The sequence below is a fragment of the Anopheles nili genome, chromosome 3 (genome assembly GCF_943737925.1).
Source record: "Anopheles nili chromosome 3, idAnoNiliSN_F5_01, whole genome shotgun sequence".
In the NCBI taxonomy this organism is placed as follows: Eukaryota; Metazoa; Arthropoda; class Insecta; order Diptera; family Culicidae; genus Anopheles; species Anopheles nili.
Genome location: NC_071292.1, coordinates 49,611,511 through 49,682,306, shown reverse-complemented (window position 1 = coordinate 49,682,306; position 70,796 = coordinate 49,611,511). Strand labels below are relative to the sequence as shown.

General features: G+C 48.9%; 4 protein-coding genes across 4 annotated transcripts; 2 read left to right on the top strand and 2 right to left on the bottom strand.

The window, feature by feature from the left end:
- Positions 1 to 11,515: 11,515 nt before the first annotated feature.
- Positions 11,516 to 13,531, top strand: LOC128725689 (conserved oligomeric Golgi complex subunit 6). The gene is made up of 3 exons (XM_053819453.1): positions 11,516 to 11,707; positions 11,772 to 13,226; positions 13,301 to 13,531. Exons 1-3 carry the CDS (start codon positions 11,516 to 11,518, stop codon positions 13,529 to 13,531), a joined length of 1,878 nt encoding a protein of 625 aa, XP_053675428.1.
- A 19,273-nt stretch (positions 13,532 to 32,804) lies between these two features.
- LOC128724526 (serine/threonine-protein kinase N) lies at positions 32,805 to 69,387 on the top strand. The gene is made up of 12 exons (XM_053818251.1): positions 32,805 to 32,903; positions 45,212 to 45,533; positions 48,160 to 48,617; positions 62,101 to 63,160; positions 63,239 to 63,438; positions 64,496 to 64,936; positions 65,920 to 66,558; positions 66,636 to 66,825; positions 66,936 to 67,117; positions 67,210 to 67,317; positions 67,393 to 67,533; positions 67,623 to 69,387. The coding sequence occupies exons 1-12, from the start codon at positions 32,805 to 32,807 to the stop codon at positions 67,764 to 67,766; spliced, it is 3,984 nt and encodes a 1,327-aa protein (XP_053674226.1). The 3' UTR covers positions 67,767 to 69,387.
- LOC128726492 (UDP-glucosyltransferase 2-like) lies at positions 50,987 to 52,841 on the bottom strand. Its single transcript, XM_053820304.1, has 3 exons — positions 52,677 to 52,841; positions 52,081 to 52,574; positions 50,987 to 52,016 (listed from the first exon to the last, which is right to left on the bottom strand). Exons 1-3 carry the CDS (start codon positions 52,839 to 52,841, stop codon positions 51,098 to 51,100), a joined length of 1,578 nt encoding a protein of 525 aa, XP_053676279.1. The 3' UTR covers positions 50,987 to 51,097.
- Positions 69,388 to 69,457: 70 nt separating the features above from the next.
- LOC128724525 (uncharacterized) lies at positions 69,458 to 70,060 on the bottom strand. The gene is made up of 3 exons (XM_053818250.1): positions 70,011 to 70,060; positions 69,868 to 69,949; positions 69,458 to 69,795 (listed from the first exon to the last, which is right to left on the bottom strand). Exons 1-3 carry the CDS (start codon positions 70,029 to 70,031, stop codon positions 69,458 to 69,460), a joined length of 441 nt encoding a protein of 146 aa, XP_053674225.1. The 5' UTR covers positions 70,032 to 70,060.
- Positions 70,061 to 70,796: the final 736 nt, after the last annotated feature.

The window sequence follows — 70,796 nt, the reverse complement described above, 5'->3', positions numbered from 1 at the left end:
GTCGAAAGTTGTGCCCAACAACCGCGCGCGCGTTCCAATCAATACTCGCCAACGATCGCACGTTTCGACCGGACGGATTATTTGAAAGCAAGCCAAGACCGCGCCCGAACGGGGATGAATCCGGCTTCATTAACTATTGAGCGTGATGCGATTAACGGATTTTGAAGCCACCACGAGCACAACGTCGTTTTGGTTTTGCGCTGGAAAAAGGGGGGCTACACTTCAACTCGGCGTTATACACGCGACATGTCGTGAATTATTTCGAAAACAATTTATTGCGATGTTTTCCATATTCCGCCATCGTTTGGTGTGCTGCATTTTCTTTGCTTTAAGATCGCTGTGGGGCGATAACGGGGTGAAACGTAACCATAAAGCGTAACCCAATTTGCATTTTGCGCTCGTTAAAGCTTTGAAGATTTACGTGCACGGTTTTGCAATTCCCCCTTGTGGCTGGGAAGGATTTTGCATATCATGTTTCGGCATATATCTCCACCTCCACAAGCCGGTGGAGTGAGTGTGTGTGGCTGTGTGCGTGTGTAAAGATGTATGCAACCGTGACTACTCCAGGGACTCCCAAAAGGCTCCACCAACATGAACATTCCAACATCCGAGATGCATCAGCTCGGAATGCATGCGCTCAACTTCGAGTTTCGTTTGCTCATTCTGCCACAGCAATGTTTCGGTGTACCTTGCTTTGGTGACGGACCTCGCCGGAAACGGGACTCAGGACTCACCCCCCCCCCCCCCAAAAGGACTGCAACCCCCGTACACCCACACCCTCACACTTACCTTTCACCATCGTCGTTGAAAGCGAAATCACCGAGCAGCAGATCCCGGAAGCGGTACCTAGGCGGCAGAGCCATCCGCGACTGCTGTATGCTGTCCCGGTCCACCACCTCGATGATCGTGTCCTCCATCACGCTGGTGCTGGCCACCCGTGGGGCCACATCGGCCCGCGGGATCACATATCCGCCCGCGGCTCGCCTTGGCCGGGGCGACCTAATCCGTTGCCACACCTTTTCAGCAATGATGAAGCCGGTTTGGCCAGCCAACGCCGGCCGGGACACAGCTGCTGCACCGAACACACGGCAAATACCTGCCCTACACCACCGGGGGGAGCTTACAGGGTGGGTGGGTAGGGTGGTTTTTTTTCTTCTTTCGTTTGAGGAAAGGGATCCGATCACTACTCGTGGTTGGGGTTCGCTTCATCGATTCGAGCGGCCCATAAATTTTGCGAGCCTCCGTTGGGCACCACTTTTCGACATCACTTCCACAGGATACGCACACACACACACACAAACACACGAATCACACACGCACAAGGAGCTCGGAATTCAAATCACTTCTTGCAGCCTGATCGAGAACGAGAACGGGCGTATATCACGGCGTGAGCACGCGTGGAAATCTTTTCCATTCTTTTCTTACGCGCGCATTTTCCCAACAACGCAACGCAACACGACACCCCACCGATCGAGGAAAAGGCACCAGCACCAGCCTGGGTGGAGGTGACTTTGACGAAATTGTCGACCGGTCATTGCGCAACGGCTGCCGGCGGGGCTAACGACTGGACCAACACCACATTCCTTGGGTCCTTTTCCACGGGGTGGTTGGCTGCAGCATGTGCGAGGATTCGCTTTTCCGGTGACGGTACACGCGCCCCGCGCGTCTCCATCGACAACCGGATCGATAATGATTGATCGGTAGCACGGGGAGGAGGTCGATTTTTAATTTACTGCCACGTGGAGGACGACGTGTAAATTCGGAGGCCAAACTGATTCACTGGGACGCGATCCTGGTTGCGATTTTGGCTTTTCTTTTTTCACGATAGCGGCGGAAAACTGAAACGAGAAAGACGAACGCAAGTGAGTTGCATACTGCGTGCTGTAGCTCTTATAATTATTTATTTATTCCAGTCGATCTGACAGATAATTCGAAACAATTTTTAACTGATCTTTAAACCTACTTTGAGCTAGTTTTGACGCACAATACGATCAAAAAGCTGCTTACGCAACGGGATACATTCAAAGACCAAAAAGATGGACAAAAAAGGGCAGCTGAGTAGGTTTTTTTGTAAGGGTTTTGATTTCAATTTGGTGCAAAACAAAGCTTCGAAATTAATTATCTCGGCTTCCACCCACTCGTTCGGTGGTAAATTTCCACACAGCATTCAGTTATTTCCCGCGACACATCGGTCACTGCGGCCAAAGGGCACCTGCTTTACAGGCGGACATAAAACAAGAACGCTTAATGTAATTCGATTACGAAATTAATCAAACGTATCAAACGGCGTCGGCACCGGTCCGGTGGCCCATTCTGAACCGTAAACAGCTCAATTTCCAGGACTCGGGCTTCCTTTTGTCCAGAATCCAAAATCGAAACGCCGTTTACGTAACACAAAAGCCGTCCACAAACGGCCAACAAATCGGCCAACTTCACGTCGCCTTTCAAGAACGTGTGCGCTTTTTGGTGAACGTTTCAGAGTAGAGAGATTTTATCACCACGCAACCGGACGGGTCTGCAAAGTAAAAATAACCCCTTTATCCGTAAAAGGGATTTATTGAACCCACCACCGGGTTAACCCTTCACGTGTGTGAGATAACATCATGGTCACATTTTCGGTTTTCCGGTGCGTTTATACCTCCAGGGTGGATGTGTTTGCGATGCTTAAAGAGTTGATCCTTCGAACCGATGCCTGCTACGATCGTGAGCAGAAAAGACCTTGAGCTCTGGTAGCACTACAACCTGCCACCCATCACCATCCAAATTAGTTTACATGAATATTAACCAGCAATGCCATGAGAGGCAAATGGGGAGTTGATAATAAATCCTCGTTACCGCACTGTCGGACAAGCGCTCAACAAGGCTCTAGGCTCCGTTTACGCGGCCAGAGCCCCACAACGCGGGCTAGTATTCCCCCGTCGGTGGGGCATTGAAATTGATTAGCAAATATGAATAATCAATAACGGCGACGAACGATTCCACACGACAGCTCGACCCAACGCGAGCCCGTGGACTTAGTTCCGTGTAGCCCATCCGGTTTCCTTGAATTGGCACATAATTGAGCGTATCGAGCGGGCCAGGGAACAGCGAGTGTGGTGTCAATTGAATTTTTCGCCATAATTTATTCATGTCTCAAAGTTTACTCGCAACGCGCCTCATTTCACAGCCAGCATGTGCCACCTTACGCTGGTAATGTAGCAGCTTCTTCGATATTATTAGACCTTTGGTTGGTTGTGCCGAGCGGTTTCGGGCGCGGTTGTGACATCACAAACAGCACAAATTCGCGCAGCTTCGCTTTTTCCCACGAAATTCGTGCAGGGAAAATCCCAAACGAGGCAGAAAATCCGCCGGTGGCAAGAAAGTAAACGGCAACATATTACTGTCAGCGGTACACGGCCCGCAACCCGGCGGGGAAAGTGCTTTTCTCGGTGCGGAAACATTATCGCAAACGGGGAGCCCGGGTTTTTCTCTACCAGCATGAGGAGCGTACTTTATTTGATGCTGTGTCGCTGAAATATGTGCTTTTGTGCTTGATGTTCCAATGGCGGCGGAGGTTTCAGTGGCTTGTGTTGTTACATCACGCGCCCTATTTTGAGGCGACTCGAAGGTGTGAATGTTTTCCAATGCCTAAGCCTAAACATGCACGTCAACATTACCACACCTTAGCAGCAGAAGTAGTACCATGTTGCAGACGTCCAGCCAGGAACAACCTCCGGACGCTCGTAGTAGAGAAACACATTACATTAAAGTCGTACGCCCTAGGCAACAGCAAGAACAGCTGTCCGGCTGGAATCACTGGAGTCACGTCAGGGCGCGTTGAATAGAACGTAATTCCCGGGAAAAAGCTACACCAACTCGCACACACACACACACCCGACACGTTAGGTCCTTGGCGACGTGAGGGCTTTCTCGTCGGCAAATATTTGAATGCCGGCAAACAAAGTAGCAGACGGAACCGAGGGCGACGTCAGCCCAGGTCCTGGAAGGTGTTCCGTTTTTCGCCCCGCACCGATCGAGACAGATTCGGTAACGCTTAATAAGGGACGTGCGTGTTTACTACGAGAGCTACGAATCCACCGCCTGCAAACTGCCCGGCGACATGGGCTACGACCTTCGACCCTTGGATCACGTATCATAAACACACGCTGCACGGTGGGGATTTTTTTTTAATTATTCACCAAGCAAAAGCCCCCCACGAATCAGGTTCTTTACGGCCAGGATTCCCAGGGTTCTTCAAGCTCTCGCAACCCGTAACATATGCATGTATTCATCCTTTGAACTTTCGCAAACACACAGACTCCGTGGGTGCGTCATCGCGTGGGTCGGTGTGAAAATTACAAAGGACTTTCCAAAAGCGCGTCCCAAAAAGCGAAGCCCTCGGGAAAGACGCGCGACCCACCGATTACGGCCGGTTTTGTGGTATTTACATAATCGCACACAGGCAACCAGCTGCAAATGAAATTGCTTCACCTGCTTCAGCTTCAGGAGCCGCTGGGGGGGCTTTTTTTAATATTGTTTCATCGTCCGGCCTGTGCGAGATAATGTGCCGCTGGATTCTATGGTCCTTCAGCGTGCTATCCGAATCGAAATCCCACTTTCGGAACAACGATTTCAAAAACACTGTAATTAATTCCGTTGCGCAAAAATCAACACGCACAAACCGACGCGAATCAGGTGTACACCTAAGCAATGAGCCAGGCGTGCTGCTGGAAAACTCTCCATGACCGTGTAGGGTCGTGGAAAACTCACCTCCCCCTACGCCCCTTCAGTTAGGGATAAAACAGCCCGCATCCATTGCACCTTTCCATCGCATGGTAGCAAATTCTTGTTTAAGGCTGATTTTTTTTCTTCTCCATCCGCTCGACCTCGACCATCTTATTAGTTAATTGTAAAATACTCCCGGCGTGTTTTTCCTTCCCGAGAAGCTAGCTCCCAGCGCTCAAAGGTCAAACGGAGCGATCTTCGCCCGCGGGACTGCATTGACCAGCCACGGGTCAATCCCATGGCGACCTTTTTGTGCCCTTTGGCAGGAGTTTGCCCTGAACGAGATAGAGGGGAAGGGAGCGAAATTATGTCACCAAAGTTCCTGACCTTATCGCGTACGGTGGACATTCTTCAGCTTCATGCTTTATGGTACAAAAACTCGTCCTGCAGTCCCGCTCGTTTGTAGTGTAAAGCGCGAAAAACGGCCAACCCTTTTACGGACAGCGGGCACGAGCGAGTTTTTATCTTACCCGTGGACGAACCCGCAAACAGCAGGGCAGCGCATTACTTCTGCTCGGTTGGAACGCATCGAAAAGGGCCACGTGGGGACTCTTCGCGAAGCTCGTACAATTTATAACACCGTAAGCACTTTAAGGCACTCGCAAATCTTGACTCGAAGCCCATTTTTTGGGTAGCGGCCAAAACAAACGCACCGTCGAAAATGGCGCCGAAACCTGAATCCTTTCGCTACTGGGGGGGGGAGGGGGAGTGGCCCACCCAACCCCCCCAAATGGGCGGGAAAACATGGCTTGGGAAAAGTGTTTCGCCTGATGGGAACAAGAACAATGGCTTTCCGTGCGCGAACCAAAAGCATGTCAGCAAATTTTCACTCTCTCTCTCTCTCTGTCGTTATCTCTTTGTCTCTCTTGTGCTTCTCGAAAAGTGATCCCCCCCGTTACAGCATCGGTGGGGGCGTCCGGGAGCCACCAAAAGTTCCAAAAATAGTTCACCCCGCCAAGGGAAATTCGTCACACCGATCGAAGGCGTCGCACGTCGGAGCACGTCCGATGAGGCATGAATTTTCATGTCCGCTGATTTCGGCCCCGCTTCTACCGGTTGGTGCTTTTGTGAACCCATTCCCCAAAAGTGCCTTCCCTCACGTGCTGAGGTTCCTCCTCCCCCCCCCACCCCTCCCCTCACTCCCTTCAGCCCCCACTCAACTCATTATGCGTCAGCGAGAGTCCTTGCCGGTGAGTTTGACTTACAGAGAGCAGAAAGAAAAAGGTGAAAATCGATAATTCGCTGAATGGAAATGCCACGGCTAGGCCGCCTTGTGGCCCTGTGTCGATCCATAATCGGGACGATGATTGCAGGCCCTTACCAACACACCTACACACATGTGGTGCAGACTTTACTGGCGATTAATTATGCCCCTGCTAGGAATCACCCCCGGGGTGACCTTTTCCCACCACCCTTAGGAGGCGGGTGGAAGATTTGTTTTTTTTTTTCCTGTCGTCGACATTCGAGAGAAAGGACGTTCTTCCCGGAATCGAAGCAATAGGAGACGATGATGACGAAGCACGATGGCGGCGACGATGACGAAGTCGACGATAATGATAACGATTGACCGAGTTCGGCCGTCGTCGATGTGGCATCGATTTCCTACACCCGTAATCGGTCGAGGCACGCAAAATGTCCTGCACAGGAATTCCGGCAAGGTGTGTGAAAGCCCTACGAGGGATTGTGGTGCAAAATCTCGCCGGGCTTTCGCGAAGATCATCGGTTAAAGATCGACCTTTAAACTTGCTGTCAAAGCGCAGGCAGCATCAGCAACACCTCCGTCAGTTGATGACGAAGTGTCAACGTTGAGCTAGGAGTTAATTTTGGGTAATGGAATTTTCACAGCCACCGAAAGGGGCTTGCAGCCTGGGACAAACAACCCACTCGGGGTTTACACGCAAACCCTTCATCCGGGGGTGGGAAAAAGCGCAACAAAAAGGGCACCGGGCGGGTCGGTCGAGCGAATGGAAAGCTTTTATGATGTTTATGAATAATTTCATTTTCCCAATAACCCACCGCAAAGCTCCCTGCAGCAGTTCCTGGACCGTCTCGTCTGGTGGTGGTTGAGAAGGAAAAACGAGCACTTTCTCGCAAAAGCCTTTGGGACATCTTGCGGCTGGGAAGGTGCTTCGGGAAGCCAAATAAAATGGTCGGTATAGTGCAGAAAACGAACACCCGTATTCATTACGACTTTAACGAACATTTTTGGGAACCGCGTCGTATTTCCGGTGCGGGTTTCGGTTGGGTGCCACGTAAAAAGGGCATCAGACGGATGCCCGCCCATTCCAAAATGGGATGTAAATTGGTCCTAATGATGCTCGTAAGATAGGTGCCAGGGGAAGGAGGGTTCAAGGACGTGAACCTGTCAGCGAAGGATTATCTCCCCAAAGGCGACCACCCCTGGAGTGGACGTTTTCTGTGAGGGATTTTATTTTCCTACCCCTCAATTCGGCTCATTAACGCGCGAAGGCTGAAGAAAATTTTGAAGTTCGTTTATTGCCGCTGTCATTAAAAGCATCGCTCGGGTCACCGGAACACCGGAAGCGGACGTCCGGCTAAACGGATCGGAAAAAAGGACACTTACACTGCGAGTGATCCCTTGCGAGGGTAATTAAATACGAAATATAGCGGGACCGAAATTGGCCGAGCACAATTTTCCTTCCTTCCGAACGAACGAAGAATAACAGTGAAAATTCCTTTAGACTTTCCACGACAGCAGCAACAACAAAAAAAGCGTTTAATGTTACTAAATCGCAAGGCTTTGATCCCTCGTGTTTTTGTGTACACGTTCTGGTTTTTATTTTGACCGTTTTTCCCTCAAATCGCCATGGTGAATGTTTTTAGAACAGCAAACAAACGCCACCTTTCGGAAGGGCAAACATGTAAATCCCAGCAACCACAGCCACGACCATCGCTCGACGTAAACGATTGAAAGCTAGCGCAAACTAGATCGCGCAAACTGCTAACCCAAACACAGACCAGATGCCCCTTTTGGTTTGTGCTGTTCGAAACGCGCCAGATGTGCGGCCGTCAAATCCGCCTCAAACACGACGTAAATCGTCGGTCACCGCGTGCCAAAAAGAAAATTCCACCAACCACGAAAGGAAAACAACGGTCCAATCTTTACACAAAAATCTACCACAGCAATACAGTGGCACACTCCTCGGGGCATGTAAACTTACTTTCTCATCTCATCTCGTTGGCTACTATCGCAGATCCAGTCCTCCAGCAGTCGTTCGTCATTTACACAATACCAAGCCTGGTTGACAAACGCATCATTCCGGATGGGTTTGTTTTGCTATCTTTGAAGTTTAATCAGCACCAAACCAACGCACACACCAAACCGAGCGCTGGATCCCTGCCGTTGGACTACCACTTTTAAACCATTTTCGACTAGCTAGTAAACACCGGAACCGTCACCTTGTGGCACCCTACTAGACCCTAGGGACAACGGTAGGATATCGATCCGAAGCGCGTTGTTTGCTTTCGCCGGCACATCCTCGCCCCACCCCACCAACCCACGCTTTCGCCCCCTTCCGTTGCACTTGAACTCTCGTAGCTGGGGATGCAGGTGACACTTCTCGTCCAGAAGGTTGTATTTGGTTCATTAGCACGCCGATATAGCGCACACCAATGCCGGGTGAAATTGTAACATTTCAACTCGTGCCAAGCTTTGGCGGTGCACTACAAACAAAAACACGGACCAACCAGACACACGCTCCGCTTCGCTCGTCGAATACTACGTCACGCGCAGACACTGTAAACTCGTTGGAATGGACGAACTACGGCCGGCAAGGATGCACTGGTGGTGTTGTGTGTGGAACGGAAGGAAAACAACACTTTTCGTTTAAAACAAAAATTCTGCCCCCGGCTGCACAACACACCATGGCCTTCGTTGTACGTGTGTGTGGGGGGGGGACGTTCGGGAACAATTTTCAATCTCACTCGCCAACTCTTTCGATTGCCCACACGGTTGACTTTATTCCGCCCTGCACTTGATCTCGGCCGATGAAGCGCACGGCAACGGCTTCAACAGAATGGCCCTTCTTCCTGGGCAGGCTACCCTTGTTTCACTTGATACCCTCGTTCTACGGGCAGTGTGTGATGAAACGAAACAAAACAACGGAACCTAAAGCTGCCACCTAAAGTGCTCTGGCCGTTTCACGGACGGTGGAGAGCTCGCGAACCGGTCGCCGCAAGTGGCAACTAGCAATTATCATTAGAAAAATGAACACGTTTAATGACAAACCACAAAAGTAACAGTTGGGAACGCACTTTATCGGCTAGCGGCTTACACAAACTCGAATAAAAGTGTGTAAACTAAGTCAATCTTACTCGCACAACGCACGCACAATCACTGGCCCAGCTGACGCCACGGATACCCGGCAGAATTACCGTTATAATGGGTAAAAGTTAATCCAACAACATCCGTGCGGTTGAAAAAGGAGTACACCTCGCACGAACACGACCAAAAGTGGCACCAAAAACGGTACTAATCACTCGAGAACAATGCGAGAAGTTCCGGATCGATTGCGGATTAGGTGCACGGCATTGTTTCGCAATATTCACTAATGAAACGTTCATAATGCCGTATCGGCCGGTAAATTAACTCTCCGATTGAAACGAGGCATGCTGGTGGCACTAGCTGGAGGAAGTGGTCGATTCGGGAGACTATTTTTGCTCCTAACTACAACCTTTTTTGATGGTTTTCTTCACAAAACCGTGCTACACAAAACAGTAATTGTCGATCATTATTCACACGCAATTACCGACTGCACTGTAGTTACGCCAAACACGCATCTTCCTGCAGCGAAGGTGACGAACGGAAACCCATCCGTTCCGATCCGAGAAAAACAACACACTCGCGAGGAATTTTCCGGGAAAAATGATTTTTCCGGCAGGTTGCCGAAGGGTTTCGAAACCGACGAGCTCCGTCCGCCAGCCAGTCGACTGCTGAGAGAGATGGTTCTCTGTTGGGGAGCCGTTTTCTCTTTCTGGTGGGCAGCAAAACCGCATGGAAGTATCCGAACCAACCTTCGGGGTGGGGGGCTACAGTGCATTACACAACTTTGCCATTTACTTCCTCTATAATAATAGTAAAATCAATATTTTATATTCTTGTGCAATTATTTAAGGATAATAATCCATACTATATCCGATAAAAATGTCATAAAACACTTTATGTTATCAATTTCGTCTCAGAAACAGCTACATTATGCTTAAAAATCAACTCGAATACTAACTCCGATTCATTTATACCTTGATAATATCAAATCAATTTAAATAGTCAAAATTGCAGTCGTGCCAAGATGCCGAACGTTAGAACAATATCAAAACCACAGGAATCAAAGAAAAAGGGTTCTCGTTCGCATTTATTGGGGGAAAACCGAATGTAATTGGAGCTTTCGTGTTTTCCCCTTTTCTGAAAGATATTCGAGTTTTCCCGAAAGCTCCAAGCCATTTCCCCTCCGCGTCACATAGTTTGTTCTCTATCTTTCTATGCTGTATTCTTTCCTCCAAACGATTACAATTCTACATTCCGAATTCAAACGTGAAAAGTTTATAAAAAGCACGTGCCAAGTATTTATGTTGATTTTTAATCTTAACTTACAAACCTTAAAGATAATACCCTTTACAGATCATTCAAGGAAATTTCGAATGCTTTCCATGCTTTCAGAACATAAAGAATCTTTTATGCCGCTTTTACATAAGGCTGATTGCCACGAGATTGAGCATCTCCATTCTTATGAACTCAATGTACCATATGTGCAAATTAATATTTTATGTACACTTATGACAACAACATCGCTCAAAATAGATGCTCAAAGCCGAGAACATATGGGGTTTTGGCGTAGATATATGTTTACATTGAAATTTAACAATCTACCGACACGAAATATGTATCTAAAAATAGATGCTGCCATATTTGAATATAAATACACATTGTTTAAGTACACATTTATGAATTACATAGCTCAGTAATGTACCAAATTGTTTTAAAAGTTTATGTTTTATTTCCTTTTGGTACAAGCTACGCAATGCTTGGTAAAATCTCAATCCAAAAGTTGATAAAAATTATAGCATGATTATTTTTGATATAATTTTACGTTTTAAATGACAATTTTTATACCCCCATCAAAGATTAAGACTGAGCCCTCCTCGTACACTGAACTAACTACTCTGATACGTCGAAATTTCAAGTCATAGAAAACCTTAGCAAGGAAGGTCTTGAATGTTTTCTGGTTATTCAGCCATTTATTATTATTATTTATTTAGGAACGGCCAATCCGTATTGAGAATATTTAACCCTCTTTTGAAGAATGAACATCCCATGTTCGTTTTATAACGATCATAAACAATGATCTTGATTATAATCGTGTTAAATATCTTTAACGATTCAAATAATAGATTTAAATGTTGACATATCTTTGACGTTTGTAATTGAGAATGTTTATGACGTATGTATACGGGTTCCCAGTTGTTATTGTTTTGACCGCCGTCGTCCGTGGCGCACAGTTTAGTGTTTTGCAACATTTTCTATTAAGGAAATTGATTTCTAGAGCTGTGAGAAGTAAAAGTGATTATTTTCATTTGTATCTCACTGCAATTCACCAGATCTTGGAATTTAGTACAATAGCACTGTGAGTATGAACTGTTTGTGATATTGATGCGAAGAGGAAGAAGCAGAACGACACGAAAGCATTTGTAACTATTCTAATTTACGTTTTCATGCCTTTATCCAGTTTTTAAAATGGATTCGACAAACGTACAAGAGGATTATATTCAGCAGCGATTGAATAAGGTGCTTGAATCCCGTATTGATTCCGACCGAGAAACATTAGATGCTCTTACGGATTTATCGACGTTTTTCAACGAAAACACCCTGCAATCGCGGCGGAATTTGAGAAGCCAAATCGAAAAACGAAGCTTGGAAATTAATAAGGTATGCAAGTAAGGTAAGGCATGAACATTTTCACCCTAACTAATAATATTGAATTATTTGGTAGAATTTTTTGAGTGCATTCAAAGAAGTGAAGGAAGTTCTAGACGGTATATGCGATGATATCAATTCCATGAGTCAGTCGGTCGATAACATGAAGTCACAACTCCGTAACACTGAAGCCCAAACGAAAGATCTTATCCAGCAAGCTAATGCATTGCAGGAGGATAATTCCAAGCTGCAAGTGCAGCAAAAAGTTGCCGGTGGATTCTTGTCCCGATTTCAGCTGTCCGTCGTCGAACATCAGATGTTGTATGGTACCAAACGTGATGCTCCGATCACGGCCGAATTTTTCCAAGTTCTCGATCGCGTACAGCGAATTCATGCTGATTGTCGAACGCTTATGCAAAGCGGATATCAGACGGTAGCTTTGGACATAATGGAGGAAATGACGTTACACCAGGAGGCTGCCCTTGAGAGGCTCTATCGCTGGACACAATCCCACTGCAGGAACGTGGAGTCCAACGAAATGGGAGTGTTGATCGTGCAAGCAATGGCCAGACTTCAGGAGAGGCCAGTACTGTTCAAATACGTCATAGACGAATATTCCACCGCTCGGCGGTCAGTTGTGGTGCGAAGTTTTATTGATGCGCTTACCATAGGTGGTCCCGGAGGGAATCCAAAACCAATTGAAATGCTTGCCCACGATCCCAAACGCTACATTGGTGATATGTTTGCAAACATTCATCAGATATTGCCGCCAGAGAAGGAAAACCTGCAAATGCTGGTTAGGAACTGCGATAAGGAGGATATTTCTGAGCAAATTCAATCGGCGATGATCAATGTATCGGACGGGGTGTGTCATCCTTTGCGTGTACGTGTGGAAACGATTCTAAACGCGGAGAAAGACACCATTATTTTGTACTCCATATTCAATCTGATCAAGTTCTATCAGAACATGATAAATGGAATCGTTAGGGGTGGACAGTTGGAACAGTGCCTGGCGGATTTACAGCTATTCTCCGAAACGATGTATCTGAACAGTTTGGCATTCCAGGTGAAGCATATACTTCAAGGTCCAAATGAGAACCGTATTGGACTGGAACCTCCCCAAACGGACCTAGTTCCTTCTCCAAGTGTCGGGCGGCTGTTGAATCTTCTTAAGGAAATTCTCTCAGTTGCCAGTATGGTTGCCGGTAGCAAAACGGATATCGTCAAAATAGTTGGATGTGTTATAGATCCATTGTTACAATCAGTGCAAGAATCGGCATCTCATTTGCCGACCACTGACATGGCAGTGTATCTGTTGAACTCGCTGTACCAAATTGAAAGCGTTATTTCGATTTATGAATATATGGAAGAGCGACTAGAACGATTGCGAGCGCAATCAGATGCGCAAATTGATACGCTGACATCGGAGCAGGCATCTTCACTTGTAGCAAATTTAAACCTCGGCCCGATATATACCGTGCTTCAAGGTAACGCTTCTCAGATAGATCAACGACATTTGCAAACGTTTGTGGTAAGTTATTAAGTTGAAACCCAAGTAATTTGTGATTTGGGCTTAACATTTTCTTTCATACCATCAATTCACAGACCAAACTGGAACAGTTTCTTCAAACACCCGAAATTCTTCTGTTACCACAAGTAAATTTGCTCATAAGCAGCGGCCATCGAGCGATGGTGCAGAAGCGATCGTTCAATGTGATCATTGCTATTTATCGTCAAATTTATGAACGCATTAACGATCCAAAGAATGGATACACAAATCCAGAAACGATTTTTTCTAAAACACCAGAGCAAGTAGCAGAGCTGCTTTGTGGCTGAAGGCAAATCATATTGATTATTTATTAACTGTTATATAAATGTAGATTAAATAAATAACTTTCCGATTGACATGCCGGGCATGGTGTAGAAATACAATTTATCAGTCTATTTCCCAGTAAAAAACGAACATTTCTTCTTCTTTCTATGAAGCAAGAGGTAGCCCTCTATATTTGAATATCCGTAACACTTTGAACGCCGCGTCACCCAAAAATCGGGTGACGGCAAATTTTTCAGAAATTTTGCAATTTGGTCATAAGGTTAACCACTTCTTTGATGGCTCGATTATTTGGAGTCATATGCCTTAACGAACATTTCAAATCATGTGTTTCATCGACGTCGACGACCGTTCGTCGATTTTTTTCGATGGCAACATATCCGTTGTCAATTTTGACAGCACGTGAAACCCATTAGAGTGGGAGAGACAAAGAGAAAGCGAGAGCGAAGTGACTTGAGCAGTAGAGAGATTCGGAATTCGAGTTTTATTTATTTCCCCCTAGAACACGCTCCCTTTTTTCGTTTCCAGTTTTGTTGTATCCTCGCCGACTAATCCCTAACTGTTCGTTTTCGCGATACGTCTTATCGGTGCCAATGAGTTCTGGCTCGCTAAAGTCCCGCTGACAGAGACCCCCTATTCGTGGAACGGTTTTGCCCGCGGTATCGCCCCACAGCGTTCAGTCTGTCGTTGCCCGTGTGTTCTCAAGTGGAACCGTGTCACCGCACCCCGCAGCAGGTTCGAAGCGCGTTTCGAACGCAACGTCCAGCCAGTGTCAGCCAGCCAGATCGTCTCGCGAATACGCTGCATACCGCTGCTTCATTTCCGTTGCAGCTCCAGCTGCAGCAAACGTTCTAACCAAATCAATGGCTGCTGTTTCGAGCGCTTGATTATTGCCTCAAAGTGAACCGATCGTCGAAAAGCGAGTGCACGGATTGTCAACGGATTGCTAGCGCGTAGAAGTGACCCCATAAAACGCGAAGCATTCCTTCCGCCGTTTGGTAGCCAACGCAATCCACCGAGTGTGCTTGTGAGCGCGCGTGTGTGTGTGTGCGCGGGGAGTGCATGGGAACGCTTTTGACGGAAACTTCTGCGATGACGACGGTGTGGATCGTTGTGTCGTCGTGAGTCAAGCGACGACAGAAGAAGAAAAAAAACGGCGGCGTACAGTGCGCGTCGATCGAATCCCGGTAGCGCGGTGTTGTGTGGTGGTGGGCTTGCGATCTCGAACTTCCGGTCCGGACCAAGCGGATGTGCGGTGATCGCTGAACCGCTAGCTAGGCTGGGCTTGGCCTCGATCGCTCCCGGAGCGGAGGCGCAGTGACGTTTACACTTTGCTGCTCGCCCCGTTGTCCCGTTGTGCGGTGCGCAAGAAAAGAATAAATAAAGAGAAACAGAGCGAGTGCGAGTGCGTGCGTGCAGTGTAATCGCGATCGCGCAAGATCACCCCCCCGTGTGTGTGCCGTGGCCCCGGTCGTGCACACCTTGGCCCGACGCGAAAGTGCATGTAAAGTGTCGATTTCGGTGCAAATCCACCAGCCCATGGAGTGCGCATATTTCGCAAATCTAAACGCGCCAGCCGGATTCTGCCCCCTAATCCGGATCGCATTCGCACCGTGTGAAGTGTAGCGTTTCTCGGTGCGTTGAGTTTGAGTGTGCCCTGGTTGGATGAGTGCTTCTGGTGTGTGTGCGTGTGTGTAGAGGAATTCTCGTCTACCCTCTGTCGACTGTCGAGTGTGAGCGCAACCGGATCAGTGTCTCGGATCCCCGGGCGGTGTGAGCGAGAAGGCACACCGACGTACCACCACACACCGCAGTGCTCGCGTTCGGTGCGACGACGGACGAAACAACACATCTCAAAATGGCGGATCCATATTATCAGGTATGATCGGACATGTTTCTACACCGCGCATATACGCGCTATCTAAAACCCCCCGGTAAAGGGGCTGGTTGGTGGTTTTTTTGGGAATGGATTTTGGTGCGCTGATTCACGCACCCGCCATCAAATGGTGCACAATTTAAAATAGCTAGTCAAAAACGGTTCGCAATGGAGCGCTAAAGCGATGTCGCGAAACATTCCAACGGGAACGATGGTTCCGCAAATCAAGCTCGCTCTTTTTGCCGGCCAGTTGTTTTAGAACATTTATCACGAAGCGCAACCGTGTGAGGGAGGGTTCATATGTCATTTATGTGACAGGCTTAAAATTCTGCTCGCGCAAAAAGAAAAATTCCACACGCAACGCAGATGCGTCTCGCGAGGCCAGCGACCGTTTTCAAAATTTGACCGTTTTGTTTTGATTCTCGCGAGACGACGACGGCGACGACCGGCGGTGGGGTTGGGTTTTCCCGTGCGAATTTATTTTCTCAGCCACCTGCGTTTTCCACTCAAAGTGGAAGCGCCTTTTTCGGCGATTTCAATCGCCACCCACTGGCGCTATCGCTTGCTGTACAATCACAAAACATCACCCCCACACCGGGTGTGTGTTTATGTCTGTAAAAACATTGCCCAGCATGTTTTCCCGCGGCCCGGTACACGAATTGTGACATTTTTTCTTGTTGCTACTGGTTTTGCACCCACCCCATGGGAGATGACAAATGTTTGCTGTTGTTTAATTTATTTTGCGTACGAAAACCGTTCGCTCTCTAACGTTTGTTTCTTGCGTTCGTTCCGGTTGGCTGGTTCACGGCTCCCGGATCGTCCGGAAAAATGCACAGCACAGACGCGCGAACAGTCGCCTGTCTAGAAAAGGCCAGAAGAAAAGGAAAACAGTAAAACCTACCCGGCTAACTAAGAAGCGAAATATTTAGCCAGCCCCTAGTGCGAGATGCACGGCCAGAAGGCTGGTTGGTCGCGGTTTTTGCTCGGTTGAGTGGTGTTCTCTTCGTTCTCGCTGGTGGGTGCCACCATTTGCGGGATTGGAAACAGGTTTTTTTTTCTCCCCACCGACAGCATGTGTGCCGCAGAGGATGGAAACACACGCGCTCGCTTGCGCCCAACATCTGCGTAAAGGGCGGCAAATAAAACGATCGATCGTCTTCTGGAGAATCGCCACTACACAGCTAGGATACGATTCCCGTGGGCCGGGTAGGGTAGGCGACAGCTGTCTGGCCCGAGGGGTCGCCTGAATCTGCCATCCTCCCCAGAGAAGGCAGTTGGCAAGTATGAATTGCTGTTAATTGCACGCCGATTCGACGATGGTCAACGCAACCAACGCAACAAAAAAATCGAACGTTTCCTCTACGGACCGCGAATTGGCTCAATCGCCACTGGAATGTGTCCACTTGGGCGCTGGGGGACACTGCGTGGGTGGATAGTTTACACAAACAGGTGGAGTTCTCGGTTGAACACCGAGCGGGTGTTTTTTTTTTGCTCATTTTTTGATCCGCTGGGAAAGGACACCCTCGCGGGCAGGTTTTAGTGATGTGCTTCAGCACACGCGCGTGATTCAGCCCGAACCTTGCAGGGTGCGATAAGAAATTGGTCGAAACGATTAGTCACTTGTGTTTAACATGGTACTCGTGTCGATTTCGACATTGTCCCACCCTATCAGAAGTGGTGCCGCTCCCAGGGGCGATAGCAGCATGGGTTTTGCGTTAATCTTACGTTCGATTTGAAGGTTCTTGCCTTTGCCGCTGATACCGGCGCGGCGTGTTCAATTTTCGGTACTGGGGGATGAAAAATAGCACGATGGTGATCTTGTTTTTCGTGCTTTAAAAAGAGAGTCGATTCATTATCAGAATACGTTGGCAATTTTTCGAAAAGGCCCCTTTTTCGTTTGTGCATGTTGAACGATCGAAATATTGCCAACGCGAGGTTTAGCCATACGAAAAAGAAGAGATTGCTTTCGTTGCACATCTTAATTGCAACTGTTTGAAGATTAGGTTTATTGTCTTGTTTTGCAGATAAGATAAATTCTCGCAAACGCAGCTGAAGCATGACTTGCAGAATGTTGTTGAATTCAGTTCCCTGAGCGAGCGAGATAAGGGTTTGTGGTTGCGTGAATTTTAATTTACTGCGCCGGCTTAATTTTGCTTTCAATTTTGCGGAATATATTCATTGTATTACGGAATACCTTTCTGTTTATTGATTTGTCTATATATTTTAAATTTTGATATATTTTTTATAAAAAATAGAATACATGAGCCAAAAAACTATCAGTCTTTGCCTTGAACCTAAAAGACGTTTCTAGTAATAGTTGGTATCAAATGTACGAGGACATGTTTAAATAAGATCGATTTTCGCGATGCCCCTTATTTTGCCTTTATTCCTGTTGAAATAGCATTCTTTAATGCTACTCGGAATCAACTTAAAAAAACAGAATGGCTTGGTTGAGCCTTTTATTTGGTCGAGAATAATGTGCCATTTTGTTATCATTTATAGTCCCCACGCTGCTGTTATTGCTTGCCACTTTAAGGTAACTTTTTTTTTATTTTTGTAGCGATCACGATTATCACGTGCCAGAAGTATTGAAAAAGACATTAATAATCTCTTCTACGAAATTCGATCCATTTTCTTAATCGCAATCTTCGGAACAATATCTCTCTCGCGCTTAATAGCCTCTTTGTGTGTAAAGTCAATTTCAATTGCATTTATTATATTTGATTTTTCCTGCAATTAAAATTTGAATAAAACAGCAGTTAAATCGCCCATAGCTTCAATTGCACTGAATCGCTTTTCTTTGTCACCTATTATGGCCCCGTGGACCACCTGCAGTGCCCAGGGTTCGAGCTCGAGGCTCGAATCATACACATTACTTAACGCCCCTGTTAACGTTGCCGCGTCCCGTGCTGGCGGAATTACTATCATTTCCTCGACACATTTGGCAACAATTTGGTGCTGTTTCTCGCGCGTTTTGTTTCCAAACGAACCTTTAACCTCGGGGGTCTCTTGGTTTTCTCCCAATGTAATGCCTCGTGAAAACAACATAACCATATACCGAGCCACCGAGAGGCCCGTAAAGCGTTCACACGTTCCCGTTTCCCGCGCGTGGTGGCACAACCTTAAGCACAGGGGCCTTAAGTAAGTAAGGCACACGCGGAATGAGCCCGAAAAAAATGGAACTTAAACTCTAAAGTAGTCCTCCCAACCCTCGAGCCTTGCCACCTCGTTGGTTTTGGCCATTAGAGGTGCTGAAGAAACGCCACGCGCGCTCGTGCAATGGCCTACCAGAGGCTCTTAGTCTTCTAAACTACCCTTCGGAAGGTACTGCAAGCGCGCGAGGTTTGATGCAATAAAAAAAAGCACCACCCTGTGTGCGTACACCCGGCAAGCTGTGTCGACAGGCTTTACCCATTCCATTGGCCACTGAGCGAAACAACCGGGCCTTCGACTGGCCAATATCGCGCCAAAAAGACCCACCACCGGTGAAACATTAGCCGTTGTTTTACCGCGTTTGGGCCTCCGGCTTGGTGCGTTTCCCTTCAGGGCGTCATTTATGATCGCCTTCTCGGTGCCTCGGCGAGAGAATTGCGCGTAGGGGGTACCAATATACTTTCCATCGCCCTGGAAAACAGGGGAAAACAATAAAATCTTTCGGTTTATTACGCAACGTTTCGTGCCCAGCTTTTTCTGTGGCTTTCTCGAAGCCCTCCCTAGCCTTCCCCAAAAAGTGTTCACCATCTCGCCACGTGGCGTTGTTTGGAGAGCCGCTGTTTTATGCCGTTGACACTTCATCAGACCGGTTCGCATTATTTAGCTTTATCGTAGAAAGATTTATCTGCGCCGAGAGTTTGTGAGAAAGCTCGAAATTGGATCGATTCGAAGCAGACACCACCGGAAGGAGTCCACGCGACCCGGTGTCGGGAAAATAATGCGAAAAAAAACACGAAAATCTTCACAGGCAAATAATAACGATCATCAGGCTCTCCTCCGTATGGCGTTCTCCGTGATGGAGCGGCTTATTTTGTCATCATTTATGTTTATCTCACCCAAATCGTTGTTTGGGCGAGAGGTCCTCGTGGTGGCCTTGCGAATCGATCGATAATATCCTCGCTTGTGTTCGATGCCCTCTCGACCAAGACGGAGCTCCTCGATGATTATTATGAGTGGGATTTAGAATAGCAGGCAGAGCAGAAACACAAAACGAAAGAAGCAATGTCATTGCATCGATCGAAGCCGCTTGCTGATGGGCGCAAATACCCGTACTTATGCACATTTGCGATGCATATTATTGGCAAACTCTTTCCCTCGTGTGCTCTCGATTTGGTTTCCCGAAAGGTGGAACGCGGCCAGCTCGCCCGTGGAATGGGCTCCCGGGCTAATTCAGGTCACTCGCCAAGGTGCTGGCAGCCCAGGCATAGTTGGCATTCCCTCAATTATCCTGCCGTCCCGTGGTATGGCGGCAATTTTAAATCCCAAGCCCAAGGCCTCCGGTTTACTCCTCTGCCGTCCCATGGTGTGGCGTCTTCCAACACCTCGTAGGAAGGTTCCCGCGAAATAACGCCCCAGTCCACGTGATAACGCATCAGCTTCCTAGGGCTATACCCGCACGCACTCGCGCCTCGCTGCTCATCTTAATCATCTTCTAATTATCCTTCAATTAACTGCACGCCTCCGTCCAGCGCGCCCGGAAGGACGGGTCATTTTGCGGCGGATACCGGTTTTATTTTTCTCTTCTGTGCACGTTCTTTTACACCACCTGAGCGCTGCTGCGGGGACCCCCAGACGCATCGATGGTGTTCGTGTGTCGCATTTGTGAAGGCCATCGCGATTCTCGTCCTGAGAGACGATGCGAAAGCCCCAACAACCATCCGGTATGGGGGGAAGTTTTTATCAATTATGTCCGCTGTTTCCCGTGTTTGTGGGGCTACCGTTGATGGGGATGGATTTCTTTTTACCCCTTCGCGATTGTTTACGTGCGAGAAGCGACAGAAGGAGTCACACGAGAGAAGTTGCCTAAGGCTATTGATGATTGTTTTTTTATTGCTAAAAAATATTTCCTTGATTCAATTTACTCTTACGCTGGTTTTTCCAAATATAAATTAAAAAAGCAACTAAAGGACTGATCCAAACGAGTAGAGTTGTTAATAATATTGTAATTAATTTCGTTTTTCTTTTACATTGTGCAACTATGTTACGTGACGTTAATGCCCCCATTGCTATTAACAATCACGTTTCAACTGCGTGCCTGGAATATTGTCGCAGCGGAAAAAAACGATTAATGAAATCGAAATTAAACGCACATGAATGGCAAAAAGGAAGTGAATGAGGGCGGCTTCGATTAACTAAACCGCCGCCCCATTCGATCCTTATCGTAAGGAGACGTTCCTGTAATCATCTCGCTTCCGGCACGAGATTAACCGTACCATGTCGGTGAAGCATTTGATCTCCGAGCCGTTCGGATCAACGTGTCGCGATTGGTTCCGTAACCGGATGCACCTTCCCAATGCACCTTGCACCGGGACTTGGCGACCTATTCGGCCGCACACACCGTTGGAGGTATGCTTGTGGGAATGCGTCGAATCCGAGGGTATTTTGCATGCATATTTGCATAAACGGTGCATATCTTGTGCTGGACTCGACCCGACCAGATACCGTCGTATGTTGTAAACCACCGCCAACGAGAGCTGTGTTTTATGAGAGCACAGTTGCAGTACTTTCGTGGAGCTCGAGTACATGGGATCAAACAGCTCGCATCGCAAGAGTGGCATGAAAACGGGCCAAGATTAACGACTGAGGCACGATGCGAGCCCCAACCCTGTTGTGGGAAATGTAATCAAGCGCTGGAGCTCGACTTTAATGATTTATGCCGCTCGAAGCCCTTTCCCGGCATGGTTGGGAGTGTGTGTGTGTGTGTGTGTGTGTGTGTTTGCGCTGTAATATGCGTGGGTTGGTTGAGGTTTTTCTTGGAAGTGATCCGATTCGCTCCTTACAAAGTATTCGCCGTACATTCCTCGCCGGAATGAATTCCACGCCGTCTAAGTCCGACCCAGCGGTATGTAAATTCGTTGAGCCCTTTTTTGTAATGTGATTTAAATTTTTCCATCGCTGTCTCGTTTTGGAGCTGAACGCTTGGCCGAGATCCGCTGGGGCAATGGTAGTCGTTCGCAGGTTTCCTTCATTGTGGGACTACGCTTTTTTGCTGCATTATTTAAATTGATTTTAATTACATCGCTAGACATCGGAGTATCTCCAGCCGGACACGCGCACTGTGGAGGGTTTTGTGGCTCATCAAAATGGTCACTGTTCTTCCATGGCTAGAAGGCAGATGTTTTACTCCAGCGTGTGTGCCTAATATCCTTCAGAGTCCTGAACACATTAAATGGAATTATTTTTATCATCATCAACCCCCAGATGGCAGATGGGTTTGTTTCAAAAGTCATCGATCCGTGCTGGTTGCGTCAGGACAATCGATTAACTCTTTACCATCGCCTCAAAGGGATCGATGCCGCCGATTGGGTCTTGGGTCGAACACACCATGCCACGGTTCCACCGCAGCAGGGTATGCTCATCCGGATGTGAATCAATTTAACGGCCACACACAAACACACACCCTCGTCGACACTAACGGACAGTTCCGCCTGTGAACGAGCCCGATGACCAATCTCGTTAAACGTCAAACGATTAAAAAGTCGTCTTCCTCTGGCGAACCCGACGTTCAGAGCGATCGGAGAAAGTGTTTTATTTTGCTATGGGTCCCCTTGTGTGTGTGTGTTTTTTTGCTCTCGTCGGCGACAGCGCGGCATCGAATTGCCAATCACGTAAACGGTCACCGTCGCCGGGATCGTCTCGTTTCTGCAATAGGAGGAGGTTTGCTTCCGCCGAGTCCTGGTCGCGTCCTCGCTGTTCCTGCACTCGGAGCCCCGTTTGATGGGTGATAACGATTCACCATCGAGGCTCGTCTACGCGGCCGATGACGGAATCGATCCGAGTTCATTAATTAAATTCCAGTGCGAAAGCGAACCCGAGGCAGGCAGGCAGGCAGGCAGGCAGGCTCTCTCGGTGATGGCGCGGATGGTTGGAATTTTAGAGCCCGCTAACAGCCTGTTGATAAATGGATGCGTTCCGGTTTGCGGTTCGGCGTGTTCCAAAGCGGAATGTTTGGAAAACAGTAATGACGCATGTTGAGAAACAATCAATAGTTTTCATTCATATATACACATTAACAGGTAGTTTTTTTTTTCTTGTACGATTGTTTGCAAATTGATTGAATGTTGATCAAACATTTCAATCGTTTTGTAAAGGCCAAAGACTTGGGACAGCTTATAATAATGTTACTATGTTTCGTACAAATTACGCTTGATGCATTGATTTTCAATTCAGTTTGATTTATGTTAGGTGTGCGACTAAGTTCTCGCTAAACGTTGTTAAAAGGCACTAGCAGAATGGACGATCGATTTTTACTCCTCCAAAACGGCTTTATGCAAGTGTCAAAATATCGTACTTATATTATCATGATTGCTAATGGATTTTGTATTGCATACTTATTGTTTTTTTTTTTCGAAAAAGAATTGTTGGATGCCAAGCAAATGCAAGTGTTAATTTTTTATGCCAAATTATAAAAGAAGAGCTTAAGCTTATCAACAGCTTTAATATATTAAAAAACGTGTGTGCTATTTTTTAGTATTATTTTTTGTAACATAACGATGCTGGTGCTGTTGACTAGTTGATTAGTATTTGTGCAAAATGCTTGAAGAATATGTATTTTGCTTAAAAGAAAACGACTGTGCAAGAACATCAATTCCTGTTGGGTTGATTATTTATTGTTTTTCGTCTACAAGCAACAATTATGTGCTAAATTTAATCATAATCATAATGACATCGTAAATGCTTACAAGTTTCTAACAGTGGTCTATCCTTCTTTTGAGATTCTCTCTTTAGTTAAATAAATTGACTATTTAACAGCTTGATGAAACGAGCAGAAACTCAGTAACGCATCTAATATCAATTTCCGACATGTTTAAATTCCATACTGTTGACATCCCCTATCGCTTATGAACCGCCTGAAATTCGGCTGATAACGCTTATCGGTTGTTCACATGCACATATTCTTCACGCTCGTGGCTAGCTAAGTTTTCACACCGGTGGGTCCAGTTTGTGGAAAATGCTCCCCTTGCCGAACCTTCCTACCAAAATGCCGTAATTGATGCTCCCGTTATGGATCGCCAATGCTTTTTATACATCGACCGAATCAAACCTCCTAAGCCTCGCAGCCCAATAACCCCTTCATCCCAAATCTCCACTCGCCGATGGCCCTCTCGAGTGGTGTGTTGCTTTTATTTACCCTTTTTGCTCACGTCGGGTGGAAATTCAACCGGCTTTTTTCTCCCATCCCGTTCCGCGGTGAGTGTCGTGGAAGAAAAAGCAAAAAAAAAATAAATCTGATGTGGCGGCAGCATAACCAATAGATTGTTTACGCCTTTCCCAGCGCCAATTAGCGCCACATCAAACCCCCCGGACGAGACACGAACCCCTCCCCAGCTGGAATGGGAATTGTGTCTCGACGGTAAGCGAACCGTATTTTTTTTTCGGCATTTCTCTCCATTTCGCACACAACATCCCCGCACCGGGAAGGTGTCGATGGAAAAGCAGGAAAATTTTGGACCAAGTTTTGGAACCGTGGAACGAGAGATTGCGAGAGAGAGAGAGACAGAGAAACATTGTTACGGCACCATTGGGGTGTGTACGGGATTGTCCCATAAAATACCGTTGAATGAACTACTTGCGGTCTTGGCATCCAAACGACATCGAAACGGGCCGAGAATGCGGGATTGATTATTTCTGTTTTGTTTTTAACGATGGTTGTGCCGCGTTTGGCGTTTATTTTATTAGCAAATCAGCCAGGAAACGGTTGCTGATTTAGAGCGTAGCCGAGATCGTCAGCTGAGAGAGGTGATTAACAAACCAAAACCCCAAATGGAGTGGTAAAAAAGACAGCCGCAGTGCAAATTCGCTTGATGACGGATGGAAAGCAATTAAACTGTTTGCTAAATCGATGTGCCAAATCACACTCGCCAAGTTACTTCATACTTTCTCAGAGGAAACTGGCGCCGAGCATGCTGTTAAGGTAGCGCTAGTTTTGCAAGAGTGAGCCCTCTTCACTGGCTGCCCGGAAAGTGCAATTAAGCTGCAAAAGTTAGCGAAAGAGCCCTACAAACTTGCCATCGCTGGAAGAAACGATAAGAAGCTGTTCACGATGCTCCCGCCTGTTGATTGATGCAATCTGGAAGGGATGCAACCGAGCCACCCTTCAGCCAATGATGGCGAAAACTCGAGCATCCGGATCTCCGGAAGCCGCCCAGCTGCGTTTATGTGTGTCACGCTTACCGTGTGATTACGGCACACAACAAACCCAAACCCATCTCAGAAACCGCCAGGAAGAGGTTGTCTTGCGTGGTGGGAAAACTGCACCGATGGAACTCCCTCGGAAGTGTGCTTATCAGTGCTGTGCTGGCTGTTCACACTCCGGTTCCGTTCCCAGGCGCTGCCGTGCTTCCTCAACTCAATCCCCAGTGGTGTCACGTACGCACATCAAAACACACGGTGCATCTCGCGAGTTATTCAATCGCGCAGCAAACACACACACACGCACACGCAAGCGATAGGGAAAACGGAAAACGTGCGAATGAATGAATGCGCCGCAATCGTTTCGTGCAGCGATGCGTGTGTCCAAATCGAAACATTGGGGGGCTTTTGGTTTGGGGGGTTTGTAAAGGTACGGGAAAAAGGAAAAACACTCTCACACACGCACACCGAGGGGGCCATGCGTTTGTGAACGAACTCGAGCACAAATGCACACCATCTCGGAACGAGTTTTTCCAATCCCACTCAGGTGAGGTGAGTTGTTCGACGTCGTCGCCGTGTCTCCCGGAAGCCGGGCGGCAACGAGCATGTATGTGTGTGTGTGTGCGTCCCCATTTTTTTCTTGCGTGCCACCAACGGGAAGGGAAAAATCTGTAACACCACTCACACCCCACTTTGACACGTAATTGTGCGGTGTTTCCGCAACGGGTGGAAAACCTGGGCCGCTGGTGAATGCAAAAAAAAAGCAACACACGTTTGCTGACATATCATGCGATTCTGTTGGGAGCTGGGAGTGCTTTGGCGTTTGGATCATCAGCCCCTCAACCTGAGCGGCTAGAATGCGTGCGCTTATCTAACCCAGTTCTCGCGGAATTGAATTACTTCTACGTCAATCGTGTGACGAACGCCGCGCGTGGTGCTTTCTTCAAATCGCGGTTGAGCAATACATAATTTAATATGTTTTCTTGCTCTAGCTTTCATGAGAAAAACGTCCCGCAGCAGGTCCATTACTTTTCTTCATCTGTCGATAGAGAGAAGCAGTCCCATGATGGAGAAATGTGTCATTTAAACGGTGTTCTTGCTTCGGATTAGTGCTCCAGTTTCGTGGAATTTAATCGCGAGCTTTCTCGCTCCTTCTCGCTACAAAAACAAGGCACACACGACATGACAAACCTTTTTGAGATTTTAGGAAGCTGCTTAACAGCGACGCCAATTACGCGGCCTCCGGGGTTTGGTGAGCAACCTGGGTGTAATCAACGTTCCGAGATCATCTTTGGTTGGAAGCGAGAAAGCCGCAGAGAAATTGAGTCGTTCTTTTATCTCTTGAATTGTCAAACATGATACTTGAGAATGCTCTCTAGTGGAGACGCTTTTTTTTTTGCGTGAATTTGGAAAGTTAACTGGAATAAATGTCATGTTGTCAATTATTCCCTTGCTTAAGGTAGGAGGCATCTGGGAAATTAGTCACTCTTCTTCAAAATGTCAATTTCAAAGACACTTCTTTGTGGGGTTTTGCGCAGATAATATTTTACAACAAAATCAATGAGTAGCTTAACTAGATGTTCTCACAGCTTCAAACCAAACAAATCACCGTGACGCTTAAAGCGCGCATTTTTTTTTCGCTTTTCAATTCGACAAGGTTCGTTAGTTGCTTTTAAAATGTTTTTTTTTCTCCCCATTCACCGGCTCCGAACCCTGCAGATAGTGAGAAATAATCGTATTTACTTTTTCCCCGCCTGTGCGCGGATCCGTGTTTTCGGTGGAAGTTTATTCATCTCGACCATTTTCTTATCTTTGCAGGTTCGTAATCATCAACAAGTCGCAATTGACGAGGGAAAGAAGCATTCGGTAGGGAAACAGCAACCAGCAGCAGCAGCAGTGGCAAGCATCAGCGCCAAGTAACAGCTGCGATAACGGTGAACATTGTGTTCCAGTTACGTCTGTCTCGGGTTTATATGCATAATAACACCTTATTGGATAACAAATCTACCATACCACGCCGGTGTGCTGGGTATGTTCGCAGGAAAAATGAAAAACCAACCCCCCCCCACAACCAACAGCTGACTGCCGAGAATCTGAGTATTCCAATGAAGCACGACGAATCCCAATCGCGCGCTGCCAAAGGTATTCGGGTGAAAAATTTGTTTCATTCTTTAGGGGTGAGCTTGCGAGAATGGGTGGGGTAATTTCCACGGGAGCGGGTTTTCCAACCCACCACCCTACGACTCTTGTTAATTGGCGAGCTTTCGTCGCTGATTGAAAGCGAGCGATTGGGGGCGATTGGACGCTTCTCGATAGCGTCGATCTCCCAACCATTGCGCGCGCGGCACCACCCGAAGGAATCGAAGTTTTCCATTAGTGCGCCATTTACATTCCGGGCTTCGGAACCGGAAACGGAGATTCCATTCGAAATTCCAATTCCGCTTTCCACGACCGAGGGCCTCGGGAAAATGCCGCCACCGGTTCGGGTTGGCTTTTCCATCAGCTTCTGCCATTGTTCTTCGATCACAGCTCGGTCGATTACGGGAAAAACGGGCTCTCGGGTGGTAGATCGAGTGGTGCCTCACACCCAACTCTCACGTACCACGGCCGGGCAAAACACGTCTTAATAAGTGAAATAGAAGGTGTGTTACGGCGGAAATTGAGAACCGCCCAAAGGGCGGCCTCTTTTTGCGAGCTTCTGGTGAGATTCATTAGACACCAAAACCGGAGAAAAGAACCCTCACGCGAGATTGAGAAGATCGTTCGGGAAGCAAAAAAGAAAAAACAAGAAGTAGTTTGCAATTTAGGTGCGTCTTTTTTGTCCGCCACAACGGTAGGGCAGCAGCTTCTCGATCAGTAAAGGGCTTCAGGGTTGCGAACCCGAGCACATAACACGTGCTGAATATTTTACTACCACCACGCGCGCGCTCGTTCGTTCCGATTTATTTGGATAGCGCTTTTCGGGTGGTGAGCTTAATTTCGGAGATGGTGCTTCCGTCCGTTTCCTCGGACGGGAGGAAAATTGCTGTTTACAGTTGGCGTATTTTTCGGGCGAATAAAAAGACCCTCAATCGTCCAAACCACCGCAGCATTCATCATTAATTCATCCATCTCGGTGCTCTAATCCGACCCGTGTGTGGTTCTGCTGATGTAATGCAATAGCATGACGTGTTTCCGAGCAGCCCTAGAGATAACGCAATCTGCCTCCAGGCGGGTGATGAAAATTCCTTCCCAAAATCCTCCCGGAGAGACGCACAGTCCTTTTTTTGTGCGTTAACTAACGTTGAGCTAAAGCTTCAGGAAGTATCCCTAGGACCGCCCGGGTGAAGGGTTCTGGAAAGATTCAAAGATTACTCGCATCTTCTCTTTCCCTCACCAGCGTCGTTCAAGGCTTTTCGTCCTGCCAGACCCGCCGGCTTGATCGCGATCACTTAAGAACCGTTTATTGCCCTCTCTCGCGCACATGATAAGAGCGGCGTTATCAGTCGACCTCGATTGGGGGTTCAATTTTTATTTGCATCATTTATACGCGTTTTTTTTTTGCTGCTCGCATTTCACCGCCTCACCCGATTGCTGATAGTAAATTAACGCTGATTTGTATGTCACGCTAATGATGGTCCGTTTCGGTGCGATGGGATCGCGTTCTCGTGGGCTCTCGATTCAGAACCGTCTCGGTCAGCTACCGGTGCGTGTCGTGTTGGCATTTTTTTTTTGATGATTATTTAGTGTACCAGTTGACAGCGGTGTACCCCTGATTCTCTTCTGATTCGTGTAATAAAACGGTGACGAAATTCATTGGGGCAGCTCTTGGGAGTGGCGTGCCGTGTCTGGGCTCATCACTAGCCGGCTCGGCTTTATTGGAAGTCATTTAGTTCGCGTGACCAAACCTGGCATCTTCTCCCGATGGAACGCGATCAGTGGACACACTTAAGTGCTGCTCGTGGTTTCGCAGGGCTCGCAGGACGAAAGTAGTAATTTCCGCGAGGTGTCTTTCTTGGTCTTTGAGGTCTACCGAAACGCTGCGTGCATGAGAAACCAGTGCATTGTGCTGCGATCGGGAGAGTGCGAAATGTGAAGCAAATCAACTAAAAAAAAGACGGAACTAAACCCCCACGGGTGTACGGATGCGAAGCGGGAGAGAAAAATAAAAAAGATCACACCGACCAGCGGTAGGAAATGGAGCATAAGAAACGGCCCACCTCCCCCCACAAACACACGTAAGCGAGAAAGAGTGCGACAACAAGGCGTTGCGTGAAAAGACGGAAAAAAAACGACGCTAAGAAAGGAAGAAAAAAGGCCACACAATGTGCCAATGCACCACACGCGCCGGTCTTTCAAACCGGGGCTCGAAACCGAAAGCAAAAAAGGCCACCCTCCAAACGGGTGGGGATATAGGGAGGCACTTTTCCCGCGAGCGGAGCGAAAAACCAACCCCCACCAAAGCTCGCTTGCTCTCTCACGCTCTGGCTGGCTTCTCTCGGGCTCTGGTATACTTGGGGTTGTTGGTTCTCCTTCTTCTCGACGACGACGGGTTCGGGGTGCGCGTGTGTTGGATCGATCGGTAACAAAAAAAGTCCGCCCGGCGCTTTGTATCAATTGAACTTTCGTGGCGTTCGGAGTGGAAGCGCGCGCGCGCGTCCCCGAACTCAAGGAGAAACAAAATATTCCCAAAACTCCGTTGTGTGGTGCAACAAGGTGTAGTGTGCCTTTGGTGGTTACGTGCGACGGCATCTTATCACGCGCGAGAGTGCATTATCTGTGGTTGGTTGGCTTTTTTTTGTCGTTTTTTGTCGAATACTCAAGAGGTAATCAAGCGATCAGAGGGCCCTTTAGATGGTCTCGATCCAACGGCATATGCCGCAACAACGTGAATTGATTTCCCGCATTCCATAGCAACCGTCAAATTGAAAGTGTAAACGTTTGAAGCCACCTTTATTGTGTCACTTGTGTGTTTAAATTTTGGCCTCGAATCTCTCGTTAATCGACACAACTTGCCGTGTGAGGTTGCTTGTGTGAAGGAACACCGGCAATGGAAAATAACCTTCAGGACTCTTGAAGGTGTGAAGCGTTCAATGTCGAGGTCATCGTCGGCATGAGCAAAACCCAACTCTTCGGAGCGATTGATCCAAGTGAAGTGTGGTCATGAAACAACAAGACGTGCAGGCGTTTTACGTTCTCCGTTCGAGCCGTACTAACATCTTCCTTCAGCAAGGTGCATTTTCTCGCCAAGCTCACTAAGCGTTCGAAACAGGTTCAATAAAACACTTCTGTCTGGGCGAGGAAACGGCCGCTGTCTCAGAAGCAAGGCGAGAAGTTTGCCATGTGCAACCAATTTATGAGGCTACCGTGTGTTGGACCAAACGAACGAGCGTGGCGCGCCATACATCTTTAGCTGTCGTGTTGAAGGTGGGGTGGCAGTTGCACTTATGACGCCCGGGCTAATAAGCGCATTCTACGCTGGCTGTGGTGTCCTCCCTCGGCGACCTTGATGTGGAATTTATTGGTTCCTGCTTTCGATGTCGAATGTACGATCGAAGACGGCATCTCGCTGCCACCCAACACGAAGAACCACCAGCTTTTCCAGGCGCCGCAAAAACGTGTCACTGTGCTCGCGGAAACCGGTCACGGCTAGTGATATAATCGAAAAAAGGTTGATTGAGCGGTACTCACAATAATTCAGAGACCGTACGAGCCATCGCCGCAGCGCGGAACGAATTTCTTTGAAGACCCACTCTTCCCGGTGTCGTTTAGTAGTTGATCTTGATTGTTGTGCCCGGAGCTGCTACGGAGCGGCGGTGTATTGTGTGTGAATGTGGCTCTAGAAAAAAAAAAAACAATCCCTCCCTAGGCTATTGTACTGATCTCACACACGATCGTACGCGGGTGCATGTGAGAAAGAGGAATCACCGGCTGGGTTTCCTCGAGACACGCACAATGTCCGGATAGAAGCGTGATCGTTACACAAATTGAGTGGAATTAAAATAAACGAAGTAACTGCCGGGGAGAAAACTACGGATCCGGAATTCGTACGCAACCGGAGTCATGTGTGTCAATTAGCGTTGTGTTTGTGGGGATTACCTAAACTACGCTTGATGAAGTTGGGCAGCTCACACCTAATGGCGAACGAAATGGAGCAGCGCGAGTATTAGCCCTCCCCTAAATGTGTCGATATTCGGTCGAGTGTTACCTTGCGAATTGGCGAAAATAGCTCCCCCAGCTAAATGATGGACAGTAGATCATTTTCGGCGCCGAGCCACCACCCTGTGTTTTGTGGAGCAGCAGTTTGCTGCTCCCGAAATTCATGCGAATGAGAAAGTGTTGACATCTTTATTCACCCAACCCCACTGGTGGTGGGAAATCCTTCAATTTTTTTCTGCACGTCAAACCCGCGGATGGAGATTAGTAAATAATTGCGTGTACAGGGTGACGGTGGGTTTTTTTTTCGCTTCGTTCAGCCATCTGGTTGAAGCCAAAGTGATCCCTCCCACTGTGGGTAGTGTTTGCGTGCTATTTTTTAAACCCCGAAATAAAGGAAAGGCATATTCGGATGGAAAGACCCAAGAAGTGCGGAGGCATGATGGGAAAAAAGAAAACAGCAAAACCCCACTCGCCGGATCGGTTTCATTTGTTTGGCGCTAGGCCCGTGCTTGGTTATCGACAGATTTGTCTTAGCTTGACCACAAACCATTCGAAGCATCTGCGAGTAAATATTGACTTCAAATCACGCGAAACGCCGCATTTGATGCTTTTTTTTCTCTCTCTCTCTCTCCTTTCATTTGTTGCTTCCCTTCAGCGGTGCTTGGAATATATATTTGTTTGCATAACATTAACCGCAAGGCTGGCTTCTGCTGGCTGAAAAAGGAAGATGTTTCGAAAACTTCCGGTTCAAGCGCGATCGAGCTCTCGGGTACGCAATTAGTACCGGCGTGTATTTGGGGAACAGTTTTTTTTTCTTTTGAATTGCGTTTTGGTACGAGAAAAGCGCTTGCCTCTGGAGGAAAATCGCTCCATTTAGAGCTCTCCCCATCAATGGTGAACTTTTTAAGCGCCGTATTTCTGCACCACCGGTGTAGCTCCATTTTCCCGTAATGACGGGGAACATCCTCCCGTTCGGTGTGGAGGGTTTTGTTTTTTAGTTAATGCCCCCGGCCTGAACCCTTTCTACACGTGCCCTTTTGTGCATCTGAGTTCGCGGGTGCATTCTCTCGCATGATGAGTGTGTGAAAATTTCATCGAAAATTAGCTAGCGAATCGGTAATTAGCCCCAGCCTCTAATTGTGGTGCGTTCCATTTCAATTGTGTGTTTGTGAGGCGGGCTGGAAAATCGGGTGGAATTGTGGAAAAACGAAAAGCGCAACCCACTTGTAATTGGAAGTGTTTCTCGATTCGAAATGGCATCCCCTCTCAACTCGAGGCATCATTCGGTAACGGTGCGCGCTGACATGTTAGGAAAAACTCCATTTAGCAGACCATCCCACAAAAAGTGTTGCCCTTTCGGGGTCAGGTTCGCATTTATTTTTACCGTTTTTTTTTGTTCTGAGTGCCCCATCGAACTCCAATTCCCATCCGATCGAAGCCCGCTCGATGCAGTGTTTTGTGATTTTTTTTTTGTTTCAATTTTCGTGTACCAGTGTGTGGGGCCTTTTATCGGCGAATCAGGACGTGTGACGTGCATCCGTCCATAATCAGCTGGTCATCACACGTCCTCTATCATGTCCACCTGTTGCCGATGGATGCGTGAAAGTGAATGTGTTATGGCGCGGCATTGATTAAATTTGCCACCCGGTTTTATTTTATCATTCGAAGAGCGTACAATTCATTTTGCTAAAGTGCAACCGCGCACTGGCAGCGCTATATCAGTGGCGCGCGTGAGACGTGCGTGCAGTGTGAATGTGTGAACTTTCGTGGCAAAAAAATAACTAGTGATCGTTTGCGGCTGGCAACCGATGCTGGTGTGCATTTTTCCGTGAGGGCCCGCCGGAGGGCGACTAGCCGGATTTGTGCTACCAAAACCCAATTTTGGCCTGCGTGCGAGCACAAACGAAACGTTCCGAAAAATGAGCAGCGTCAACGAGCCGACGGATTTTAGCTTCAAATCGAGCAAGCTCGTGATCCTGAAGGATTTAAAGGCGAAGCTGAAGGGCTACCTGTTCACCGTATGTAAACCAAAAACTTCGGGGGCGGGTCGTCGTGGCGGGTTGTATGTGTTTTTTTAAGAATTCTATGATTTATCGCCGGTCGAATGAGGGGGGCTTTGGTGGGATTTATAACCACTCTACATGAAACGGGAGCTTCGCTTTCATCCTTTCGGGGCAGGGTGTATGCAATCGCTGACGGAGGATTTGTTTCTCGCTTTCTTTTTCTCTCTTCTCGTGGTATTTATTTACAATTTAATTACATCCGTCCTCCGACTGTGTGTGGGGGGGAAGATGCATGTTTGTGAGCTCTTTTTACGGCCCAATAATAACCGAAAATCGCCCTCGTCGTTCTATGCTGGTGTATTTTAACATTCTCACGATTTCATACCCGTTGGCGGCCGCGTAACTGTGAGGCAGCTTGCAAAAACACGCACAAAAGCACTAAGAAGCAGCAGCAGCAAAAAAAAAAAGAAAGAAACAAGAGCACACCATCTACCATTCGCGCCTCTGTTCGGGTCGCTAATTTGAGCTGCGAAATCTAGCGCCTCATGGTTGGAAAATTTGCTTTTCATCGGCACTCCGGTATGGTGTGAAAAAGAAGTAAAATTGCGTCCGTTTTACCCCATCGGCTTGGGAAGGGTGAACAAACATGTGTGTTTGTGTGTGAAGTGTAGCAGCAGTTGATGAACCCAACAGCAGCGCATCGCTGGTTGATTGTGCGCTATTTGATCGAACGGTAAATTTCGTGCCCGCGAAGAGAGTGATCGATCTTTTTCGGTATCTTTCCCGATCGGTTTAATCGAACGGGCTTCTAAACCTCTCTCTCTCTCTCTCGTACACAATACAATTTCCTTCCGTACCGATTCGGGGCGCCACTGGGCTTGGGTCAAAGTGTACCTGTGTGTGTTCTGTTGGAAATCAGAAGCTCAAGCATAGAAATCGCACAACATACGTGCCCCTACAGCTGGAGTGAACATCTGCTAGCGCTGGGTCTTTGGGAGCGCAACCAGAATTGATGGAAAATTCCACCCACCCAGTCAGCCGTGGTGGCGTTCCCAGACGCGAGGGAAAAACCTCCGGTGATGCTGCGGTAATTATAATACACGCCACGATCGTGATTACCCGAGACGTTCGGGAGCGATCTGTCTGTCCCGTTAGAATGAACCACCGAGCGGTTGAGAATTGCTGTTTGGTTCGTTCGCCTGTTGAGCGTAGTTAGGGAATTATGCGCCTTCCAACTGTGCTTTTTTGTGTGGTTAGGAATTCAGCCGCTACTTCCACCCCCAGGAAGGCGAGTGTCTCAATCAATCGAGCCCCATCGAGGAACGATCGATCGATAAAAGCATTTACTATTTTTACACCTTCCTTTGGGCTTTCGAGGTTTTTTCTCTCTCTCTTAAGCAACCTCTATTAAGGGTAGTTTTTCATGCCCTCTTTCGGTTCGTTTGGTGCTTAAATTACGCCCAATCAAGGATTAACGAAAAATCGATTGTAACTAAATGTGTAATTTCGGTGGTGGCGTTTGCGCTCGCTATTTCTCGGTAGCCCTTTTTTGTCCTCGGCACGAGTGTTCAATGATTTCTTGCGCTCACCCTCTAGGTGATTGGACTAAACACACCGTTCGCCATAGAAACGGGCCCCCTTACTAAGGGCCAACAGGTGTACATGTGCCCACTCAACGTGCCCCATTCGATGGAAAGTCATGAAATGCATAATAAATATCGCCCACGACGTGCCTCCGAAAGTGCACGCGTGCGCGCACGTCCTTACGCGAAGGTTGTGCATTGAAATGCGATTAGGAAAATGGCTCCGGAAGGTCGATCCTTGGCGCGCAGCAGCAATGTTGAGGCATTTCTGAAGGCTCACTCGCGAGGGTTTGCCCTTGATCGATTTGCGTCATGATGGGGGAAAATTTTAATATTCCTTTCGATTGCCCACAGACGATCGTCGTGAAACCTCGCGTCAAAAGACACTTCCGAAACCAAGCCGCTAATGATTTAATATCTCTCTCTTTCTCTCTCTCTCTCTCTCTCTCTCTCCCACTCGTTTACGTGCCGCGGGCGAATTTTAAACGCTGTAACTACCGATGACCCAGCCCGGTTCCGTGGCGAGGTTAATGGACCGAAACGGAGGTTAAACGGTTTCGCAGCATTATTGGCAGAAAATTGGCCTAACTCACCGTTGATCCCAACGCCAGTTGGAGATGGGCGGAACAGTGAGCTTCCCAGGCCTGATTTGTGTGTGTGTGTGTGTGGGAGGGTGGGTGGTTAAATTTTTTCCACCCACTCAGCATCACCCCCAGCACAGCACAGGCCACAAAACAGTGAAAGGTTAATCGATTACTCTCTCTAGTGGGATTTTTGCCACTGATCGTGGAGCCCTTCGTTTTCGTTCACGCTTCGTGTCTTTGTTTTTTTTTGTCTGCCCACCCTGTAGCCCTGCGGAAAACTCCCAGCATAAAACTAACGACAGTGCGGCTCTAACCAGCGGGTGAGATATTTTCTCCGCCCAATATCAACTGGGGAGTATTATGTGCGTTTTTTTGTTTCTTTCGGTTCCAAGTTTTTCACTCTTTCAACCCCCTAACACGGGTTAGACGCCTCCACCTAACCCCGAAGCTGCTAATTATCGTGCTCATAATTTAGATCGAACAGCAAGCCTACGATGCTGATCTCCGTTTTCACCGTGTTCCTCCTTCTCGCACACGTGGTTGTGCCCGAAGCGGGTCCGAGAAACGGCAAAAAAGGCTCAATTACATTGGCTTGCGTTGAGGTTATGTTAACGAAATCTTGCCGAACTACGCCCCCAAACCAATCCACCCACACACACACACACACGTGCAATGCAACCACCCTTAGTAGTACGCGAGCAGACAGACAACGAAGGGGCACTGATCCAATGCCAATCGAGAATCTATACAAGGGGCGAGTAGATCAACTTACTTTCACCCTTCAGGTTCGCCGCTCGACCTGCGGTGGTAGTCCTTTCTCTTTCGACACCCTGTTCGTCCTGGGTTAAATGGAGGTGGCCCATGACGCGGCCGATAAATCTCTCCGGAGAGAAGGTGTTGGAAGTGTGATGTAAGCCGATTCGTCATAGATACGAGAGTAACGCTTTCAATGTGCTTCAAGCTGCTGCGATACCCCATTTTCAGTATATTAGATGATTTAACTGAGGTGTTGAAGTGGTGTCGAAAGGGCAGAATGCTGCCAGTGGAATGCATCCAGTCAAGAGAGCCAGCTTAAGACCATCCTGACAGAAGGGTTTCAAACCGTTGCCAGGTTCAACTAAAACACCACCGACCTGCCGTCATATCCGTGCACGTGCTGCATTGATTCTGCGCCATCGAGCCGCCCTAATGTGTGCCCCTCTCTTTATCAATACAACGTGGCGCCCAAACACTTTCCCAGTACCAGAGCTTGGCCCTCGAGAGAGCGTACGTTTTGCAACATGATGCCGGGGCTAAGGTTTCGGAAACGCAGCCAACTGTTTCCGTGAGCTGGCGATTAGCCGGGAACAAAAGGCACGTACACCGCGTCGTGTTGAGGGTTTAAACCAAGCTCACCCAAACCCTTGAACCAACCCTGCTAACCTGCTGTGTGTGTCGCAGCGTCGTATATCAGGATATTATTTCCCAGCCTTGCGACAAACGCACACAAGGGAGTTGGGGAAAATCAACGGTGAAAAGACGCATGCAAAAGCCAGAGAACATTCGACAACCAATAGCCGAGCCGATTCTGGGGCATCAGGAGGTGAACACACGCGACAATGGCCCTGCGAAGGCTCACGTCCTGAGTGAACACCCTCTCTTCTGGTGGTTGCCGCCCTTCCATGGTATCGATAAAATATATGATAATTGGATTGTCGCCGTCGAACGCCGGTTCCGAAGAGGGATAGGAAAGGTCACACCCACTGTGTGGTTGTGTAGGTGCTTCCTGGGAGGTAGTTCCATTTTTTGTACTCCCTTTTGCCGTTGGGACAAGAGTCGGGGAGACTAGCTGTGGGAGTCACACGCAGACCAACCGGGTATTAGTAATTCTAACGTCGTGTTTTTTGGGGTCCAGTTACAAATGCCTTCGCAGGGGGCTCCTTTTTTGTTCCCTTTCGAAAGCCTAATGGCAAAAGAACCTCCTCGAACCGGTACTGGCGGTGAATTTCAAAATTCTTATCCCCTTCTTTCTGGGTTGGTTTCGCGGAACGCGAGTGCGCTCGTTTATAGACTGCACGTCGAGTGCTTCAGCAACAGTTGGCGGCGTTTGAAACAGTTCCTTTTTGACGAGTAGATCTTCGTTCGTAGCACTCCGATTAGATTCTCACCAGTCGGTCGGACGGTAACGAGTAAATTTAATTACCAGCCATAAAATAAAGCTCGCTAGGAGCTACGAGCTGTTGAAATTTGCTTGTATGTGCAGCTCACGCCTCTTGAGTGAGCTTTCGTGAGACCCCAAAAAGGATGCTCTTTCGCATCTCGTGCAAATCGCGACATGATTTGAATACGATTGTGAACCTGCCGTTTTCTCGCGCCACCCTATCTCGATTCCGTGCTACATAATCGAAATGGTTTTTTCTTTGCCGCCGCCATCCAGATCAAGGTGGGCTTCCGTAGTTTCGTAGTGTGAGTTCGCGCTTCTTCATTGCGGAAGAGTTTGATGCTTGCTTGTTTTTTTGCACAACCACCTGGAGTCTCCTTTGCGCGCTGACACAGGACGCCGCTGAAGCTTTAGGGTAAAAATCGAAAGTGGCATCTCGAATCGATCGAAAAACCGGCTCTTTCTCCCACGGATTCGTTGGTTGTTGCTGAGACACGACACACGGAGGGGTTGCCGTACGGTGAGACCCACGTCAGAGAAAGGATTGCCTTCTCCCGCCGGTACGGTTAATTTATCGAACGTTAATCGATTTCGGGTTGCAATCGTGTGTGCAATCGCGCTACGGTGGCTGGTAATACTTTGTCGCCATCGTCGATCGGGACTTTGGTCACGTTCGAGGTTCTCCGGCGTCGTTACAGCATTAATGTCCGGTAGTTCGTGCGTCAATGTTTAATGCTTAAACACCCCAGTGAGATTTGGCAATTCAAATGACGACAGAAGAAAAAAAACACCTCAAACGGAAGCCTGGAGAAATGAGAATGATTTCAGCTGGATGATGAAACTTTATCACTCAATTAATGATGCAAAGATAAATGCTCATCGAGCAGCTCGTACACCTTTATCGAAGCAAAATAATTTAATTTAATAAAGAAAGCACCTGAAACGCATCACACCTCTAATCTTAAACGACGATGTGTATTGCTGCAATAGCGTGCTGGGTCACCGAATTGCCTCCTCTTTTAGCTGCGTTCACGACCAGCTGTTGCTACAAGCGCATATCTTTCGTTATCTCCAACAACCACCGATTTTGCTTCCCAAACCACCAAACACCTATCTCGCACGCAGCCATAAACCCCGGGGCGGTATTTAGTTTGCTCTCTGCGCTCGTACCGCCTGGAATGTGCGCGTTTTCCCGCGAAGTGAGAACAGTCCGCTACTTCCGGTTTTTTTTTCTCGTGAAGCAATACCTCCAAGTGACTCGTGTACTATCAAGCTTTCATGCATTGTAACGTGAAAAACACCACTGTTCTGATATCAACTTCCGATTGCTTCATCGCGACCACTGTAGGGATGTAGGGAAGATCGCATCACGAAGAAGAAGAAGCGTGTTAACAACGGGGTGTACACGAATGCAGGAATGCAATGGACCCATTAAATGATCGGGGAATTTGATCGGGCCTTTTTCCTTTACCTTTAGCGTGTGCTTATCGACATCGCGTGTGATGGTGGAATTAGTGCTATTAACGGGCAATCTCAAGCGCGAAAAAACATTGCTGTCGAAGAAATTCTAACAATCAAAGCACAATCGGAAGAAAATTGCTCCTCTGCCCATTACGGGAAAGTGTTTTTCCCATTTTTCCTCCATCGGTTTTCTCTCTCTCTCTTTCACTCGGTTTCTCGCTACCGGTTTCCGAATGGTGCGAATCGATACCACATGACATGGCGTGTTCTGGTGCAATTTTCACACGATCTTTATCTGCTGGTGGAAATCGCTCGAAATCCCATTCGCGCTCGCTCACAATACTGGCCACCCAAAGCCAGGAGCAAAAGTTGCGATCAAACCGGAACCAAAGGGACCCGCGCAAACGGGAATACGAAGGCAAATAAACTCCACCCAAAAGCAAACAAAATACGCCCGGCGGCGGGTGTAGATTGGCGTTGTGACGCTTCATTTAGAAGCAAGCGTTCGTTAGTAGCAATATTGGATCCCACACACTACCCTGTGATATGTTTGGCAATGGCGGTTGAGATAAGATAAAAAAAGTGTGCTAGATAAATACGTCACCCTTCCTTTTTTGAGAGGGAAACTGTAATAAAAAGCGCGTTTGCGTTTGCGAGGCTTTCCCGAAAGCGGCATATATTTGCAAACGAGCAGAAAAACGGTTTGTCGCGATGTTGTTTTACTGGCACGGTAGTACTCCAGGTGGGGTAATGGTTGTGTACAATACTTAAACCAAACAAACGAGTGCAATCCAATGTGTAGCAACTCGTTTGGTTTGGTCAGTTGTCAAAATAACTCCGATGCACTAAAGGTGCTTGGTTGGGGCTTGTACTGTTATATCTGCTCAAAAAGTGCTCATTCAAAAACCAAACCATCATTGCGCAACGTCCTGTGTTTTCCTGTGGTTTCAAGGCGCCCACCACCTCAAGATCGACCCCGCAAGACACGTAGATGGTGTTTGACACCTTCGCAATGGCCAACAACCGAAAACAACTTCTGCCATTGGGACGGCGAAAGACGACCGACCTGGCCGTGAATAGTGGGCGCCGAAGGCTGTGGATGCCAACGGCCAGAAATGGCATTCGAGGGCAAGGACCGGAATTTGCCGGGTTTTTTCTGTGCGTGCGTGTGTGTTTGTTGTCTCCGTTCGTCTGTCCTGCTTCTTCTCAGGGTGGTTGCGTACGCGCCAAAACGTTGCGCAAACGGCAACACGCTGCTGAATCAAAAAGGCTGTGTGTTCCAACCTTTTTAAGAGTACGACTGGCTTGGGCGCGTGTCGGCATGTACGCGCGCCTCTGGTTGTGATCGCGTGCGCAAGCCACTGCCGACTACGCAAACTCTTCCCTCACCTTCCAAACATGTCTGCTGCTCATTATGCATTCAAAAGCACACGAGACGACGCGAACGAGCTGAGGCCGCGCGTTTGGAGAGTGAAATGGCATTTTGGTGTGGCAGAGGCCTCCGGGTTTTTTTTTCTCTTGGGGTGTCAATTTTTTTTTCTCCCCATTTGTTGTCCTTTTCGCGCAACATACTTTAGCGTGTGAGAGAGAGAGAGAGTGCGCGGGTGCGACTTACCTAACGCGCTTTTGCGTGGGCGAAATGTCGAATGGGCGACAGACGGATCCACCGGAAGACGGTAATTAGCACGGGACGGCAAATTCTCATTCATTCAAACAACAGCAAACAAACAAAAAACGTTTTGAATCGAACACCTTCAATTTCGCGTGCGCCTTTGGGTGTTCGTGAGTTGAAATTAATCCACCGGCCACGTGCAAATATCAATTTCTAAACACGCGGCAGGAGGAAGTTGGACTTTGTAAGGGCTGCGCTTTGGGCGTGGATTTTTGGGTGGGCTTTAACCGGCACCAACTCCAATCCCCCCCCACACACACACACACACACACACACACACGATTATGTTTTATGACAAGCACTGAAGGGCCGATCATCGATCTTTCTCTAGCGATGGAGAAAAAAAGTCCCCTCGCGTTTCAGGCGCGTGAACATTCGATCATTAGTTTCTTTCTTTCTCGCTCTCTCTCTCTCTCTCTCGCTCGCCCGGGGGTCGCTTTGTTTTGGCGAGTCACTTGGTTTCAGTTCCGCCCTGCCAGCGAACGGCACAGCGGCGGAATGTCTATTTTACGAGCATGATTTATCGTCCCGGTGAAAGGGGTGCCGTGGATATGCTGAGCGGAAAACTCACCCCCCTCCCCCCTATAGCCCTTGGGAGGCTCACGAGCCCCCCCCCCCCCCCCGAGCACGAGCACTTTCACTTTCCTCGCGATCGACATTAGTTCGCTGGCAAAAAGGCTGGTTTGTGGCCGATGGTGGGATGATTATGCCCATTAGTCAACCGCCGGTAGCAGGCCATTTATTGCCGTTTGATAATCTCGGCCAGGCTGTGGTGTACCTCTGGGCAGGATTAACGCTCCAAAGGAAGAAGCGGGACTGAGATCTCCCCTTTTTTTCGAGATTGCTACCTAAAATAAAGAGAGAGAAAATGATTCGAATATAAATATAACCCAAAAACCTACACGCGGGCGGCCAACGATGAATTGGTTATTTATCGCGCATCATCGGCGAAGCTTGGGGTTGCGCGTGGATTTAAATCAATTTTATCCCGTTAACGCAGCATTTGTCACGAAATGCTGCCCCTCCATGCGAGCGGAAGGATTTGTGAACCCATTAAATGCGGCGGGCTCAGAAATACATAATCAATTAAATGCTTTTTTTTTTATTCGTTCGCTTCCTTCGTCTTCTCGAACGCGCGCCTAATGAGATGACGAACTCGAACTTCCCGCGAGTTCCAGACCGCTTAGGGGTTGTTACAGCTTTGTGTCGGTTTCTTTCCTTTACTGTCTGCCAGTGTGATCAAGCGAATCGCCTCCAGCAGCCGAGCTGTGAGCTTTGATATGGCAGTCCCTATTTTGGTGCCTGTTTTTTTTTTCATTTCACTCTCCTGTTATTGGGCTTTTGCACGCCTATTTCTGCCCACTGCCCATGTTCTCGCGCAACAGGAACCAAGTGAAAGTTTCCTGTGATCCTCTTCTCTATGCTTCCTTTTTTTTTTGCTTTACTTTGCTTTGCTTTCGCCCAACGTGTCCCATTTCGCTGGCGTTCGCACAAAATTGGCATATTGTCTCTCCGATGTTCGCCTCCGGTGGTTGAGTTGCTTCATCTCCATGGTCGGCTCGGTTTTAATATAGCCCCGTTCGCCTATGATATGTCTGCAAACATCCAGCGTGAGGATTTTTTTTGCTCGTCATCCTCGAGCGTTATTTGAACCGTAAAGCAATGTTAAAGTTTGCTCGCTGAGTCTCTCCACTGATTGATGGCTTTAAAGCGAACGAACGAAGGGAATGCTTGCTTCAATTCTGCTCTCCTTTGCTCTCATCGTATTAAGTAATGTTTCTGGCATCGTTCGAGATTCCTTCACGCTCTCCAAAAGCGCACTCGTGGTTAAATTCGTATCGTTATCCCAAGCTCTGGTGTACGTCGATAATTACATCGCTGTTGCCGCAAGATCGTGCGTTTATTACAAAATTTCGTTCGCGATCTCAAGTGCACTTGCGTGTGCCGTGTTATTCAGCTTTCTTTCCGCTTCCCCATTCCGATCTTTTCGTGCGTGTGTGTGTGCTCGTAATGAGCATTACACAATTGCTGCACAAGCCGGCGATCGGAAATGTCACCGTCCGGTGTTTCCAGGCGTGCGTGAATCAATTAATAGCGTTTGAAGGAGTGTCCCACACACGCACGGAAAATTCCGTCCGATTTCTTCTAATGAAACGTAATGCGATGTGTCGTACGTGTGCGTGTGCGATGCATTTCCGGTTATAGGTGCACTTCGCGCTTGAGAGAACGATAATTCCACGAAAGAGAGAAATCATGGAATGAGTGTACGACGACGTATAGTGGATTTTTCCGTACAAAATCCCGCTTGATCTAAAAGTGAAACCGTTATTACCGCGCAGGGCAATTTGGCGTGTAAAAGTGCAACCCCCCTGACGATGAAGTAAGCTGGAAGGATCTCACCCCGTTCCATTTCCACACACAAACACAACCTTCCAAAGCCACCAAACACCGGGCGCATCCGGGTTCCAGCCGCAGCTCGCAGCATCAGTGATGGGAGAGTGATTTAATTTCGATATAAATAGCCCATATCCCTTGCTCTTGCGCGCGCTGGTTCACTTTTTTTTCTCCCCCCGAATGCATCGGAAAAGGCCAAACTAAACCACCGTTACGTGTGCGCTGTGGTCCCGAAAAAAAAAACTCCCCCAAAGCCTCCCGCAGTTGCATGTTCGGGCGAACACACAAAAAGTACGTCTTACAAACCCCCTTTTGGGTGGTGGTGCGTACGTGCCACAGCACACCAACCAAAGCGTGGCCCAAAAACATTGACACATTGCTGGGACAAACGCGGCTCGGAACTAAATCATCAACCAAAAGCAAAAGAGCCTAACTGTGCCACTCGCTGGTCTGTGCCTTTCCGCGGGGTTCGTGTTGTGAGAAAAAGCGCGCCCCACAAGCGAGAAGAAGGAAAAATACGCACACAAACACATCATGGCGCTATATGTAACGGAATACAACAACCGCTATCGGAAACGGCGACGAAGCCGCGTATTCAGCACCTGCGTCAGTGCGACCGTCGTCGAAAAGGTAACGGGAACCGTGGAAACTCGCGGATACAAACCGACAGATCACTCCCGGTTCGCCTGGGTTCGTGGTCCGTATTCCCGTGTTTTTTCCCTGGATTAACGTCCAGCCCGGTGCTAGCTCCAACCTCACTGACCCATTCCGAGATAATTTGGTTCCTTTTCCCGGCGGCCAAACGCTTGTCGTGGGACGTTTTATTTTTCAGCCCCCGAAAATCAAAATTCATTCATTTCTTTCGTGACCCCTTACATTGCTTCTCACGGTTTTTGCGTGCACAACGAACAAGAAAAAAACCAACACACGCACTCAGAAATGGTCTCATCTTGGCGCATTTGGTTCTTTTGCTCCCTCACTCCCGGCTGTCGGTGTTAATTTGCTAATTTTGTGGTTTGTGATGTAGCAAATATGATCCCCGCGGCGTGGCAGCTGGAGTGGTCATCATTTTCGCTAGATATGCGGTTCGCTTTCCTGTAGTTTAATTTCAATTTAAGCTCGAATTATCAGCCACTCCGTGGAAATAGAAAGGTGTTATTTTTATCCAACCATAAGCGCATAGTGTACTTATTCAACTTTACTAATGTCGCAAAATCACGCGTACCTCGAGTGAGCTTCATTTGCATCGGTTCTTTGTATTTTTTTTCTCCCCCTACTAATGGCATGGAAAATTGGCCGTATATTTCTCGATTTTAGTGCCACCCTTGAGCATATGTGACCCACGTGTGGATAATTTATTGTTTTCCATCCTCTAATGGGACATTCGTTTATGGGTTTTATGTGCGCGTTACCTTTCCGGTTTTTGCTGGCAGGTATTTTTTGCTTCTTCTCGAATACGCAAGGAATATGTAAATGTGTGCTGTTTTTTTTGTGCATTTATTTTATTTTTCTTCTAAACATTGAACTTAAATACACATTGCGTCTGATGAGATGGATTTTCGTCAGCTGCAAAATCAAGAAGTCGATCACTGGCGCTGGAAATGTTTTCCAGACAACTTCTCGAATTGTGAACAGCTGCTGAAATTTGCTTCTTGTCGCGTTTTATCGTGCACTATAGCTGCGACAATGTCGTCAGAAGCTCCCGGTGATATGCTCGCTTGCACAGAGATGAAGTTTAGCGCCTGGCATCGCCACCTTTAGCCCTAGGTAGCCTGTAACACCGTCGTGATTTATGTGTTTGCAAATTCGGGATATTGCTTCTATGGTAATATTCTTCCGGAGGCTATGAACCTGCTGTAGGGTTATTGTACCTCTCCGAAACTTTAAAAAAAAACCTCACCCAAATTGCCGTCCATTCGCCGCTGCCCATCGTTAAGCGTAGCGTCCATCTTTGGGCAAAAGTTTGCCCATTTATCATGTGAATTGGCGTTGCGCGGAACGAGGTTGGATGACAAATTATTATTCATGACCAAACCCAGGCCCCATCCAATGGGAGCCATCCAGAAGCGTTGTCACTTGACAATGGCCTCAATTGGAAAGCGAGAGAGAGAGAGAGCGAGAGCGCAAAGGCCCTCGAAAAGGTCTACTTTACGTGGAATCAAGTTCAAGTTCGTTGGCCAAAAACTTGAGCCGTAGTCAAGTGGCGCCCAGATGGGGACACGAAGATATGAAGATGCCCCCAGTGAAGTGCAGGTCGTAGCACATTTGTAGGGCACAACTCACTGTTCACTTGTTCCACATAGCGCACATCATGCTCGCTCTAGCGCTAGGTTAATTTAGCAATTCGCTTGGGATAAATGCTTGTATACGCGCGAGAAGTGGCGCATTGTTGGTTGCTTCTGCTTATCTTGTTGCTAGTTCAAAATATGAAATCTTCAATCTTTCCTAACGTCGTGTGTTTCTCTATTTTTCCCATCCAAAATCCGCAGGGCGATTACATCAGACATCCCGTCTTGTACGAGCTGAGCCACAAGTACGGTCTGTCCGACAATGTGTCCGACCATCCGCTGCCCAATCAGCTCGAGGAGATCAAGGAAGCGATCCGGCGCGAGATCCGCAAAGAGCTCAAAATTAAGGAGGGCGCCGAAAAGCTGCGTGAAGTCGCCACTGACCGGCGCTCGCTTTCCGATGTCGCTTCGATCGTGAAGAAAAGCAACAACAAGCTGGCCGAGCTGAAGTCCGAGCTGCTCGAGCTGGAAAGCCAAATCATCCTCACGCAGGGCAACAGCGTCAGCAACAATGGCGGCCACGGTATGTATAGAAGTTTGTGTATATATTGTGTGCTATTGGGCCATCTGCATTCAGACTCGAGATTCTCTAGCGTCAGAACATTGCGTCTTGGGTGCGAGGGTTGAAGGCACACCGTGTATGCATCATAATAAAGCATCGTGTGTCACCACAGCCTCTAGATAACAGGTGTGGGGCATGGTAATTCGTCCGAGTTAACACGGCTTCAGGTTACCTTGTAAGCAGATGCCACCGAGGCATGAAATATCCCGCCCCGGTATCTAACGCGCCAAACTTTCGGTGAAGCCACCGGCTGTCGAATCGCGAAAGATGTCTCTCAACCACCTCGCTAGCTAACAAGCAGCAGCGGGCAGATCGGTTTACTCCACACCCCCACGGTGGGTAGATGGAAATGGAACGCGATGGATGGCTATTTATAATTACTAAACCGGGCGTTTGCAAATGACAAATTTTGCCACCCTCACGGCGCAGCGAAAGAATGTTGCGCTGCACATTTGCGAGAATGCAACCACGCGACGGGTTTTTATGAAATTGCGACAAATGGCGTGAAATGAAAATTTTGAAAAATAAAACCACACACACACACACACGCCTCACGTAGGTGTGTGGGATTGCACACGATCATGTGCGAAAAAAGACCGCGCCTTCGGTGCAATTATTTGTGGCAGCTGGTGAGAGCATCATTTGCGGGAGTTTGCTTGCGCTCTCCTGCACATTCCGCGACTGTTCGATGTGAATGTATCAAGTGAAAATCTCCAGAATGGTGTGATCCTGCGCAAAAACCCCTCAGCGAGGAGGCACACACTAAAACGCCCGGATGGTGCGCCAAGTTGGATCAGTTGTGCGTAAACCAGCCACGGTTTGCTTTTTCCGGTCGAACGGACGGACGGAAAACGATGCAACTGGCCACGGAAGGTATGTTTAGTGTCGTGTCCTGCTCGTGTTTGTAAAGCTGGACGGGTGAAAATTACCAGAAGCAGTTCATCAGCAGCACCAACTCTTGCAAATCGGTCTCATTTGTGTCATTCCCTTCTGCCAAGGACACAATAGAAAACTTCTATTCCCATTACGTTTTTCTGAGTGTATTTTTGGTTCTCACACCGCATTGGAGCGATTTTCCATCCTCCGGTAGACTCATTGCACTCTAAGCCAATTGCGAATGAGTATGTGTGTGTGTTTTTAGTGAAGCAATGAGTAAAAATTCTCCCCAATTGAAAGCTGCTTCAAATACCTCCCTGAGGTCTGTTTCGTAGACCAACCAATGCATTTTCGCCCCGGGGAGCTCGTTGTGTGTCGGAAACGGTGTACCTCACTCTATGCCCCAGTATCATTCCGGCACACGGGAGAGGAGTGTCGTAACAATGGCCGGGCATGCAGCTTTCGTTCGCATACGCGCCTCGCCTCGCTTTTCGCGCTGAAAAATGTTCAAAACGTCAGTGGCTCTCTAAGTGGCAGTTGCAGTGGCGTTGCGATTGAGTTATTATGTGCAATACCGCCCATAGTAGTTTACCGGACGGCGGTTCTCCAGGGTTTGGTTGAAAACCCTCATCGCTATCGTCATGCCGATTATGACGCAGCCTTATCAACCTCTACCGGAGCCGGTCGCGGACGCGGATCGACGCACCACACACAGACAAAAAATTGAACCGTACTGTGGGGAGATATATCGATGGCGCGCCTCCGCTTGCTGTTGCGGTAGATTATGCGGGGCCTACGCTCATCGTGAGCAATCATGCGAATAAATGCACGAAAGGGAAATTCAAAGCTGCCTTTTCCCCCCCTGGGCGGACGCAAATGCACCGAGTGAAATGTTACATGCAAGTGTGTAATAACTTCGGAATAGGATAACGGACGCGGCGGTGTGGCATTCGTGTACGTACGTTTACCTCCGCCTTTTTTTTTTGTGGAGTCTTCACTCACGGACTAAATTGGCCAGACTCGGCGGATGGGGAGGAGAAAAACAAGAACTGCCGGAAAATGGCTTCAAATGCAAACAAAAAGTGGTTGGCTGTGTATTGTATTTTCCTTAAATGAATACGTAACAGTAAAATGAGAAAAAAGTAAAAGTTAAAGAGTAAAATGAGAGAGACACAGAGAGAGAGAGAGAGAGAGAGAGAGAAAAAAAAAAGTGCCCACGGTTGTCGTACATGGAGTAAGAAAATCAGGAAAAACTGTTACCTTTTGGTGCAGCTCGAAACAATAATCCAATTATAAATAATTCCAACATTTTCCACCCTTACTCGAATACTCGGCTTTTACTAGCGCACATACACACATATATATTTCTTTCTCTTTTTCTCTCGGGGTCCCACTCTCACTCTCTCTCTCTCTCTCCCTCGCTGAAATCGAATGAAAGTGATTTTTCCTCCGGAATTGAAATTTGATCCGGTTTATGGGATCGCCTGACTATTGTCGATGAAATAGCCACTTATCACTATGGCTATTGATTATCGGTAAATGGAAGTAAATTTTCCATCTTTTTCACGCTGAACTTTCTTGTTGCGGAACTGCATGACGGAGCTGGTTTGAATCACAAGTACGAGAGACATATTAGGCTGAGGAAATTGTGACAAATAGCATGCAATTACTAACTGCATTCCTTCCGTGTTGTTCTCTACGCTTCTTACAGATCCGATTCTATCCACCGTGATCCCAAGTGGCCCCGAGCTGACCGCGAACGACAAGCTGCTCATTTCGCTCGAAAAGCAGCTTAGCATCGAGACAAAGGTGAAGAACGGCGCCGAAAACATGATCCAATCGATCTCGAGCGGTCACCACGGTCGCGACAAAAAGCTGCTGGCCGAGGCGCATCAGATGCTGGCGGACTCGAAGGCCAAGATCGAGTACCTGCGGCTCAAGATCCTTAAGGTTCGCCAGAACCAGCTGAGCAGCAAGGGTTCGGAAGAGAACGGTGGCGAGTCTGCAAACGCAACCAAACAACCTCAGGAGCTGGAGGCGTCGTTAGACGATCGTATCGAAGAGCTCCGTCACAGGCTGCGAATCGAAGCGGCCGTTGTTGACGGTGCGAAGAACGTCATCCGCACGTTGCAGAGTACAAAGACAATAGACAAGAAGGCGCTGCAAGAGGTATGTACTACTGATAAGGCCGAGAGGCACCATTCTGCAGAGATAATATGTTTACCGGTTCATCTGTCAACTGTCAACGGTTCAATTTGTCGGTTTTTCGAGATAAAGTATCTCGCGAGAACGAATCGAACGTCTTATCGATAGCGACTTATATTTAAAACTTCTCGAAGGTACTTGCAAAGAGTTGCGCTTTTGTGGCGAAAGCAGAAGTAGTTCTATTTATTTATCTTCTTCGTGGGGTGTTTACTGAACCTTTGTCTTCCTGGACTTCTTGAACACCTTACGGATGGCATACCGCAGGGCAATCTTGGTCATTTTTATAGCGACGTAAACCACCGCAAGCAAGAACACAATCACGTCCAGTGATTCGCGCTGCAGGAAGCCCATGTTGGCCCCGGTGTAGTGTAAATGTGGAGCGCCCTTATGCCTCGCGACATACTCCACCCAGTAACAGGCCAACTCCATGGCCGTCTGAGGTCGATCCCGATAGAGGGCGGAAATTTTTTTCACATTCTCAGCGAACCTGTGCTCACGTACCATGATGTTGACGGCACGCGAAAACGACCGCTCATCGAGCTGCTGATAGTCCAGCTGCATGGCGATGCCTTCGTCCACCATAGCCTGAACGTTCTGGTGTTGCTCAGCGAAGATAGGAATGCCCAACACCGGCACACCGTGGTACTTGGCCTCGGTCACACCACCCAATCCGCCATGTGAGATGAACAACCGCACGTTGCGATGCGCGAGCACGTCATCCTGCGGCATCCACGCCTTCGACAGCACGTTCGCGGGCAGGTTTGGTACGCGTTCGTCTTCCCATTTCCACAGCACACGCTGCTTCAGCTGTCCGAACGTCTTGAGGATGGCGTCTAGCTTCTCTTGTGGTAGATCCGCCGATTTGAGGTTAGAACCAAGGCAGAAGTACACGACACCATGCTCATCGGCCCCATCCAACCACTCGCGAATGTCCTCCGGCAGTGGATCCGGTTTGCTTTTGATCTGAAGTCCGCCGACTTCCACCACGTTTGGGAGGTACGGACGTGCGTTGGACTGTGAGACGTGCGTGTTCAGCAACACCAGCGACACGTTGCGGCGTACGTCCGCAAATGGTGGGTACCGATCAGCCGGGAAATGCCTGTCATAGTACGACGTCTGCACGTACTCCGACAGGGCGGTGATAGCGTTTTCGACACCCGCAAAAAGGAAGTTCTTCAAGCGAGCCGTAAAGTCCATCGAGCCTCGACCTCCGAGCATGACGTGGGGTACGGTCGAAATGGCCCTTGGGTTCCCGACGAAATCGGCCGTCAGTTTCGTCAATCCAGCCGAGAACAACACTACGGTGGGTGCGTTAAAATGAGGTCCCAAACCGAGCACGAAATCTGCCACAAAATAACCGACGATCACCAAGTCGAAGTGTTCGTTTTTGATCGCCTGGAACTTTGCGTCCAGCAGCGCCATTTCGGCCGTCCGGAACTGACTTTGGAAGAGATTCACCATGCCCGACAACGAGTTGCCGGTGTTCTTCTGCAGGAAGTCTCGTGTCATCGCATCAAGGTCCTCTTTGGGTACGACTATCTCCCGATAGTTGGGCACTGGCTTCGATAACTTGAACGGGCTGACCATTGTGACCTAGTTGATAGAGGGGCGCCACTGGTTAGTGTACGTTACTTACATCACTCGCAACTCCCACGCGCTTACCTCATGTCCACGCTCAGCCAAACCCTTCATCAGTGCTTGACCCACGAGTACGTGGGATCGGCCAGAACTGGGATACACGCACAGTATTCGGTACGCGCTTAACTGCGCAAAACAGCAGCAACACAGCACCATCAACCAAGCGATCAGCGTTCCTCGTACGGCTTCCATGTTTTTCGCTACACTCCCGGTTGACACTTCACAGTCATCTGGCGAATTGACGGAGCGATTTTCAGGCGTGTACCACCTCTGGGTGTAATTCCATGTGAGGCGAATGTTTATCAAGCGAATACACTTGCGCCTTATCGGTGTGGTTGTTTCATGAAGCCAAGCCGCTGGTGTTGGAACGGGCACTATCATGAATGAAATCGATCGGACAGAAGGAAAAGCGCACTGGACACACACACACACACTGGTTCTATTTATCTTGCCGCATCTTGTTGTTGATTACCGGTTCTCCATCGTGTGAATGCATGGCGCTTGATGAGATTTTAGAAAAATCATCGGAGCTGTTATTACTTGTTTCAGATAATGCAAAGTCATTGCTTACCGCTTTTTATTCATTCGATCACGCCTATCCACTGGAATGTTAAGTTATGGAAGGCTCCATAAATGCAAAATACAGCCTGCTTGAGGTAGCCGCTTGTATTTTGGATTACAGATGACATTTTCGCATTTTGCTCATCCATCGCACGTTGAATTAAATCTATCTTACGTTAGCCGCAGGGACCTTATTCTTATAAAGAAAAATGCCTGAGTATGAGAAGAGTTCGCTTTTAGTACGTTCAAGCCTTCTTCTGTTTCCTCTTCGTTTGCTGATTCGATGAAGGTTTCCCAAATAGGGCGTGTTTCACTTTTCGCCCAACAAACGAAATGATTTTAAACACCACATACAGCACCGCGCCAAGAACCGCAAACACGTCCAACAGTACCAACTGGAACGTATTCAAATCCGCACCCTGATAGTGCAGATGTGGCGCTCCACGATGCCGAATAACGTACTCGACCCAAAAAACGCCCGTTTCCAGCGCTCCCATCGGACGATCCTTATACAGTAGGGCCTGCTTTCGGATGTGTTCACGATACTTGCGATCTCGTAATACCTCCTGCACGACACCACTCAGCAACGGTTCCGTCAGATCGTCAAAGCTCACCGACAAACCCCAGCCTTCTCGAACTACCTGCGCTACATTGGCATCCTGATCGCCGAACATCGGTATGCCCACTATCGGAACCCCGTGGTACATCGCTTCCGTGATGCTTCCGAGACCACCGTGGGTGATGAACAGCCGCATGTTTGGATGAGCCAAAATCGCATCCTGCGGTAGCCATTTGCCGATGAACACGTTCGCCGGCTTGTTTGGCATCTCGTCTTGATCCCATTTCCAGATCACACGCTGCTTCAGCTTGCTGATCATGCCAAGGATTGCCTCCAGTTTGTCCTGGCGCATGTTGGAGCTGCGCAGATTCGAGCCGAAGCTTATGAAGATCGCTCCATCTCGACCAGCACCGTCGAGGAACTGTTGCAAATCGTCAGCAAGCGGTTCCGGTTTGGCGTTGATCTGAATACCTCCCACCTCGACCATGTTGGGAAGGTACGCTCTAGGCACTGTCTGAGTGAAGTAGGTGTTCAGCAGCACCAGGGACACGTTCCGGAGTGTCTCATCGTAGCTTCGGAAACCTTTTGCAGCGGGAAAATTCGATCTACAACCGAAAGTGTGAGAGTTAGAAGCGATTTAAGATGTACGATGGTTCTGGAAGCTCTTACTCATAGTACGGCAATGTCAAATGTCGGATATACTGCACTATCACCTTCTCCACTCCGTGGAGGACGGTGTTGATCACGCGATCAACGAAGGTCATGGGATTCCGCTGCCCAAGCAGCAAATGCGGCACCGATGCCACCTCAATCGGGTTGCCCACCACGTTCGTGAGACCGCTAACGGTGGCCGAGAAGTAAAGCACCGTCGGACACCGGAACAGTTCGCCAACACCAAGCACGAAACCGTTCATGAAGTAGCCCACGATCGCTAGATCGAACTGTTCCTCGCGAGCCAACCTCAGGAACTCGGGTGCATTAATCGTCTTGTTGGAGACATCCTGCGAGACGCCAACGATCTTCGGAAGCATCTTTAGCATATTCCTGCTGCCACCCTGCATGAAGTCGCTCATGATCGCCGAGAAAGCGTCCTCAATCGGCACGTACACATCGCGATAGTTTTTCGGTGGCTTTTTCAACGGAAACGCACTGACCATCGTCACCTGTCGCGTGAGGAAAAAGAGAAGCAAAAGTGTGACTCGTTGTTGGTATTGGTACAGCCTCCGTTCAGTCTTCCGGCGGATCACTCCGCCTGACAAACTCACCTCATGTCCTCGCCGGGCGAATTCCTTTAGCAGGGCTTGGGCACCCAAAACGTGCGATTTGCTCGCTGTTGGGAAAACGCACACAATTTTTGCTGACTCAGCGTGACCAACCGCAAGCAGCAGCACGATCGCTGCCAGGCCAACGGTGAAGGTCAACCTCATCATTACTCTGCTGTTGCTCTCCATCCCCTTCGTTCTCTAGGGTGCTGTTTGGGGGTTGTTGGGGATTGATTCGCCGTTCAACGTCACTCGTAACAGCACACACTGTCTCTTGCCTGCGCGATGGCGAACGCACAAATGGAGCCGCACCGGGCGATGAGTGATGGTTTTAAAGCGATTTTTATGGTGCAACCTCCACGATCGATTCTCTCTCTCTCTCTCTCTCTCTCTCTCTCTCTCTCTCGATGTGATGATGTTCACGGATCGCGTCTTAATACCATCCCGGGGGTCGTTGTAAGAACGATAGACTCACAGCAACTGCTCGCGATCAGGAATTACCATTGGCTTATGAAAATTTCGGACATCTTACGCTTGACAGACGAAGTTGTTACCAACACTTGTGCGCATGAGATAACCACCTCCTGCTAGGTCTAGGCAGCATAGCTTGAAGATGCTAACACCTGAACATCACGCTATAGATGGGGCCTGCTAATTGATCCTCTTATCGGTAAAGATAGAACTGTGTGCTATCTGCCTGAGGGCGCTGATGAGCGGCAAACTCCAACCGTCACTCAAATATCTACGCGTAGCACTGAAAGCGGAACGTCTCAAACACACATTCTACACCGGAGATGAAACAAACTCACGAGCTCGCTGTGTACGTGATGCGTCTGATCGTCGTATTGGTGGCGTTGTTGAATTTAGTTTGTCTACGATTAACATGACGTCATATCATCGCGAAGTTGCGATGCTTTTGGGTGAACAAATTAGCATTAGCGCGACTGGTCTATACACGATTTGTTTAGCTATTCAACTTCTAGGCAAGCTTCGTTATCTGTTTTAGGAAGCCCTACTAGATACCGATCGCCGCACAAGCACACAGACACTCAAATAAAAGGAGCGAGTTTATCGCACGGATAATCACAACCCCAGCGAGACGAGAAAAAACTCACCTCCCCTTGGTGGACGTTAATTCTCTCCCGCTTTGATGTTGTCGTTTTGTGAATCGTGAGCGTTATTTTCCTTTTTACACCCATCTCGAAGGGGCGTTGTTTATGGGGCACATTTAATGTGTTTTGATTCCATCTTTATGGAGTGATAATCGTCTCCAGTCTGTCGAAGGCGTCGTAAGTGAAGTTTTTGTTTTCTTCCTTCGAGACATTGACAGGCGCTGATTGATGAATAAAGAAACGGGGCGCTAGCGCGATCGATCGCAATGAATTTCAAACACGGGAACTCACTTGAAGGATTCGCTTGCAAGAAAACCGAATCGAAAGTGTTTGACTTCTCGCACTCACACGCGCTAGTACAATGTCTCACGGATCTCTGTGCGTATGTTTTTTTTTTCGAACGGAACCAACTCCTGCCTTTACTGCCTTCTGAGAGGGGCACGTCGATGACGACGTCGTGCGCGGATTTCGAGCGACTGATCGACGACCCCATTCGAGCGTGTCTCGCATGTGCGTGCAGCTATAGCACCAAACCTCGAAACACGATGTTGCCCCGACATCCGTTCCGTCTGGTTCCGTTCCTTTTCCATCTCTCTCCCCTGGCCGCCTTCAGCAGCGCACTCAAATGGGGTTTTATTTTTGACGATCTGACGGCTTGCGTAGGCCGAAACGCTCTGCTGCTGTGCCGGGGCCACCCTGTGGCGGGATGGTGGAAATTGGCGAAAAATCACAAGAACAGAAAAAACAAAAACGTACACGCCGGGAAAATACACGGCCAGCCGGCCGGGGCGAATGGCTAGTACGTGGATGGCGCTAGTGGTCCGTGGGTTATGCTCGAAGTTTGGCGAGACGAACGAGAGCATCTTTTTTCGTGTGTGGCTTAGCAAAACATCGTGCTTACTTACATAGAACCATAGGGCCTCGCGCGCGCGCTTCGTCTCGTGGTAAAAAGGATGGAAACAGACGACCGAGCGAATGGTGCTCGGGAGCAACAGGAACGGCAGAATCACGGGCCGCACGATACCAGGAGTAGTAAGAAAAAATGCAACCATCAACACCATCATCATCATCAGCGGCATCATCGGGAGGCGAATGGTGATGGTGAGAAGCAACAGGAACAAGAAGTGGAACGTCACAACAACGATCGTCACCAGAAGTGCCATCATCACCACCACCGGCGGCGGCATCGATCACGATCGGAGGTTAGTTTGCCGGCGAACAACCGGCAGGAACTGCTTCACAATTTACCCAAATTATCATCCACCCAAATCCACTGTAACTCGGCGTGTGTGTGTGTGTGTGTGGGGGGGGGGGGGGGGTGGCGCACGTAAAAATAGAGCCCACTTTTCTTTCGTTCTTGCTTTCTTTCTTTTTTTTTTTGTGCAAGCACATGGCACGCACTTCCGCCATTCATTCGGCGAAGGCGGTTATCCTGACAGGAGCGCGAACACACTTGCATGTTGTGCCAGAGCGCAGGGGAGTGGTGCATGAGTGTGTTGTTGGCGGCGGCGGGAGGAGGGTTAAGAAGGACGAATAATTTAAAAATAATCGCGTCTATAAATAAGATCACGTTTCGTCACGGCACAGGAGAACCAACGGGGGTGTTTTGTGCTCGATTGAATTGTGTCTGCTTGGAGAGCGAACGCACACACGCTGTTGCGAAACTACATTCAGCGGATGCTGTGTATGTGTGCACTTGTTTTTCTTATTCGCAACCACCGGAACCCAAAAGGTCTGCTGGCCTACCCCATTTGTGCATCTTCCCTCGGTTGCAAATGGAACGAACGTTTGCCGCGGTTTTTCGCGCCGTTACGCTAACGAAAGGGTACATGTTTTTCGTCTCGTGTTACGACATCTGTCGATCCGGCTTGAAACAATTACGACGGCATGTCTATAGCCCGCGAAAACCCTCCGTCTAACGTGCGTTTTTTTTGTTGCTGCTTCCCCCAACTGTGTACGTACGATAATATTTATCTGGTACCGTCGCGGCGGGCGCGTTTGTGTTGCGAGGATGAATATTATGCTTGAATTTGTTTTTTTTTCCATCGCGTTTTAAGGTTCCTTGTTTACACCAGACCCTGCTGGCCGATGAGATCGGATGCCGTCGTTTTTGGGGGAAATTAAACCCGCCCGGTAGAGGGTTTGGTTTTATCACCATCGGCAAGCTGAAGCAATCCGTGTAGCGCGTGTGTACGATGGGGATACAAATGGGACAAATAGAAAAATGGTGGATGGGGTTTTTCTTTTCACTCTATGTCGATCGGTCGCTCTGGCCTGTATTATTCTTTTATATTTCTCGATCGTTTGATCTGCTTTTTTATCTGATGTTAAACCGACTAATTTGTTTCGAAATGAATGGATGATTTACGTGTGATTGCCGCAAGAAAACCTCCAGACTTTTGCTTAAATGTACACCGACAAACTCTAGCTCACGATCGATGATCGATGCTAGGATGTAAATATTTAAGCTGTGTCCATTCCGGGAAAGCATTGCGCGTTGAACCATGATCTCCCGCTAGTTTATTTCCGTACCCGCAACATATCAATTTCTTTCTTTCCTCCCCCAGAACAATAAACCGTTTTTCTTTATCCGTTGCCGCGTGCGCTAATTGTGCCGGAATGAAATGGAATTTTTACTACACACAACACAGGATCCTCGCATTCCACCACCGCCACGATCGGCAGCTATAGTTTTTCTCGCTGCTCGCGGTTTTGTAAGCGACCCGCTCGTTTTCTTGTAATCCAAGAGCGATTATCGCGGGAATCCGGGGCGCCTACTCGGGATGATAAATCGCGTCGAAGCGTTAAAACGGCACCCCGGCCCTTCTGAGGGGTTTCCCTGGCGGGGGCAGCAAGATGACTCAATTATCGCACCAAATTTGTGGCCCCATTAGTCGGGTCCGTTCATTCTCATTTCGCTGATTTATGCACCCTCGGCATCTCATTTCGCAACGTGTGTACGCCGTGCGATCCAATTCGTGCCCCGCGGAAGTGTTCACCATCATGCTGACCTTTTTGGCGTCACATTGCGACACGGTGGTGGCGATCGTGCGTGTGAACGATGCGTTGATTTAAAACAAATGCGTTTGCCCGTTGTGTTAAGGATGGAGTGGAGTTCGGCTGAGGTGTGTCAAAATTTTGCTTAAAAGCACGAAACCGTGTCATCAGCAATGCACGAAACTCTCCAACCAGGCGGACGAGATTCCGAACGATCGGAGGGTTTCTCTCGTTTCGTTCGCTCAATTTTTCCGAGACGATCTCTGGCCCCTCTCTCTCTGGTGTAAGGAGTTTTCACTGCTTCATTCATCTGCTAACCAGCAGCCACCAGGTTCGATCCTTTCCGAGACTCGCGTGTCCCGTTGCTGGTTCCCTGTAGTTTTCCCGATCGATTTTCCGAACGCGTCTCGCCGAAGAAACCACCCCAAATCAACCGTTGTGTTTGCTCGCGCACGGGATTCCCTTTTGTTACGACACATTTTCCCTTGCTCCCAATTTTTGTTTCCCCGGGCTGGCGCAATCCATCGTGTGTCGATCCGCGTCGAGGCCTACCGAAATGCTGGCCTGCCCCGTGCGTGTGTGTGCACGCTCAGTACGACAGCGACTGTGAAGCGGTGACGAGCTCTTCTCGGGTTTGCGCTGTCGCGCCGGTTCTGTCCGACAAAAAAGAAACCGGCCACTGCGTAAACACACGAGGCCGGGTTGAGCTTAAGCTCTCTCTCTCTCTCTCTCTCTCTCTCACGAGAAGGGCCAGTCGATCCGTGATCAACGATCGAACGCCCTGGAAAAAGTGGTCCAACCTGCTGGGTGGTCAAAGTGTGGAAAGTGAATATCTCTCGAAACGTGCATACGATGGAGACGCCCAGTACTTTGTGTGGCGTCCGTAGTGTTTTGTGATCTGATCTCTCCCCGTGTCCGTGTGTAACGCAACCACAACGAATCAGTGCACATCGTGCGTGATCTAATCCAAGTGTTCTAACCGCTTGTGTGTGTGTGCCGTGTACAGGGTGTGTAAAATAGCACCCATTTTCGATCAAGAATCCTGGGGTGGAAAAAAAAATCAAAGTGAAATTCGACGACAACCAATTTTGTGGCCACACTTCCGCCAAACGGCCACGGTGTAATCAACAAGTGCGCGCACGCAAACCTCCAAAGCGAGCGGCGGACGGGGAGCGCGCGCGTTAATTCGCGCACCGAATTTCCTCTATTTATAATTCGCCATCTCTTCTGCCATTTCGACGACGCGCGCGTGAAGCCAAAACAAGCCAGCGAGCCACACAGAGCGGCGCGATTAAACGCACGAAAAACCGACAGTTGAGAAGCTGGCAGGAAAAACCTCTGCACGCACGCACGCCAGAGTGTTTTTTTTATTGTCCGTGTGTCGGTTTTTTTTTTGTTCGTGAGGTTTTTCGTTCATTTACGCCACACTCCGAAACACGCCTTTTGACTGATCGTCCCCAGTCGTGGTGTTCTCTGGCGTTAAGTGTGACCCACCTGAAGGATTCATCCTCGAGAAAATCGCCCACAATCCCACCGAACCACCCGAATGGAACAAATCGTACGCCACCGCTAGCAGCTGGCGGGGAAAAAACGTGTGCAACTGCACCACACGGCGTCCGTCGTGACCGTATTCCTTAGCGCTTCGTCATCACCGTCAACGGTATGTCCTCCGTCTCGGGACCACCGGCCGAAATCACCGCCGAATGGACCGTACATGCGCAGCTCACCCTTTCATCGGCGGCTTCTGGTGCTGGTGCGAACGTTCGACAAACCCCATCCGTCGATGTTCCACACGAGTCAACTGGCAATGAAGAGGGAGGATCGCACGTTGAAGATGACCTGCTTCCAGGACCCACCGGAGCTGGTCCCTCAACGAAAGGTGCTTCAACGGTGGATCCGATGCCGCTGCCCCTTCCCAACAGTGCCAGTGGTCCTTCGTCCAGCGCTAGTGTGGTCGGGAATCCAGTGAAGGTTGTTTATAAATTTAGCACCACTGACCATCCGCTGCAGCAGCAAAAACAGCAGACAGCAGCGTCGTCGTCAGCGACGGTGGTACCGAACGGTAAGGGTGGCGTTATTTTTACCGCCGATCCATCATCTCCCTCACCGACGGTCACAACGCTCGCTCAGGTGAGATACAGAAGAAGAGAAGCGAAAAAAAACGGTGCTTTGGGTGTCCTGTTTTCGCTCAGTGGAATTATGTCCACTGACACACCGACTTTGTCCCCGAATTTGGTCGATGATGGACGAGGTTGCATTCCATTCGTGGACGCACGCCCCCAAAGGGAACACCCACGGTTATGCGAACCCGTCCAATGGTCCGTCGTTTCGCTCTCCTTCCATGGAGGAGGGTTAATATTTATGCGCTTTAAAGTTCAGATGAACCCGCTCAGATAATGACGCGCGAAACACACATTCCTTTCGCTTCACGAGAGCTGTGATTCAAAATTATGTCCGTTTCGCATGATGTTTCGAAAATATCTCTGTGGGAAATTAATTTCCACTTTTAGCGACATTCCTTCGCCTTCCGAGCATGTGTTGTGGGTGACATTTTTGATCCTTTCGGCTGGTTCGCTAATAGCGCGAAGGGGGGTGATTTGAGGGTGTTTGATTTGAAAAAGGTGTTCCATTTGTCTGGATAATGGTGATCCTTGATTGAGAAAGGAAGTTGGAAACGGTTACGTTTTTTTTTTAATTTTTTGATGGATATATCTCGGTGCGCTTTTGTGCTCCCGAAAAACCACACACAGACTCCCACCGGCGATGGACCCCCACCACCGGGGGTGGAAAATCCCTCCTCCACGGTGCAACTGTTCCCGAAGTGCACCAGCACGTGCAGCATCGTGCTGACGGCGTGTACCGATCTCCTGCCAACGTCCTCCGACACCGTACCGATCATCGTCAACAAGTGCGAATCCACCAGCAACGTGGTAGTGGACAAAGCTACCAACTTTCCCGAAAAGGTAACACCTCGACCGAGACCGAGACGACGACGACAGCTTGCTTTAATGAACCTCTCACGCCAATCGATCCCATTTGCTCGCCAGCTCGCCAACAACTCCAAGGATGTGAGCTGTCAAACGAGCGACTGGGAGACGAACGCCACCAAAGCCGGTGAAAAAAAGCCAGACCTCTCGGATGCTGGTGGCTCGATGCGACGCCGCACGACGCAGAAATCCATCACGGACGCGTGTCTTCTTTCGCCACCACCGCGAAGACGCGAGGAAAAGCACGATTCGGTTAGCGGATACGTTTTATCTGAAACCTCCGAGAAGCCCTTTTTCACCTATGTATTGAACCCCCGTTTCAGCTCGTCCGTAAGTCGATCTCACCGATGATCGTCAACCCGATCGTGTCCCCAAGCAGCACGATCCGTTCGCAACACTCGCGGGATGCATCGGCGGCCAAAAAGAAACCCCGAACCGTACACATCGACGTGTACTGCACCGGTTCGGATGCGGAATCGTCCGAGTGTGGATCCTGTTGCTCTTCTCACGAGGATGTCAAGTCTCTCCCGTCGTCGGTTTCGACAGCCTCATCAACCCACTCATCCGTCACATCCGGCAGCCGATTTGACACGAGCCACATGATGGAACTGAAAGCGGCAGCGCAACATCCGGCCGTTGATCCTGCACACCCGACCGTGTACGAGTCCGAGGACATGCGGGTGCGTCACAAGCGCGCCGGAAAGCACGAGGTGCCTAGGCGATTGATGCAGCAAACTATCGGTAGGTAGCACCTTCGGGGGTAGGGTCCTTCGGGGGTAGGCTGATTAATAATCGTTCATGCGTGTCTGTTGCAGATCAAAACACACTCTCGACGATCGGGAGCTTGAAAAGGGCCGGTTCCGGGCGCTATGGTCGCGCGAAAAGATGCTCAACGACGGACGAAATCAGCGAGTCGAAGCAGATCCTGTTCAGTAAGCATCTCGGTGAGGTGCCGGTGTTGCAGCCGCTTCAACAGGACCACCCACCGCAGGTCGATTACGAGCAACAACCACAGCCGCAGGACGAACCGCTGATGCCAGCGCCGGGTGCATTTGGCACGTTTTTCCGGCGGGATATTAGCGACGATGCGATCAGTTCTAATTACGCTCTCTCCGCCGATCGATCGACACGGCGAGATGTCACGGGAAGCAGCCTGTCGAGTGCACTGGCCGGATGTTTCTACGAGGACGATGACGGTGACACACCGAGCCGGTTAAACCGAAGCGGAACAAATGCGACACAATCCGATAGCTTCGAGTACGAGAACAGCGAAGATCGGTACCGAATCCACGAGATGGAGCGCGTTTGGCAGCAACACAACTGGAAATCACCTTCCGTCGAGCGGCGGTTGTTGCAAATGCACAACCCAACGGTTCCACCGACCTGCCAGAGCCCGGACTCAGACAACAACCTCACCGAATCGGATCACAGCTTCGTGTACGATGAGGCACCACAAACGCACGCTTCCAATCCATCGCTAAACGACTGCAGTGACTCGAGCCCGTCCACGGTTAAAAGCGCATCTCAGAAGCGCCGATCGCCGGTTCTCCTGCAGCAGCAAGCCGTGATGGCCGCGACGTTCCAGCAACGAAGGTTCTCCCCAGTGGAGGGCTACACCGACGAGTACCTGGCGATCGCACGACGCTTCGGAAGCCTTATCACAGGCCGCCGAAAGCCGGGCACACATATGGGCCCCGTTCGGAATCCCGAATGTCCTTGCGCACACTGCCGGCGATGGGTGATGGAGCGTGACACGGGTGTCCTTCGTGAGCGGGCGCTTTCGGTGGATGCTTCGGCGGCTGGTGTTGGCCCAAACGGGATCGTAGATATGCGCCGGCAATTGCACCTCCAGCGTCAGGCAGGATTCCGCGAGACCTAGTGGCCGTGTCCACCTGTCAGCAGCATTTTTCTTTTCTTTACTAATTCGTTTTTTGTCCTCCTTCCCGCAGTGTGCGATGGTGTAGGTTTATCGGATCCCGGGGTTAAGGAGGATTTGAGCTAACCCTTAACCACCCTTTTCCCGGGCGTCTGTAGTAAGAAAGCCCGATACAATAAAGGCATCGCAAGATAAACAAAAATCGCGATTATTATTTCCACGTAATCGGAATCGGTTTGGTTTTCACACTGATCCGAGGTTTATCTCGAAAGATGATAAAATAAAGAAACAAACGCGCGTTGTTATCGCTGTCACTTGTAGGATTAGAAGCGCATTGCGATAAATGTGGAATGTGCATTCTTGTTGGTTTCATTTTATAATACCTGCTACTGCATAATATATTGTATTAATCGCTTTTTTTTTTTTTGCTTTAATTTTCCATCCACCCCCCAAAGGCTCAAGGTCGTCTGTCGGAGTCATCCCGCAAGCTGGATCTGCTTCGGAAAGCCCTCGATCTGCGACGATTAGAACTACCACCCGATTGCCCCACGGCACAGCAGCTAAAAGCGGAGCTACAAAACGTCCAAGCATCCAGCCCGGGACCGGTTCAGTACACGATGCGCAACTCCTTCCGTGGCAGTGCCCAAGGCCGACCGGCTCAAAGCCAGCAGTCCTTCAACCGATGTGCGGCCGTCACCGGCAAGCTGGAGGTGCGCCTGATGGGCTGCCAGGACCTGCTAGAGGACGTCCCTGGAAGATCGCGACGTGACAAAGACGCCGGCTCATCCAGCCCGGGTGATTTGAAGAGCTTCGTGAAGGGTGTCACCAGCCGCAGCTCGTCGAAAAGTTACAGCGTAAAGGACGAAACGTCCTCCGAGATTATGGCGGTGATCAAGCTCGACAACACGACCGTCGGCCAAACGTCCTGGCGACCCTGCTCACAGCAGGCCTGGGACCAGCGCTTCAGCATCGATCTCGACCGATCGCGCGAGCTGGAGATCGGCGTTTACTGGCGCGACTGGCGGTCACTGTGCGCGGTCAAGTTCCTGCGCCTGGAGGAGTTCATCGACGACATCCGGCACGGGATGGCGCTGCAGCTCGAACCGCAGGGTGTCCTTTTCGCCGAGATCAAGTTCCTCAATCCGATGATCTCGCGCAAACCGAAGCTCCAGCGTCAACGGATGATTTTCAACAAGCAGCAGGTGAAGAACATTCCGCGCGCCAAACAGATGAACATCAACGTCGCCACGTGGGGTCGGTTGTTGAAGCGCAACACGACGAGCAGCAGCACACCGTCAACGTCCGGGCCGGGATCGCTTGCGGCCACACCATCGTCCGGTACGCCCACGACAACGTCGGCGATCGTTGCGAACCAATCGTCCTCGGCGACGACTCCATCGACGCCCGGTTCGATCGCGCTACCGTACGATCCGATGCTACAGGACGATCCGGTGGAGACGCTTGGTGAATCTGCCGACCACAACGTCATCGGTCTTGGAGGTGGTCGTCCGTTGGGTAAGCTATCGTCTTGCTTGAAACCATCCATCTAGCAAATCCCGTTTCTAACCGACCGAACCCCGTTTGTCATTTTAGGTATCCACGGGATCAGTACGCTACCGGAAAGTCCATCGTCCCATTCGCTGCAGATCCAAGGTACACCGGCAAGCGCCATGGCCGGTGGGCGGCCTCTGCAACATCCACCTCAGTCGATCAGCACACCGTCGAGCTTCCGGCAGAAGAAGCAACCGATGCCATCGCCGCGGCAGGCAACACCACCAAAAATTGATCCCGAGGTAAGCAGCGTCTCGCGGTGTTGGTAGCGCCCGGCTTCCAGTGGTTCTGTTTGTCCTGCGTGAATCCTCCCGTCGAGTTTGTTGCCGTGGTGACGAGGACGCCACGTTGGGACGGAATTGTCTCGAAATGACTCAGTACTACGTGCCTCGGTTCGTCATTTATATCGGATCGTGTCGTCACTGGCATGCCGCTTTCCATTGTGTGTGTACGCCCCCGTGCGCGCGCTCGTGTGTGTGTGTGTCTTCATGCCAGTTTTCATGCCTTTGCCCTCCCCCCGGAGAGGATTTATCATTATCTCTTATCGCTGTTACACACGCGGCGGAATGCCGTAAAATATTAGCACCCCACCCTGAAGCATTCTTTTCCCTGGCCAGCCTTTGGGGGAGGCTTTTGCTACCGTCTTTTTTGGGCCAAAGGGTCAGTAGCGAGGTTTCCTCGCACTCGGGAAGGTCTTGAACGTGTTTGAGACCCGTCACGCGTCCGTCAGAGTGTGCACCCCCGCCCTGTACATAATATCCTAGTGGCTTACGATTGCAATCACGAAAATGACACTCGTGCGTCGAAACGCACGTTACAGCCCTAGCCGACGGTTGTCACGGGACAGACGCAAACTCCGGAAACCCACGAACAACTCGATCAGCTGCGAAAAGGACGCGTGTGGCTTAGCTCCCGTACCAAATCCCACCGAATCGGGTAGTGATGGAGTTGGTGTGTTTCATAACAGCGATTTGAAGGTGGTCAAAGATGCATCCTCGTTGAAAGCTTTCAATTTTGTAAGCAATTCACGTGCGCCACCAAAAATCACCATCCTCCCCCCCCCCATTCGATCACGGCTTTCTAAACCGGCTTTGTCTTGTTAGAAATAGTCCTTTTTGCGTCCTGTGACATACGAAACCCATTGTTGAATATACACACGTTCTCTCTTTCTCTTTCTCTCTCTCTATTTCTCTTTCTCTGTTTATCGGATTTTTCCCGTCCATTTCCGCCCGACGGGATCGATCTTTCTCTCTCTTTTTCTGTCTTCTTTCCTTCTCTCTCTCTCTCTCTCATGCACAGTTGGAGTATGCATTAAGCAAGTTCGATTTCCTTCACCAGCACGATAGTCTAAGTGGTGTTAGTAGTATGTACGATAAACAGCAGCTCCAGCCAACGCACGTGGATCCGGAAGATGCGCCAACACCGGACAGTGGCGAGCCGAACAATTGTGATAGCTTCCGGGCGGATGAAGACGTTCCGCCACTTCCGGTGACACCGTTACCGCTCGCCCAGCCCGGTCCCGCAGTATTACAGAAGTCTCTCTCCGGAGACCTGCTCCGGCCGGTGTTGTCGATGCCACCGCCCATCCTGTACGGTGGGTACAATCGGGACAGCTACTACAGCACCGTGTCCTCCACGGGTAGCCCCATCGTCGAGGAACCACCATCGCCGGCTCCGGGCCAATCGACACCGTACGGTCCGTTTCCGGGAGACGACGTTTCGTACGACGACATCATTGAGGTCAGAGACTGCACTGAGATTGCAGCGAGCTGCTTTCTTTCATACGAGCGAACAAACCCATTCTCTCTCTCTCTCTCTCTCTCTCACGCGCGCGCGAATGTTTTTCTTCTTTCGTTTTATTTTTGCTGTTGCTGAATTGCTGACCACTTTCTTCGCTGGCTTCTTTCGCATTTTCGTTTCTCTCTTGTCTTGTGTGTTGTTGCGTGTGTATGTGTGTGTCCTTTTTTCGTCCTTTTTTTCGTGCAATTAAAATGTCCCGCTTTCCATGTACACTCACTGTTTTAAAAACATTTGTCTTTATCATTTCCTTTTTGTTTGTTTTATAATATGTTTTCGAAAACAATTTCTCTTTGTACTTGTTCGACTAACATCCATCCATCCGACAGTGGACAGACGCATTTCTTTAGTAATTTTTTTTTTTGATTTTCAATTAGTGCACGATCAGTCACTGCGCCGTCCGTGATTAACCAAATGTTTGTGTGCATGTATGCCATAAAAAAACCCGATAAGGACATAGCTCCAAACAGTTAACTCATCAACATTCCAATAGAATTGATAAATTTCCGTGAATAATCCTCTTGACTTAACGATTTCCGCTCAATTCCTCATTTCATTTCCCATTCCGAATGTGCATAACAGTTGTGTGTACAACATTTATCATTTTACCACGCCGTTTTCGGTTTCCAATTCCCGATTCATTGCCATTTTCTCATAACAAGTGCCACTTTTTTGCCGCTTTTCTTCTCGCATCTTCTCTGCTGCTGCTCATCAGAACAATTTTACACGCGGGGGTGCTTTTCCAACGCATATTGTGTGTGTGTTTGTGCGTATGTGTTTTGTGTATATATTTTCTAGCTTTCTCTTTCAGCGTGATTAATAAATGCTCCCTCTAGACACACGCACACGTGTCACCGATACCTTGCAGGATTTCCCCAACTTCCGACTGATCGTGTTGTGCGTTTATTTTTCACTTTCCCTCATAGATCCTTCCGTTCGATCAGCTCACGATCGGTAGCAATGTGGTGCCGCCACCACTGCCACCTCATCTTCATCACACGTCGGCGATGGCCGTCCAACAGTCCTTGGCCGCTGCGGCCGCCCTACAAGCCCAACAACACCAACTATACCAACAGCAGCAGCAGCAGCAACAACAACAGCTTCTCCTGCAGCAACATCAACAGCTGCCTCAAGCACCACCCATGCTGCAACAACACGCCGGTCAAAGTACGAGTTCCGCCGGCCTGCCGGAAGCTGGAGCAATGGCAGCCGGAGCCGTAGGACCACCGGTGAACCGACGCCCTGGTGGACCGGCCGCTCGTACCCTCCAGTATCGGGACAGCGCGTACGAAAGCCGCCGACAATCGCAAGCTCAAGCCGGTGCCGGCATGTGCATGGACAGCTTCCGGTTGCTGAGCGTCCTCGGACGGGGCCACTTCGGTAAGGTGATACTGGCGCAGTACAAAAACACCGGCGAGTACTTCGCCATCAAGGCGCTCAAAAAGGGCGACATTATTGCACGCGACGAGGTCGAATCGCTGCTGAGCGAGAAGCGCATCTTCGAGGTCGCGAACACGATGCGCCATCCATTCCTGGTGAATCTGTTCTCCTGCTTCCAGACTGAGGTGAGTGAAACGGAACGCCAGCGAGCGAGCGGCTTTTGACCCACATCCGCTAATGTAATGATGTCTTTCTTCCACAGCAACACGTCTGCTTTGTGATGGAATACGCCGCCGGAGGTGACCTCATGATGCACATCCACACGGACGTGTTTTCGGAACCACGTGCCGTCTTCTACGCCGCCTGTGTCGTCCTCGGGCTGCAGTACCTACACGAGAGCAAGATCATCTACCGCGATCTGAAGCTCGACAATCTTCTGCTGGATACGGAAGGTGAGCGTCTGGATGTTTCCCGGGGGTGGTACGGCTAGGGAAGTTGCTACATCCTTTGTTCTTGTTTCGGCTTCCTCCACACACACACACACACACACACACACACACAGGTTACGTGAAAATTGCCGACTTTGGGCTGTGCAAGGAGGGCATGGGATTCGGTGATCGTACGGGTACGTTTTGTGGGACGCCCGAATTCCTGGCACCGGAAGTGCTCACCGAGACGTCGTACACGCGTGCCGTCGATTGGTGGGGCTTGGGTGTGCTGATCTTCGAGATGCTGGTCGGAGAGGTAAGTTTGAAGTGATCCATTCTTTTTTTTGGGGGGGCTTTAAAAACGGTAACCTAACGCTCTGCTGTTTCGTTCTATGTTCACGCTTGCAGTCACCGTTCCCGGGCGATGACGAGGAGGAAGTATTCGACTCGATCGTGAACGACGAAGTGCGCTACCCGCGGTTCCTTTCGCTGGAAGCGATCGCTATCATGAGAAGAGTATGCATCCCTCGTGCCACTGGCAAATGAATGGTGGACTTTTTCTGAGCGTTAATTGCAATCATTTTCTTTCAGCTGCTGCGAAAGAACCCCGAACGTCGGCTGGGATCGTCCGAGCGGGACGCGGAAGACGTCAAGCGGCAAGCCTTCTTCCGCAACATCGTCTGGGATGATCTACTGCTCAGGAAGGTGAAACCACCGTTTGTGCCAACGATCGTAAGTGTTTCGCCCTCGCGCATAAATGAATTGCTCCAAATTGCTCTAACGATCTTTCCGTGGTTGTTTTTTTTTTTTTCACACCACAGCGCTCACCGGAGGACGTGTCCAACTTTGACGAGGAGTTTACGTCGGAAAAACCAGCCCTAACACCTCCGAAGGATCCGCGTGTGCTCACCGAAACCGAGCAGACGTACTTCAAGGACTTCACGTACATGGCCGACTGGTGTTGAACCACGCCCCTGGACCCGGAAGCAGCCGCTAGAAGGGCGTACATGGCTCATGCAGAGGAATGGCAACTCTATTAATTGTTACTAGCTTGTAAGCGAACGCGCAGAGACGCATGGTTGCGAGATTTGAAGGCGCTCCCGTGTGAGTCCTTTGCAAAAGTGCAGTTAACACTTCTCTGCACTTTCGGCAGACAGCGGGACTGCTAGCGATAACGTGTGGAAAACGCGCTGATGACACCACATCGGGGAGAGGATTTTCTTTTTCCGTTGGCCGCGGTGGAGATGAAGGTGTGTGTGTGTGTGTGCCTTTAATCGAATTAACGAGTCACAATTTGCTGTTTCTGTTAAGATTAGATAGGAGCTAGGAAGAGAACGCGGCCGAGATATGGCAGCGCGCTAACGGTGACAAGCATTGTAGGACAGATAAAATCTAACCCCCCACACACACACATACACTCACACACACACAGACACATCAACGGGCACCTCGTTAGATAAGAGATAACATTACGTGTGCGTAGCGGAAAGGGCGGCAGTAAAGAGAAGAAGCCAAAAGATGGAGAAAACCGAAGATCAGCCCTTTTTTTTTTACTCGCTGGTCGCGCTAGTTTTGTTTTGTATTCTGTATACTGTTTTAAGTCGTAGTATGATAATTCAACCGTATACACTCACCACGTCCCCCACACACACGCGCGCGCGCTGGTGAACGGTATTGTTTTGCATATTTTAGTGCATATGGAAGCACTGCGGCAGATGATAAGCCGATGAGATGTAGGATATTAACCGGGAGTGGTGGGAATTAATCGCGCTTTGTAGCGAATTAATTTGCGTCACGAGGAAGTTCCATTTTTTGTAAGGTTTTTTTTTCGACTTTCCCAGCGCGTTTCTATTTCCAGTGTGCCCGACAGTGTCCCTCTCGGTGGCACACGAAAGCGAATGTTCGCCCTTTTCCTTCCCCACTGTTACTTACTTTTCTTTTCCTCTCTTCCAGTGTGTCTTCACTGGCACCGGTAAAAGAAAGCCTTTTTCACGCGTACCCCTTGCAAATCGAAGCAATTTTGAAGATTAGGTGAGGCGTTAAACTACTTCTGAAATTATCCATGATCGAGAGGGGAGAAAAACGCAATGAGCAAAGTGTTGAGCAGCGGTTAGGGTGGTTTAATGCAAGTTAAAAAAAAAAGCAGCTAGGTTTTGTAAGTAGGATAAATTTGTTACGACGTTTTGCGTTACGATCAAAAGATATGGGTGGCGTTACGTTCTGCTGCCGCGAATATACTCTCCCCTGCGTGGCCGGGAACGATACAAACGGAAGACGGAGGCGTCGCAAAACCATGCTACGAGGGACGTGCAGCGAAGAGGCCACGTGGTGTGTTAGTTTTTAATCGCAAAGAAGTTTTGCTGTATTTAATCATTCGTGCTTTGCGCGCCCTTGCGGTTTTAAAAGAAGAGAAAAAAAAACATAATCCGGAAATGGATGCGAAACGAAACGGAAAGGCGACGAGTTATGTGCACGTGCGCGCGCGCGCACACATCCATCCGTATTTTGATGAACAAACCCGCGTGATTAGTTATCAGAATACACTTGTACAATGGTTATTTAAACTCTACAAAAAAAAGGCAGACACCATGTAACGTAATCTCTTAATCGTCCAAGCGTCGCGTGACGCGTGGTTTATCAGCTTTGGAAGTCGGTTTTATTGGTCATTATTCTGGCAGTCGACGTTTGCGCGCATTCGCAGCAGTTTTCCCTTCGACGGGAGTTTCTTGGCGATGTCCTTCAGCCCTGGCGATGCCCGATACAGCAGGACGGTCGAGCTGGAATCGCAGATAGCTAGAACGATATCGACGGGCTTCTCGCCGCTCGGTAGTTTTATTACATCACGGTAGCGTTTGAGCTGGGCCAGGTTTAGCTCTTCCGTGGCCAGAATTGGAACGATCAGCTCGACTGGTGCCTCAGGTTCACGTTTCGCCGTAAGGTAGATCAACCGCAGCTGTTCGTCGTAATGGTACTGTACCGCGTGCATTCGTTTTTCTGCCAAAGAAAGAAAGAATCGAGCATATTTCAGACGAGTACGTTCATTTCAACGACTAATTCGGCGCGTACCTTCGAGCAGGTGAACGTAAACACGGCACGCACCGTAGCAGACAGCTTCATCGTCACATCCCAGCGTTAGGAAGGTTTTCAGCTGCAAAAAACGATTACGCTATGAAGAAACATCTTAATATCACACTTAAAACACGTCTTACTAGGTCGTGCAAATGAGCCATTCCATTGTACAGCGAATTTTCCTCAGTTAGATAGGTTTTCCCTACGAAAGAAACGTCCCTGAGCGATATCCATGCGAAAGAAAATCAAAAACATACTGTTTATTTGTAAACAATGCGGCATTTCGTTTCAAATCGCTGATAGCTACAAAAATGTCATAGGTTGCGTTTATACTGCACGGTAAGAGCGTTTGTTTTCGCGAACAATTTCAAGCGCCAAAAATTGTTATCCGTTTCTGAAGGGGCGCTGAATGTAACTCATAATAATGTAACAAATTTATCGTTAAAATAAACCACAGACTACAAAATATGTTGAAAAACAAACTTTTACGTGTTTTGCATCATTTTTGATCATTTCTATCGTTTTGAAAAAAATGCATCCGAAATATATCCGCTCGGGCGAAAACTTTACTTCGGGTAAAAATTTTAAAAAATTTTGAAAACGAAAAATTTTGATCCAAAAAATAAAAATTCCGTCCCGGAAAAATAAAAAAAAGGTTCGTCGCTTTATGCCGAAATGGTCCGTTGAAGTCTCCCGGATGCAACCTCCTGGTCGCATGCGACCCTGGTACCCGAGGCCGGTTTTGCCAAATTTTTCGGGTCGTTTTTCGACGCGACAAATTCACAAAATTTGTCGGACTAGTACCAGGGTCGCATGCGACCAGGAGGTTGCATCCGGGAGACTTCAACGGACCATTCCGGCATAAAGCGACGAACCTTTTTTTTAATTTTTCCGGAGACTTCAACGAACTTTTCCGGCATAAAGCG

Coding starts and splice junctions, on each gene's coding strand:
- LOC128724526 (XM_053818251.1), top strand. CDS start 32,805: ATGAGCAGCGTCAACGAGCCGACGGATTTTAGCTTCAAATCGAGCAAG. Junction 64,937..65,919: donor CGTACGACGACATCATTGAG/GTCAGAGACTGC, acceptor TTTCCCTCATAG/ATCCTTCCGTTCGATCAGCT. Junction 66,559..66,635: donor TCTCCTGCTTCCAGACTGAG/GTGAGTGAAACG, acceptor TTTCTTCCACAG/CAACACGTCTGCTTTGTGAT.
- LOC128724525 (XM_053818250.1), bottom strand. CDS start 70,031: ATGGCTCATTTGCACGACCTA. Junction 69,950..70,010: donor TGGCTCATTTGCACGACCTA/GTAAGACGTGTT, acceptor CGTTTTTTGCAG/CTGAAAACCTTCCTAACGCT. Junction 69,796..69,867: donor TTACGTTCACCTGCTCGAAG/GTACGCGCCGAA, acceptor TTTCTTTGGCAG/AAAAACGAATGCACGCGGTA.
- LOC128725689 (XM_053819453.1), top strand. CDS start 11,516: ATGGATTCGACAAACGTACAAGAGGATTATATTCAGCAGCGATTGAAT. Junction 11,708..11,771: donor GAAGCTTGGAAATTAATAAG/GTATGCAAGTAA, acceptor ATTATTTGGTAG/AATTTTTTGAGTGCATTCAA. Junction 13,227..13,300: donor GACATTTGCAAACGTTTGTG/GTAAGTTATTAA, acceptor ATCAATTCACAG/ACCAAACTGGAACAGTTTCT.
- LOC128726492 (XM_053820304.1), bottom strand. CDS start 52,841: ATGATGAGGTTGACCTTCACCGTTGGCCTGGCAGCGATCGTGCTGCTG. Junction 52,575..52,676: donor TCGCCCGGCGAGGACATGAG/GTGAGTTTGTCA, acceptor CTCACGCGACAG/GTGACGATGGTCAGTGCGTT. Junction 52,017..52,080: donor TTGACATTGCCGTACTATGA/GTAAGAGCTTCC, acceptor TTTCGGTTGTAG/ATCGAATTTTCCCGCTGCAA.